Here is a 72,089-nt window from a genome sequence, read left to right as displayed (position 1 = left end):
ATAATTGTATTGCTATTTCTCTCTTTGGGTCTTTTAATATTAAAATATTAGTGCAGGCCTTATAAGTTAGGGGTGCCCAATATGGAGGTCATATCCTTTATTCCTTAAGGAGAAGCACCAGTTTTTAGTTCCTTCTTGACTTAGTGAGTCACCCCACTAGGGGTGGGTTTTATGGTAAGGCTGTGTCCCAGCCTCTTCTATCCACTTACATGTGGGCCTTCTCTCATTCTCCCAATGAGTAGGAGTCAGTCAGCCAATTTTTAGGTTTTCTTTCTTTTTCTTTCTTTCTTTCTTTTTTTTTTTTTTAGATGAAGTTGTTCCATATGAAGCTGTAGCTTTACTGTTTCATGGAAGAAGTGAATTTGGGATCTTCTAGTATTCCCATCTTGAAACTCTCTCTCTCTCTCTCTCTCTTTTTTTTTTTCAGGTGAATTTCCCATTTCTTATTAGCTTGAGCACATTTTCTATGTTTATAATTTTTGCATTGTGTATGCAGTGACCATTTTACTCTTCTCAAATCATTCTTCCTTGTATTCTTTATGGTCTTTTGATAGTAAAATTGCCTTGTGAATGAACTGTAGATTTTAGACCTTCACACATCTTTATTCTCAGTCAATGCACATGTATAACCTACTTTCATTTCTTTTCATGTAATTTCCTCTTCTCCAGTTCCAGTTAAATATTCAAAAGTAGCCTCTCACATTTCATTGGCAATTTTTCCTTGTAACTTATACTCCCCTGTCTTATTCATGATCCAATCTGTCCTTTTTGAAGATGCCATCTCTTTGCTTGACTACCTGGGAATTCTGTGTGAGTTGTCTGAACTCCACCCTTTGGTAAACTGGGTCCAAGTGAACATTGATTCGAACTGGTAATATGACAAGAGAGCATATACTAAACCAAAGGACCTAGGTCTTTTCAATTGGCTATCCGGAAGTGCAGCAAAGGCCAAGATCAAAAACAAGATAAATAAGAAAAAGCTTAGTTGATGATGGTTGCTAGCTACTAGTTGGTTGATTGGCTGGTGTAGGTAGGTAGGTAAATAGGTAGGTAGGTAAGGGGGGAAAGAGAGAGAGATCATCACGTGAGCTAGGACACAGATATTATAAGAAAAAAAACTGGAGATTTGAGAAGACATTTAACCAGCTGTCAGTGGCTAGCAGAAATTTATAGAGCATGGGCTGGTCCAGAACTCTGGCACCTAATTAATACAAAATACTAGTGAGCCACAGAGGAAATGAATTGTATCCTGGTTCAAGTTATAAATTTTTGGTAATGTTTATAGTATGTTTCTACCAAGGACCATATCTAAAGTAATAGCTTTACAAAGCCATCTGCCAGTGATTAGTAATGGCTTAAAATAAAGAATATTTTACTAGCCAATTATAAATATTTATCCTAACTTTTAAACTTAAAATAGAACATAAATTTTGTAATAAATATCAAATAGTATTAGTGTCATTTGTGAATTCACACATTTTCTATGTTACATGTTCTATATTAAATACTGGAAAATGTAACATTTAAATATAATACAGACACTGATTATAAAGGGAAAGAAAACATTGCTTTAGAGTGGAAAAAATACAGCATGACTCGAAGGCCTATAACTAGGGTTCTAATGAAATCTGAGAAGTAGAGGAGGCTTCCCCTGTGGTGAGATTTATGCTGGAGCTAAGAAATTAATTTCCTACATAGCCAAGGGAGAAGATGATGGGGAAGTTCCAGTGCAGAAAGAAATAATTTGTGAAGTCCTAAGACAGGAAGAAGTTCACTAACCCTGAGAACAGATTGTAACTGAAAGAAGAGTGGTGAGGAATAAGACTGGGCTTAGACAATCAAGGGTTTACCAGCCACATTAAGGATTTTGGAGTTTATCCCAAGAGCAAAGGCAAGCCATTGAATGAAACAGGAGAGTGACATCATTAAATTTGCATTAAAAATTAGTGAACAAATTGATTTTAAAGGGCAAGAGTAGGTTTTAGAGGATCAGTTAGGAGGTGGTTGCTATAGCCTAGGGAAGATAAAATATCTTATCACATTAGTTTATTTTTGTCTTCTAACATCATATTTAAAAAGCTCTTTTCATTCTCTTGTTTCATTCTTCTAATTTGTCTCCTTTCAGGAATTTAATCTTTTAGATATTTACCTTAAGTAGATTTAAAATGAAAAGATAACCTGTCAATCATTAATTAATGTTTTAAGCTTCATGTTGCACCAATTTGAATTTATGGAGAAAATTATTTAATTTCAATTCTGGTCTAGGGAAGTGAGTGACTTTGAAGGCTACATTAAAATAAAATGAAGACATTAATTAATGTATAAGCTACTGGTGAACTTCTGCCAGCAGTATGATTTGAAAAAGAATGATGACTCCATTTAACAATCAATCCAATAAAATAAATCTGAATTCAATACCTATAATGGAAAATAAGTAGTTAAGATATTTTAGGCCAAAATCAGATAAAAGCCAGGGACATTACATTTATTTTTATGTTCCAGATCATGTATAAAGTCTAAATTTCTATTTTAAAATATAGTTTTCCCTGCTAAATTCTATTTATTCCTCTTTTTTCTTTTCTCTGAAGGCATAGCTATTGTTACCTTTTATAAATTAATGACAAATAAATAAATGTGTCAGATATTTTCACAGGACTGTGTAATTGATTATACACATAAGGCTGTCTGAGACCATGTGTTTCTTATTCTCAGTCTTTCAATATGATTCTACCAGAATGTAGAAATGTGTTTAAATCTTTTTATAAAGAAAGAAGACTTGGTTGGATTAATATGAAATATATTACAGAGTAGTAAATTCTTTCATTAACCTTTAGAATTTAAATTTATTAGTACATCTTTTTTTAAAGACAATGTAAAATTGATTTCCATTTTACTTTGGACCCGAATGTCTACTTTTTCACAATTCTTTGCTTATAGAAAGTGATATATCCAGTGGCAAAACAGTAAAATTCAAATTAAGTTTTAAATAATTTTTAAATAATGCTATCAGTCCTACATGTTTATAAAATAAAATTTCATGAGATTCTTTCAAAAGAATTAGAGGAAATGTAATGTGTTCTTCAAATGTTAATTTTTGTGCCATAATTGCAAGACCAACCCTCACTCTTCCCCATCCTGGATTCTGATGTGTGACATTTCCTATATGAATATTTTCACATTTTTATAGTTTTCTGGAATAGAAAATGGAATTTTTTCTGGAGTACAGATGTGTGTTTTGTGCATTAATACTCAAGAGTTTAGTTGACTTCATACTATGTATCTAGCAGTGTTACAGAAATAAGTTTTTTTTTTTCCCAATCTTTCAACCACATTTGGAAAGTAGAGGAACTATATAGAGTAGTGTATAATCAAATCTCAAATAGTTCAGTGGAATATCAGGTTTATTATATAGAAGAATAAAACCAGGGGTGCCTCAGTGGCTCAGGCGGTTAAGCCTCTGCCTTCAGCTCAGGTCATGATCCTGGAGTCCTGGGATAGAGGCCCACATCCATCCAGCTCCCTGCTCAGCAGGGAGTCTGCTTCTCCCTCTCCATCTGACCTTCCCTTGCTCATGTGCTCTCTTTCTCTCTCTCAAATAAATCCTAAAAATAAATAAAACCATTGCAGTTATAACAGTTTCAAAGAGAATGTTTAAATTGTTGTTTTATTTTTATTTCAAGTTTTTATTTAAATGCTAATTAGTCAACATATAGTGTAATACTGGGTTTCAGGAGTTGACTTTAGTGATTCCTCACTTACATATAATACCCAGTGCTTATCACAAGTGCCCTCCTTAATACCCACCTTTCCTTCAGCAACCCACATTTTTTTTAAAGATTTTATTTATTTATTCATGAGAGACAGAGAGAGAGAGGCAGAGGGAGAAGCAGGTTCCCAAGAAGCAGGGAGCCTGATGCGGGACTCGATGCCAGGACCCTGGGATCATGACCTGAGCCAAAGGCAGATGCTTAACCATCTGAGCCACCCAGGCACCCCAGCAACCCACATTTTGCTCTTTAGTTAAGAGTCTCTTATAGTTTGCCTCTCTCTCTCTCTCTCTTTTTCCTGAATTGTTCTTTTAAAGATAAAGTAGATTCCTTCACTCGAAGGGTAATGAGTTGATTCCCTATAAACAGACCAACCTGTAAACATCAGGGCTATAAAAATAAATTTGAATATGATGAATTTAGAGCATCATTTATAGCCTGGTATCATTGGAGCAGACCAGGTATTTAAAGGGATAATGTGCAGTAGCTCAGTGTATCTCTTACTGAGCTGAATTCTCTGCATTCAGTCAGAGAAACCAAACCACTAGGATTTGACCCTAATTTGGATGCTGGCTAAATGCTCTCTATTAGGCTATTGTTTCCATCTGGTGCTAGAAGTAGCTAATAGTCCTCAGGGCAGGCATTTGAGAAGGGAAGATACAAAGGAACCAGGGAAAGCAAGGCTACTCTGGAACCCGCAAGGCTGATTCTGAACCCAAGAAGGTGGATTGTAAACTGATCTTTCAATATCCCAAGCCTCTGACTTGTATGAAAGAAAGCCTACCAATGATTTATAAAGGTGATAGATACAGGCAGAAGCTAGGGTACGTAAGTTTACTTATTACTTTAAAATATGATTATATCTAATAGTTGGCTCAGTGACTACTTCATGTATATTAGACCAAGAGCATTCTTTAATAATGCTGTAAACTAAAATTAGTAAAAAAATCCTACTTGGTTTTGACAAGATATAATATAAATATTATTAAAAAGTTAATAAGCATGATTTTCAAGTGAGTCAGTATAAAGAATAACAATGTGAGCCAATATCTATACAGACATTTCGGTACTAAACAAAAGGATATTGCAAGAAAATGAACATTGTAATGTCTATATAAATATATTGCCCAGGGCCAACTCCTCAACCCCAAAAGATTACCAGAATAACCTGATGATCAGGTAAAAGCCATGTTTATGGGATCTAGTGTAATGAGACCAAAACAATCTAAATCTCAGTGGGAGAAAATCAGTGGAGTTTTCCATCTGGGCTCACATAGCTTAGAGTAGGCCATTGAAGGTGTTAAAATAATTTATCAGTCAATGTTTATGAAAAAATAATTTAGCTTTGGTGGGTTCATCAAAGATAAGGTCTTGAAGTGAGTCTTGATAACAAAATTTTTTGGTATCACATGAATTATTATGAGCTATTTAGATGAATGAATTGTTTAGATAAATTCATTTGTAGAAGTTTCCTATAGCCAAAAGTGATTTATTGGTTTATAATATCATCTACTTTGTCAAGAATTTTCTGGAATTAAGAGCTGTTATGTTGACACAGATGATCTCAATTTGCACCCCTGACATTTAAATATGTGGATACATGGTTAAATATATAATTTATATATATTTATAATAAGTTATATAATTTCTCAGGTTATTTAAATATCTCAGTATATTCCAGAATATTATATATTGTATAGTATTCATTGTATACTATTTATTATATATTTTTGAATTTTTAGAGTTCTTTGTACATTTTTGGTAAGAACTTTATCAGATGTTTCTTGCAAATAATTTCTACAGTCTCTGGCTTGTTTCTAGTTTTCTTGACATTGTCTTTTGCAGAGCAGAGGTTTTAATTTTAATGAAGTCCAGCTTATTATTTTTTTTTTCATAGATCATGCCCTTGGTGTTGTATCTAGAGTTATCATCACCATGTCCAAAGTCATCTGGGTTGTCATCTGGGTTTTCTCCTATGTTACCTCATAGGTGTTTTATAGTTTTGCATTTTACATTTAGGTCTGTGATCTGTTTTAATCTAATTTTTGTGAAGGGTATTAAGTCTGTGTCTAGATTCAACATTTTGCATGTGAATGTCCAGTTCCAGAACGATTTGTTGAAAAGATGGTCTTTATTCCATTATATTGCCTTGGCTTCTTTGCCAAAGATCAATTGACTGTATTTATGTGGGCATATTTCTGGGCTCTCTATTTTGTTCCATTGATCTATTTGTCTATTCTTTTGCTAATACCAAACTACCTCAACTACTGTAGCTTCATAGTAAGTCTTGAAGTTAGTGTCGGTCCTCCAACTCTGTTCTTCTTCTTCAGTATTTTGTTGGCTATTCTGTGTCTTTTGCCTTTCCATATAAACTTTAGAATTAGTTTGTTGATAAAAAGGAAATTACTTGATTGGATTTTGATTGGGATTATTTTGTATCTATACATCAATTTGGGAAGAACAGACATCTTGACAATATTGAGTCTTCATATTCATGAACATGAAATCTCTCGCCATTTATTTAGTACTTTGATTTTATTCATCATAGTTTTATAGTGTTCTTCATACAGGATCTTGTATATACTTTGTTAAATTTATACTTAAGTATTTAATTTTGGGTCAAATAATTCTCAAAGCATTAAATTTTATAAGTCCTAAAATAAAATCTGGGGGCTCATTAGGAAAATTTATGTCCTTGCCTTTTTTAGCTTCTAGAGACTGCCTGCATTCCTTGGCTTTTTGACCTCCTCCTGTATCTTCAAATCCAGCATGATATCATACTCCAATTTTTATTTCTCTTTTTCAGTCTTGCTCTCTTTCTTGTTCATTCTTATTACCCTCTCATCTTCCTTATATAATCCCTCTATTACATTAGATTATTATTATTACTGGATAACCTATGGTAATCTTGTTCCCTAATGATCTTTAACCTAATCACTTTTATGAAGACTCTTGTCATATTTGGAGCCATTGTTCAACACAATATACTAGGTTTTCTAGTTTATTAATCATCTGCAATATCTAATGTTCTATTTATCCTATTCAATATATTTGTCACTGCAGAAATTGTAGTTTACACCTCTAGAAATTGATTTCATGTTTGTTTATACACCTTTGATGTTTCTACTTAACACGCTCTAGTTTCTTAAACATGAAATAGTCATAAATCTTTTGATATCCTTGTTTTACTAATTCTAATTTTAGCATCTATGCTATTACTAAGCTGGTACCAAATTTTTATCATTAGAATTTGTGTTGTGCTACTTCTTTGCATGCCTAATGATTTTTGAAAGGCCAGACATTGTACATTTTACCTTGCTATGTGATATATATTTGTATGTTCCTATAATGAGCTTTATTATGGGATGCAGTTAATTTACATGTAAACAGCTTGATATTTTCAGGTCTTGATTTTAACATTTGTTATGCAGGACCAGAGCAGCATTTACTATAGGGCCAATTTTGCTGCAATACTGAGTCAAATTCTGTTTAAATACTTCAGTTTTCCATGTGAATTATGAGGTTTTTGAGTCTGGCTGATGGAACTAAGAACAATTCTCTCCCCTGTTTGAACTCTGGGTATTTTATTCTCCAAATCTTTCTGATTTTAGTCTTTTTCTTGGCTTTAGGTAGTTTCTTCACACAAACAGTTTGAACAGTCCTCAGCTGAAGTGGGAGAACTAGCTTGAGGTCTCCAGAGTCCTCCCTTAATAACTTTCTCTTCTCTATTTCATCTGCTTTGTCAATTCTAGCTACTTTAGGCTTCATAGACTCTAGTTCCATCTTCACATCAGGAGGATCAACAACTCTTATTTGGTCATCGCTGTCATCATTTTATAGTCTAGAAACTCATTCTAGGTAGTCATCTCTGGCATTGTAGATCTCATTTGTTGCTATTGCTCAAGGATTATTTATTGATGGATAATAGCAAAAAATAAAAAATAAACTTGTTCTATATTTTCAAAGTGACTATTTTTTTTTTCTTCAGGTGGAAGGGTAAATCTTGCCACCATTACTCCACCTTGGCTAGAAGTAGAATTTTTTACAATCCCTTTGAATACCATAGCATCATAGGCTGTTGGGAGATGGGAGGACCTTCCAGAGGTTGACAGGTTTGTATTCTAGTGACTCCATTTCAGTCGCCAAGGGAACTTTTTCAAAGCCCATTTGTCTGAAACTTATCCAGTCTAAATTAGTTAAAATAACCTTTGTGTATGGGGACAGGGACGAGAAAACATTTTGAAAAGCTTTATTAGTGATTTTTTCCTCATTCCTGATTAAACATCAAAATTTACTCCTAATCCTTAATTTCAGAAAGAGAAAATTTAAGATGCTTGTCTAAAGATAAAATTACATGTCAAGTTTAAAATGCAACACATCAGTTAGTGGCCAAGTAGAGAATAAGAACCAGGCTGAAGTTCTTTTATTAAAATGAAATTTTTGTATATACCAATACTATTTTATAAAACATCCAATTATTTTTTTGTTGTTGTTCTTGTTTTAGTCCTAACGTCTGAAACTAGGGAGGTTAAGAGAAATGAGGAAATATAAACAAAGAGACTAATATTTATCCCACATTTTTAGGGATATAATCTAAGCACACATACTCCAATTTCAGTGCCCTTTTCCACTAGAATTTCTCATTTCACATTAAGACAATATATGGGAAAAAAATTAGGGGTCAGCAATGAATCCAAGCATTTTCTCCATAATTCTTGACTGTGAAAGTGTACACGAGCTGAATTTTATGACCTATTCAGAGATGCCTTTATGCCTAATTCAGTTCCTTTCACTTATAAGGATTTCAATGGTTATTTGTAAAGAGGCCAATTAATTTCCTAATTGAAAAGCATGCTTCCTTTTTTCCATGTATTTTTTCTCCTTATTTCCAGCTGCTTTTTGTTGGGCATTCTTCCCCATGAGATGCTAAACTCAGTGTTATAATGGATACTTCTAGTGCCTTTCTCTCAAGTTTATGTTAGAGTTTTCAAGTAGTACTTTGAGAGTCTTTTCTTCTTCCCCACATCTTTGATTTCTTAACATTGGACAAATTGCCAGCATGAGTTGAATTATCATTTCAGTTGTGAAAATTGTTTGCATTTCCAAAGGAAACATGCAATTTTGTTCTTTTGTGTATTTAAATGGTGACTCTGCATTTTCCTAAGTGATTTTTTTTCCCACTATAAAAGCTGTCTTAATTCTAAACTGAAAACCAATTGGCACAGATAGAAGAGCATTGCTAACAAAGAGCACATCTTCATACACAAAGAATGCTTTCACAAAAAAAAAAAAAAAATTGAAAGAAGTCTACCTGAGTAACATTGTTAGGTTTTCTTGTAGAAGTGTTTAAAAATAGTTCATCTGTATTATAAACCAACTTTTGTTAAATAGACAGAAAAATGTGAACAAAGTTAATATCTCATTGTAAGTCAAGGAAACCTATAATAATGTTAATTTAAATACCAATTAAAATAAATTGATTAAAAAAAAGAAACAAGTACATTTAAAGCAAGTTTCAAGCTTTTTCAAGAGCTCTAAACTTTTTATTCTCCTGAGATCTTAAATTTCCAGAGAACTGTAGGAATGATTACTTTTATTATCCTAAGCAGAAATTCTTGTGAAAATTGCATTTTTTTTTTTAAAGAGACAGAGAGAGGAGGGACAGAAGGAGAGGGAGAGAAGGAGAGAATCTCAAGTAGGATACATGACCAGCCCTATATAGGGCTTGATCTCGTGACCTTTAGATTATGACCTGAGCTGAAATCAAGAGTTGGATGCTTAACCAAATGAGCCACCCAGAAGACCCACAAAATTGCATTTAAAGTAAAACAAGATAATATAATATTTCACTGCAAAGTACACTTTTATTTCTTTAATGTTAATTAGCCTGAAAAAAGTAAATAAATATTTATGAAAGGAAAGCATGATGATTTTTCTCCAAAATAAAATTCAAATAAGAGAAACATACACTTCATAATCTAACACATTTATTTAGATCAGAATTAACATCTACTTTTCAGTCATTAATATGAGTACCTTCTCGATATAGGTATTTTGAAATAATTGTATATAATTGATTATAGAACACAAAATTCCATAATATCTCACCCAATTATACTTCTAGATTTCATGCATGGCATTTAAACATGAGATCAAGGAGGGATGTTCATAAGCATTCCATATCCTGAAAAAAGTATGGGCTCTACAGTCAGAGGGGTGGAGCTCTGATTCCATTTCTGGTATGTAGCAATTTAATGGCTGAGGCCATGAAATCTAGAGTCAGAAACACATAGATTTATAATGCTGTTTTGTTATTTTGTGTTTTTATTAACATTACTGGAGAAAGTACAAGTAGAAAAGTTGAACACAATTCCTAGAATACACTATTTTTTCAGCACATTAACTATTTTTGGATTAGTTGTAGTAGAATCACATTAGCTATATGACCACATGTATCAAGATGCTATGGGTTTGCATGAATAAGTGTTCATATTTTAATGAAATAGGGGTACAATGTCTATATTAGATGATTTTGAGAACTCTTAATGGGATAGTGTATGATACAGTGTGGTTTTTATACATGGGAGATAGCTCATATCTATTTAATTTGTGGCAATTCATAATTTTCAAAATCCCTAATTTTGGGGACACCTAGGTGGCTCAGTTAAGCATCCAACTCTTGGTTTCAGCACAGGTCATGATCTCAGCTCAGGTCTTTATCTCAGGGTCTTGAGATCCAGCCCCACGTGGGACTCCAAGCTTAGAAGGGAGTCTGTCTCTTTCTCTTTTCTCTCTCTCACTCTCTCACTTCCCCTCTCTCTCCCTCTGCCCCTTCCCCTGTTCACACTCTCTGTCTCAAATAAATAAATCTTTTTTAAAAAAGTCCATAACTTTTACAATCACAAGATAAATAAAATGATAAAGGTATTTGAAAGTAATTAAGATAAAATGCTTTAACCTTAATGTTTAAAGCTGATATATCTGTTTATATGTATCTATGTCTACATATCTACATCTATATATCTAATCTTCATGCCAATTAAGGTCAGTTTCACAGATTTATTTATGAAAGGTCCTTCCTTCCAAATCAGTACAAACTATCAAATCTTACTTCTGTTGGCTTTAGGAATGGCATTCCATTTTAGTTTGGTTATATAAAACAGGAGTCCTATAAGACTAAGACTACTCAGAAAAACACAATAAACCAAAGGAAAAAGGGCAGACACTATTTTCTATTTTATTAATACACATAATGATATTTTTATGTTTATATATTTGTGGTAATTTTATTTAGATATAATTGACATATAACATTAATTTCAGGTATATATGGTAATGATTCATTATTTGTGTTTATTATGAAATGATTACCGCAATAACTCTAGTTAACATCCATCACCATACATTACAAACTTTAATTCTTTGACAAAAACTTAAGATGTACTCTTAGCAACTTTCAAATATGCTATAAAATATATATACACATATATACATATATATATACACACATATATATGTGTGTGTGTATAGATAAGATTTTATGCATTGATGGACATTTAGGTTGCTGTTATATCTTGGCTTTTGTGACTAATGCTGAGATAAACATATGAGTGCATATATTTCTTCAAACTCCTATTTTCATTTCCTTTGGGTATATAACCAAAAGTGGAATTACTGGATCATATAGTCAATCTACTTTTATATTTTGAGGGACCCCCATATGGCTTTCCATAGTGGTTACAGCAATTTACATTCCCACCAACAGTGTATAAGTGTTTGCTTTTTACCACATTCTTACCATCACCTGTTGATACTTGTCTACTTGATGATTGTCATACTAACAGGTGTGAGGTGATATTTTGGTTTTGACTTGCATTTCCCTGTTGAGTATCTTTTCACTTGCCTGTTAGACATTTTTCCAAATAGGACATCAAGGTAACTATTTAGCTCTTCTGCAGTCTTAATCAGATTGCTTGTCTTTCGCTAAGTTGTATGAATTCTTTATATATTTTAGATTTTTCTTTATATATTTTAACCCCTTTTCCAATATACAGTTTGCAAAAATTTTCCCCCATTTCTCTCATAGGTTATCTTTTTATTTTTTTTAATTTTGCTGTGCAGAAGCTTTTAAGTTTGATATAGTCCCATTTGTTAATTTTTGCTTTTGTTGATGTTTTGGTGTTATCCAAAATAACACTGCAAAGACCATTGTTGAGGCACTTCTTCCCTAGGTTTTCTTCTAGGAGTTTTATGATATCAGGTCTTATATTTAAGTCTCAAATCCATTTTGAGTTAATTTTTGTGTGTCGTGGGACAGTGGTCCAATTTTATTGTTCTGCATGTGTTTTTTTCAGTTTGTCCCAGCACCATTAGTTGCAGAGGCTATCCTTTCCTCGTTCGGTGTTTTGGTTCTTTTGTCAAATATCAGTTGACCATATATGCTGGAATTTAATCTGGGCTCTCTATTTCTTTCCATGGGTTTATGTGTTTGTTTATATGCCCCTACCATATTCTTTTTATTACTATGGTTTCATAGTCTAGCTTGAAATTAGGCCAAATGGTAGCTCTGGCTTGTTTTGTTTTTGTTGTTTGTTTGTTTTTCAGGATTGCTTTGGCATATGTAAATTGCTGGAGTGAAAGCAAAAACTGGTGGCAGAGTGGGTGGAGGAGTGGGCTTAGCACCTGGGGTCTGAGTGTGCCGATGGCCCAGTAGGCAGATCTTCAAGTGAGAGCATTCCAGAGGCCCTTGAGTCTGCCTCTTGTGTGCAGTTTTCTCCATCTCTCTGCTGCCCTATTTTCTCCTCCCAGTTATGGAGGCTCCTCCTCAGAAGAGAGAAAGGTGCAGCCTTTCTAGCTGCAGCCCATGTGTCCTGGAAAAGTTTCACTCACTACTTTCACTGTCCACCTCCTCTGTTAGAGTGGTCACCACTGCTGCTGCTCTTGCTCACAACTCCCTTGACACTATGGCCTCCTCTGTGGTCCAAACTACCCACTTACAGATGCACAGATGGATGGATCTCTGGTCTCCTATTGTGCTGTATAGAGGTACTTCTGTTCTGTTATGGATGTCCAATTACTTGTAAACCAAAAGGGAAAGAAAGGAATGACTCACACTACTATGATGCTGATGTCACTAGGAGATTTATGGTTTATGATTCAATCTCCTTGGTAGTAATTGGTCTTGTTTAGATTTTCTGTTTCATTATTCAATCTTGATAGTTTGTATGTCTAGGAATTTATTTCTTCTAGTTTGTCAAATTTTTTGGTATATAACTGTTCATAATAGTCTCTTATGACTCTGGTATCATTTATAAACTACTCTTTCATTTTTATTTTGAGGTTTCCTTTTCTTAAGTCCAGCTGATGGTTTGCCAATTTGAAAATAAAAGAACCAACTCTTAGTTTCATTTATCTTTTCTACTTTCTTTTAAGTCTCGCTAACACTTGTTTCTGCTATTTTCTTTCTTCTACTAACTTTGGGCTTTGTTATTTCTTTTTGTTATATGCATGAAGACTTCTATAAAGACTCTAAATACTCAATCCCTATTATGTTGCCAAGGAATAATGGCTAATTTTATAAAGTTCTATTTAGTGCTAGGCTGTGTTATAAGCCAGGCACATCTAGTAGTATCAACAGTTGTATGGTGCAGTTTACCGTGATTGTGAGTTAAAGAGATATTGAACAATTTATAAATATTCAGAGTTGATAGGTGGCAAAACTGATTCTTAACAAGTTGACCTCACAGCCACATTTAAAATCACTATGCTATATGATCATTTGCTATAATTTTGTATAAACACTGATTTATTTATAAAATTTTATATCTTTTGTGATATATTTTTTGTAGTTAATCTGTTTCTCTAATGATTTCAGTATCTCATAGTTTTTGATATTTTACTTTCTAATACGTCTATTAGGATTTGGTGACTTCATCCACTTTTGATGTTCTAGTTATAATCTATTTATAATATTAAAATAATATGCCTCCATTGTGGTCTGGCATTTAATGTTACAAAAGATATGGATGCATGTTTCTATTTTTATCTTTTTTAATTTAATTTCTTAGTTCTTGTTTTTGTTGTTTCTATACTTTTTCATGTTTCCTTTAGCTTATTATTGTTTCGGGTTTTTTTGTTTGGTTGATTTTATGTTTTTGGCCAAACTGTTACTTCATGGATTCTTACTAGAAATAGACTATCACTCTCTGGAACTCCCAAATTCTTTTGGAGAGAGAAATTTGCAATTCAATGAATATACAGCCTCCTGTGTTCAACAGGGTTGAGTACCTAAATGTACTTATGATTTAAGAGTATCTGATCTTAGATTATGGAAAAGCCTAGAACTTTTAAGGAATGTAAGAAAACCATGTCAACTTTTAGAATAAGTGAATATGAGTAACTGAGTCCTAATTATGTCTAACAAAAATATAGCTATTAGAACTGCAGTAAAATTTCTTTGCTTAATTCTTTAAATAACTGTCATGGAACAGGAAAAATATACAAAAATATACTAGGAACTTTTTATGCTGTTGCCATTAAAAATATCCCTCAAAAAATGTTTTCTGAATCCAGATGCTCCTTTTGATTTTTGATTAATTTAATCTTTTATATATATATATGGAGAATAATAGCTTATATTTATTCATTGATTCATTCAACAAATAATTGCTGCAATCTTATTAAAAGCCTACCATGGTACTAAATAATGGGAATGCAGCCAGAACTAAAACAAAGAAAGCACCCTGTCTTCATGGAGCTTATATTCATTGTGTTTGATTACTTTTTATGTGCCATAAATTGCTTTAGGCAACTGGAATATATTGAAATAAGCTTTTATAATGCCCATGAATTCTCTGTGTTCATTTATTCACCATTATTGTCATCAAAATAAGACCATCTTTGAATATGTCAATATTCTATTTTTTGGTGTGCCTAAATTTTCTCTTAATTAAATGACGTGATATCTAACATATCTTGATCTAACAGATCAAGTTGTTTTGCTATCTAGTAAAGTTGTTCTGCTATCTAGAGATTAATTCCTATCACATGTAAAACATAAGAAAAGTACCCACTATAATCATATAAATTGTATTAGAAGGGCACTTCTGTATTTTATATATATTTATCATTCAGTTGGTTAAATCCAATTTCTCATACTGTCCTGTAATAGCACAAATAGGCACAATGTAAACACCTGAAAATATATTTAAGTAAATTATTCTAGCTTTATTCACTTATGTTAGCAGTTGACCCAAAAGTTTAAATACACAATGGTCATTAATAAACCAAAATATGCATTTAAATAATTCGATTATCACTGCCCCCAAAAATCAGATGAACTAATCTAAAAGTTACTGTAATAAAAATAGTTTATAATTGTAGAGTATATTTTTTTAAAAAATGCCAAAAGAATTGAATAAAAAAAGCAAATAAAACTAGAAATTCAAATTATTGAGGCAAATGCATTTGTTTTCAGAAATAAAAATATGATTTTTAGGACATAGTATTTGATAAAAAATACCAAGGATATTATTGCCTGACTTAAAAAAGAAAATAAAATGAAACAGATTAATTAAACTTAGCCAAGGACACACAGTGCTAACAGAAAATTGTAAAACTATAGATAGACTGATTTTATTAATACTTCTTGATTGTGTAAAATGTCTGCATTCCTAAACAAAAAGTAATTTGTTGTATGAAAAAATTAATCATATTAGAAGGTATAAACTTGGAAAAAAAATCAACCATTTCTAATTGTAAATATGTAAAATTATATGTATGGATAGTAATTTCTTTGATAAAAATACTTATGAAAAATAGGAAATCTTATTTGAATATAGGACAAGTTAAAATTTCATTTAAAGTCAGGGACACAGAAATGCCTGCTACTACCATTTTTGAAAAATATCTTTAAGAAGCAAGTATAAAATGTTTTGCCGATAGTTTGATTTTTACAATATGGTGGCTGAGTAGAAGATAATCACACAAAACCAATGGATTTTCTTGATTACAACAAGTGTCTGGAGGAGGAATGGTTAATTTTTTTTTTAAATCACAAAAGAAAACTTAAAGAATATCCAGGAATTAAATTTATAAAAAATTTATGACAGTTTGGGCACCTGGGTGGCTCAGTTGGTTAAGCGACTGACTTCGGCTCAGGTCATGATCCTGGAGTCCCGGGATCAAGTCCCACATCGGGCTCCCTGCTCAGCAGGGAGTCTGCTTCTCCCTCTGACTCTCTTCCCTCTAGTGCTTTCTATCTCTCATTCTCTCTCTCTCTCTCAAATAAATAAATAAAATCTTTAAAAAAAAATTTATGACAGTTTTAGGTCCTACTTGAATCTTAACAGACAAAAATCTGGAAAAAAGCAACTGTGCATTATATAAACAAATGGTAATACACAGTGTTTTAAAAGCAGGCTGCAAACATGTAGCTTATAATCTTGCAATTTGATCAAAACAAACAAATAAGTGGATATATTTGTATAGATTTCTGTATAAATATATATCAATAAACTGAACAATATAGTAATATGTTCTAGGATACACAGAAAGCTGACCAAACTGTGTCATATTGTGAGTGGCAGGTGGTGATGAGGAATAGCTTTGCCTTTATTTTTATATTAGAATTTTTTACTTGTTTTAATAAGAATGTTTTACTGTTGTAATCTGAAAATTTGCAAGATTTACTAAAGGCAAAATTATCTGTAATTAATCTTGCTGAGACTATAAACACATTATAAAACCCATTTAAAGTAATTTTGTAATGACCTTGCAAGGCATACATCTTGATTAAAATAAAAAAAGGGGGAGCATTGCTAAAGAGAACCTGTGATTTCTTCTGAGCTCACCTCTCTTTGGAGTGCTTTGCTGTGAGGGGAAAGGAAATCTTGAAAGAAAAAAAATTTGCTTTTATCTCAAACTGATGAGTGATCTACATAGTGGGGAAAAGGAATAAATACTTGCTGATGATGAAAAGCAAAGGAAGGACTCAACATATTTCCATTTTTTTTTAAGAATTACTATATTCTACATTTTGCAAGTTAAAGTAGAATAATTGCATAGACATTCTGGGAATAAGTACTACCACTAAGTTTAAATTTTATGGTATATATGCTCAGTAATAATACAAAATATAATGCATTGCACATCTGTTTCTACATACATTAGTCATTTACTTTTTAAAATCTTGTAAGCTTGGCATTATTGTTTCCAACATTCACTGCATACAGTGAATAACACTAATGGTTACTGAGATTCAATGCTTTTTAAAGTACATACATTAAAAAAAAATACACAATTGGGATTTGAATTAGCAAATTTTGAGGCTCACAGACCTAATGTTTTGAATTGTTTTATTTAAAAAAAAGTTCAAAATTAGGCCCTGGGTTTAGAAAACAGAGCAGTTAAACTATTTTTAGGAAACAAAGCACTTGAACTATTGTTCAAATTAAAACATTTCCTCCATTACAAGCTTAAATCAGCATTTGGGATCTCATAAATAAGCTTAATAGTATAATCAATTTTTCCAGAACTTTCACTATTAGTATGGTATCCTATCCAACTTAGGTTCCTGATAATACAGATATAATTACTGGATCACTTGGAAAAATAACACAATTTTTATAATACACATTTCAAATAAGGTAATATGCCCAATAATTAAGAATGAACACAATTATAATAAATAGAAGTAATAACATATATAATCCGATTGTGTGTCTATGCACTATTATGTTGTGGATGATTATTTGCCCTATTTATTTATTTTTATTTATTTTTTAAGATTTTATTTATTTGACAGAGACAGACAGTTAGAGAGGGAACACAAGCAGGGGGAGTGGGAAAGGGAGAAGCAGGCTTCCCACAGAGCAGGGAGCCTGATGGGGCTCGATCCCAGGTTCCTGGGATCATGACCTGAGCTGAAGGCAGCCGCTTAACGATTGAGCCACCCAGGCGCCCCTTGCTTGCTTTATTTAAATGTGAATAATTTCTTTGTAAAACAAAATTAGTTTGTCTTGAAAGTATCTAATTATTTCCTTCACAATTATTGCCATACCGAGATACATGTAAAATATATTTTTCCCAAAACTATAAAAATATGAGAGAATATAAAGGGATTCCAAAGAATGTATTTAATATTCTTCACATGAATATAATTCTATTGATAGTTTTTCTTCTCTTTCTGTATGAATGTTTGCATGTTTATATGCACATATATATTTATACATACTTGCATATATACATAATCTTTATATTCATGGATACTATTTATGATCATACTGTGAACTAATGCAAAATGATTTGGAGTACACAAATTACATAGGTCAGGTATATTTATGCTTTTAAAAATTGAAATCATTAATGAAAAAATCAAATTTCAAATGCATTTTTTTTGTGCTGGTGAGTAATCTATAAATTTCACTGGAGCATTTGAGAATAAGATCTAATATTGAACTGAATGAGAATCACATGAATAAAAAAACACTCATACTTGCAAAATAGTGTCAGCTAGATAATTTTGCATGACTTCACATTGGTTTTGTCATAAGCTGTCAAATACTTCTGAATGAGTAAAGAAGGAATTCAATGAAAACTTGACAAAATGATTATTCCAGAATAAAATTCCATATTTTTCATAGAAGAAAATTCTCAATGCTTATGTGTTTATATTAATTTTTTTGTTGAAATGAGTTAGCAATTTGACTAAATCTTGTCTTTATCAGTTTATTAGATTAATAAATTATTTTAAAATCTCAGATCAAGCCTAAAATACACATTTTGTGATTTGCTTATGAGGAACCTTTAAGTTCCTTTCATACTTTTCAGTAATTTGTTAAATTTGCCTATTCTTTAATTATATAACATAACCTTGATTTCTTTTTATGTTAATAGTCTACATTTAAAAGACTAGTTAACCAGAGTGAAGAAAAAATGTGTTTTCTTCTTAGAGAACAGATTTTGATAAGAATTTATATGGTTTCTGACATTTTTTCCCTTTTTGTATGTGTTTTTATATTCCCTTAATCATTTGCCTTGGCAGGCTACTTGAAAGAATTAAAGCACAACCATCTTCTCTAATACCTAGGAATACAGTATGTGGTTTAGAGTTTTCTTCTTTTTTGAAGTGTTGAAAGTGAGCATTGGCATTAAGCTTATAGGTTTTCTGGACCTAAAAGTCATAATATCCAAGAAAATTTCAGTTTACTTTGCATCTTCTTTAGGCAGATTAAATGACAAAACATGAATTCTCTCATAACACAATTAAAAAAAATGAAAACACTGAAGCAAAAAAATAGACTTGGAACATAGATCCAATTGGCTCTACATGTAAATGTAGAAGTTCCAGAGGGGACAGTGTTAATGACGAAGTAAATAACAGAAGACATTTTTTATAAGCTACCAGGGAATTGATTCTGTCTTGAAAAGTTTGTTTGAAGATAAAAAATGTCTGCACAAATTCTTGTAGAATTCCTGAATTCTAAGGATAAAGAGAATACCACACAATGTGACAAGATTAAAAAACAAAACAAACAAAAAAACCTGAGGCAGAAAAACATGAGACTCTCATCTGAGTTTTTAAAGCAATACTAAAATCTAGAGGGTAAAACAAGACCAATAATAGCTTATTAAAAGCAAAAAGCATTAAAAAAGCAAAGAACAAGATTCAGCTAGCAAGAATAATTTGAATATAAAGTAGAAAATTAAAGATATACCAAGAAAAGCATAAAATCATTTATAGCAGAAATTATATTATAAAGTTATATGCAATATTATATAAATAATAAAAATTATAACTTGCTAGATTTGTGTTTATGGATGGAGGGTTAACTTTCATTCAGAAGTGGACCAATTTAACAGAAAAAAATAGGTATTATTCAATTCTCCAATACACTTATCATTCTATGTCATATTTATCTGGGGACATATTTGATGAAAAAAATCACTAAGTCAATTGTGGCAGGCAGAAAGAAAAACGACTAAATATTCCAAAAAGGTAGATATTTTATAAGTCATGTCCTCTGATCCAAATCTAAATAAAAATGTAACCAAAATATCGATACATCTTGTGAAATTAATATATGTCCAGATAGCATTTGTATACCAAAATGAAGATTATGTGAAACTAAGATTATTTAAAAAAGAATAAAGAGAATAATTCATCAAAGAACAAGTCTGGTAAAAAACAGAGTCAAGGGGAAATATTTGTCTTTATATGCCTTTAATATTTGACTTTTTGTAGTTAGAAAAAATAATAAATAGACATAAACTAAAAATTGAAATTAGTGATACAGAAAACAAATTCAAATTTGTAATCTTAGAAAGGATGGTAAAATAAATAACCCTGGGATTATTTTTAGTAAGAAAGAATAAGATGAATGAAGTTTACAAGAGTAAGAATAAGAAAGAAACATCTTTAGAAGTACCGTTAAAAATAATGAGGAAATTATGACATATAATGGTATGGCAAATTGTTGAAAACCTAAAGAAAATAGATAATTTATTAGAATTTTAAGTACCTAAAATTGACCCCAAAATTAGCAGAGATTACAACTAGCACAATTAGAAAACACAAGGATTACTTAAAATCTAGCCGTGTAATGAGAACCCAAACTAGACTGTTTCATCTGATTTTTAGAATACTTTAAAAAACCTAATTTCCAGTTTATTTATGTTAGAAATGTTGTTAGATTTATGTTAGAAATTATGTATAACAATTCTCCAAATCATTCTAGTAAGCCAAAAGAATTTTCATCCTAAGAGCTTTATAGAAATAGTATAAAAATGACAATCATTTTTCTAACAGAAGAATGTTTTCACATAAAACACTAAAATGATCCAGCAAAATAACAGGATCACAAACAAAATGCTTGATAAAGCATGCTTTATTCATATTATGGAAACCTAATTAATTAAATTATCATCATAATTCATTAAATCAATATAATCAGATTTCTTTAGATAAGTTATATTCCATTCACAAATAAATGGAGAAAAAAAGATTATTTTTCTTTGTAATCTAGCAATAAGTGCCATTTGGTGGAGTTAGACAAAATATTACTTGTACCTTAGGGAAAATTGCAAAATAATTAAGAATAAATTAAATATGAAACTAGAAAAAGAAAACTACAAAATCTTAATAACACACAATAATAGATATGCTGCCTTTGTAACAGGAAGACAGAATATCATAAAAATCTGTTATCTGAAAACTGATTCAGTACTAATTTAAAATTAGAATCCCAATGGAAATTTTTCATTTAAATCAAATAAACAACCTCAAATCTTATAGGTGGGGATAAAGTTGTCCCTTCTAAATTATGCATATAATTTTCTACACTTACTTAGCTGAAGAATTGTCAAAGCAAGTATGAAAAATAGTGAAAGAGATGTCACAAAACATAATACAAAGATATTAGAAAGCCACCAGTAGTGTTGTTATAAAAATTGATAAATAGATCAATGACAAATCAGAAATAACTCACTGTAAATGAAATATTAACATTTTAAATGGAAAATGGAAAATTCAATGGAGAAAGGAGAGATTATTTATGCAAGCATCCTTACTAAATGGCTATGCAACTGAAAGAAAATTAAAAAAAACTATCTTTATCATATGCAAAAATATATTCCTGATCGCCTAAAAACATATATTTGAATAAGTAGTTAATATTTTGCCAGAAAATGTAGAAAAAGCAGAGGAAAAATTCTTAACCAAGACTAGTAACTTAGATACCGTGTGTGTGTGTGTGTATGGTGCCTTATACGTTAGCATTAAATAGTATACTTTACTATTATAGTTTAATGCTAATGTATAAGGCACTGTATATAACATCAATATGCAGCCAATAGATTTTGAAAAAATTAGCAATGTGCAAAATAAAGTATTTATATCTATAATATGCAGTGAGCTTTTATAAAATCATAAGAAAATATCCAATATAACTATGTAAGTAAGAGAAGCAGGGGATTTTTAAAAAGATTAAGTCCAAGTAACAAATCATATTTAAACTGCCCATATTGATAGTAGCCAGGGAAATGCAACTCAAGTTAAAAAAAAAATCATTACATTAAACTATAAGGGAAAAACAAAACAAACTCTAGCATCTAATACTAACTTGAAATGTGAGCAAAAGCTAGTCTTACATTGCTGATAAAAGCAAACTGATAACTTCTCTGTAGTTTAAAAGTACCTATATATTTTAACCCAGTAAGTCCACTCCTTGAAAATCTATCCTGTAAACATTTTTTTTTAATTAGTAAGACATGTGTACAAGAATATTATTGTGGTTTCTATGGTGTCAAAAATCTAATCTGAGTGAATACCATAAAAAAATGTGGACCATATCATAGTCTTACCATACTAATACCATAAAATGTTACAGAAAAAAGTAAATATCCTGTTTAGTATGATTTTCAGAGATATTGTGGGGTGAGAGGAAAACCAAGATGTAGGAAACAGATATGTATGTGTATCTTTAAAATTTCCTAATAAGAATATATGAACATAAAAATATGGAATATTTATAAAAAGTTATCCACAACCAGAGATGAAAGGCAGTGCCTAGTAGGATTGCAGGATGCAAGGTAGAGGAAAAGGTCTAAGAATAAAGCAAAAACCAAACAATTGTCTAAAAATATGTATTTCCATCTGGCTGGTTAGCTCAGTTGGTTAGAGCATGGTGCTAATAAAAATATGTATTTCCTATTACACACACATATGAACACATATTTGTATATATGTGTACACACATGACATAACATTGTTTTTTTAGAGAACTGTGCTTATATGAATATAATTTTCTTAAATTATGAAATAAATACTAGAAAAAAGAGACAAAATTTATGAAGTCTAGCTTTAAAATTAAAGCCAATACAGTTCTATATTTGCAAACATAATCTTTATTTTGACTTTACTCTGTCCTTTGTTATTATCAAAATACATCTAATTAGCTCATAAATCATATGCCCATGTTCTCTTAGGTGGACAGGTGATTTCAATTTCTATGCCTTCAAACATTTATTTCTATCTCCATAATTCTAAAGATTTTTGTCTGTTGTTCATAGGTTGATACATAATTTTGCACATCCTGATGATTTGTCCAGAAAAGTGCTGCCTAGACTATGAAATAATTAAGGCAAATGTGAAGACTATCCAACAGACATGCATGGATGCAATATCTTTATTGGAATGAAAAGCTTACTACAGCCATGTATAAATTTGTTTACAGTAAATGACTGCTTTAATGTGCTAGTAAAATTGTCAAATTTTAAAAAGTGTCTGGATTCAACCCAGAGCCAATAATTATTTTATTTCATTTCTGAAAAATATTTGAGTTGGATTATTAATTAGGTTATTGAATTTCCTTTCTCTTTACATTTATGATTGATATGTTGGTTCCTTTATTAATTCATTCATTTACTGAAATTAACTTAAGTATTCTGAGATGCACCTTTATGGTCCTTCCTTTTATGGACATAATAACTTGGTGACCTTGAGCTACTGCCCTTGTGTGTAAGGTAAATTCAAGTTGTGCTTAGATAAATTCTGTGAAGCAAACTGAAAATTCTTTGAGGTACTTATAATAGATGACATGATGTAGTATAAATCATAGATTTTATTGATTTTATTAAAATATTTTAGACACATGGATACTGTAATCCTTTTAATTTAAAAAATTCTATAGTTAACATCCTGTGTTATATTAGTTTCAAGTATAAAATATAGTAATACAACAATTTCATACATCACTAAGCACTCATCACAAGTGTACTTCTAAATCTCCATCACCTACTTCATCCTCCCTGCCCTCACCTCCCCTCTGGTCCATCAGTTTGTTCTCTATAGTTAAGAGTCTGTTTCTTGGTTGTCTATTTTTTCTCCTTTGTTCATTTGTTTTGTTCCACATATGAGTGAAGTCGTATGGTATTTGTCTTTTTCTGACTGCATTTAGCATTTTACTCTCTAGCTCCGTTCACATGCCATTGCAAATGGCAAGATTTTATCCTTTTTTATGGCTGAATAATATTCCATTGTAGACCACATCTTCTTTATCCATTCATCTACTGAAAGACAGGTGGCTGCTTCCATAATATGGCTATTATAAATAATACTGCTACAAACATTGGGGTACATATATCCCTTTGAATTAGTGTTTTTGTATTTGGGGAGTAATACTCAGTAGTGCCATTGCTGGAACATGGGATAGGTTTATTTTTAACTTTTTGAGGAAACTTCATACTCTTTTCCATGGTGGCTGTACCAGTTTGCATTGCCATCAACAGTGACAGAGGGTTCATTTTTCTCCACATCCTTGCCAGCACTTGTTTCTTGTGTTTTTGATTTTAGCCATTCTAACAGGTGTGAGGGGGTATCTCATCGTAGTTTTGATTTGCATTTCCCTGAAGACAAGTGATGTTGAGCATCTTGTCATGTGTCTGTTAGCCATCTGTATGTCATCTTTGGAAAAATGTTCATGTCTTCCGCCTACTTTTAACTGGATTATTTGGTTTCTGGGTGCTGAGTTGGTAGCTTCTTTATAGGTTTTGGATACTAACCCTTTATCAGATATGTCATTTGCAAATATCTTCTCCCATTTTGTAGGTTGCCTTTTAGTTTTGTTGATTATTTCCTTCACTGTACAGAAGTTGCTGCTGCTTTTTTTTTAAAATGTAGTCCAAATAGTTTATTTTTGGCTTTTATTCCCCTTGCCTGAGAAGACCTATCTAGAAAAATGTTGCAGTGTCAGAGACATTACTTCCTGTGCTCTCTTCTAGAGTTTTTATAGTTTTAGGTGTAACATTTAGGTCTTTAATCCATTTTGAATTTATTTTTGTGTATGGTATAGGAAAGTGGTCTGGTATCGTTCTTTTGCATACAGCCAATCAATTTTCCTAATACCATTTGTTGAAGAGACCATGTTTTTCCCATTGGATATTCTTTCCAGCTTGGTAAAAGGTTAATTGACCATATAATCATGGGTTTATTTCTGGGTTTTCTCTTCTGTCCGATTGATTTATGTGTCTACTTTTGTACCAGTACCATACTATTTTGGTCACTACAGCTTTGTAACATATCTTGAAGTCTGGCTTTTAATATTTAAAAAAAAAAATCTAACAGCTTGAAAGCCATGTGAAAATACTGTGCCATTTAAATGAAGCAACATGTGCCTGGGTGGCTCAGTTGGTTAAGCGTCAGATTCTTGGTCTCGGCTCGGGACATGATTTTTGGGATTGTAATCTCAGCCCCACACTGGGCTCTCACACAGCAAAGAGTCTGCTGGCGATTATCTCCCTATTCCTCTCTCTCCCCCTCTGCTCCTCCCCCTACTCATGCTTTCTCTCTCTCTCTCTCAAAAATAAATAAAATCTTAAAAACAAATGAAGCAAAATGTTTAATTGGGAAAAAAAAGTATAGGTATTTTTATAAACATGGTAAAGTAGTCTCCCAAGATATTGGTCTGCTATTAGCACATTGTTTTGTTGATATCAACATGAATTTTAGATAGTTTCTTCTTTTTCCCCCCCAAATAGAATTTGTAGCTATTTTTAAATTTTAGCTGAAGTCTGTAAGAATTTAACCTCTTGAACACTTAATCTTAGGTCCTACTCTACATATATTTAAAATGCATATAACTTAATACATGTTGTGGAATCTAATATAAATAGACCTTTATATAAATTAAACATAAATAATATTGATTGAGGGGAGAGAAAAAGAGTTGGTCAGCTAAATGAAAATAGCTATCTTGCTTCATTGTAGCAACATTTTAACTAGTGAAGAAAATTATATTAAAAAAATCTTTCTATTTACTATAATTCATTGTGGACATCAAGACCTGGGATTTGTGATGGGTCCATCTATATTGATTTCTGATTTCTATTGCTTGAACATACTTTAAATAGAGCAGTCATCGGTACATGCATTAAATAGTCAGGCAGAATTCTAATTCTTAATAATTCTCTGTAATGAGACCAGTCTCTCCTAACCAGTTATAATAGCTTTGCTTTCACCTGAGACCTTTGGTTCTAAAGAAGTGTGTATAGAGTGGTGACTGGGTGTCTCAGTCATTAAGCGTCTGCCTTCAGCTCAGGTCACAATCCCAGGGTCCTGGGATCGAGCCCTACATTGGGCTCCTTGCTCAACGAGAAGCCTGCTTCTCCCTCTCCCACTCCCCCTGCTTATGTTCCCTCTCTTGCTGTGTCTCTCTGTGTCAAATAAATAAAATCTATTTTTAAAAAAATGTGTGTAGAAAAACTATCTTTTCCTATCAGTTCCCAGGAACTAGGAATAACCTGTACATTTTTAAAAATATGTCCTCCCTGATCCCTGAAGGTGAGAGAGATAGAACACTGGTCTGAAATATTGGATCACTGCTTTCCTCAAATTAAGAGTTTGGCAATGTTGGAAGGTGGAAGTAGGAAACTTGAAGCTCCTTTACATAGCTTTTTCCCTCAAAGGGTCAAAGTATCATTTGCCCATATTAAAAATTGTTGTTTGTTGGAAGGTTGAAATGTCTTCCTCTGCAACCACTAAGTCACTCCCACGTCACTGAGACCAGGCTATGGTGTTCATATTCTCCAACCTGAAGGTTCAACGCTATTAGGCTTCAAGAATTGATTCATGTTAACCAAAATAACGAGATTCTGGTTAACACGTTAAAAGGAAAATTCATAGCCTGAGGAATGGATTTACATATTTTCTATATTTTATATACTAGTTTATATCCCTTAGCATACTCCTTTCTCAGTATTTGGGTACTTGGAAGATCAAATTTTTTAAAAGATTTTATTTATTCATTTTTGAGAGAGAGAGAGCATGAGCAGGGAGAGAGAGAAGGAGAAGCAGGCTTCCCGCTGAGCAGGGAGCCTGAGGCAGGGCTCCAACCCAGGACCCTGGGATCATGACCTGAGCTGAAGGCAGATGCTTAACTGACTGAGCCACCCAGGCCCCTCAGAAAATCAAATTTTTATCTGAATGTTGCTTAATGAGCAAGAAATTGAGAAAAAGATATAGTGGTCTTATAAATTCCCTGTGCTGAGGTACATTTGATGACCTCTGATTATTCTAAAAAAGAATATATTAAGTACCTTATGTGTTTAGCAGATTACATAACACTCTCTTACTCAGTGCTAGTTTATTATGGTGAGATGTTTTGTCTACCTACTAAAAAGCACATTTTAAAATGCAACAGAGGCAGATAACCCTGAAAAGATTGATACACTGTTTACTGGCAAGTTTAATTTTTTCTGTTACACAACAGAGGAGGAAGGTGTGATCAGTTAATGAAAAGTTAAAGAGCTATATTTTCTTGGTTGATTCAAGTGAAGTGTGTAACTGTGAATATAACACTATATGCATAATTCAAGTCATAAAAATATTTAAAATATTACTCCTATTTGAATCTAAAGTGTTACATAAATGCATAGAATATAAGCTTGCTAATGAAAAGCATAGACAAAAGCAAGTAGTGTAAAAGATTTTTTTTCTAATGTATAGACTCTGCCATGTGCTTTATATGTGCTTTTACACGCATTATAGTACTCCACTGTGCTGCAACTTTTTCCTTCTTTTGTGCTTACAAAAATCCTGTTAACATTTTTGAATAGGTAAAGACACTAAGGTTCAAAGAAATAACTACATTTTTTGAGATTATCATAAGATACTAAGATATAAGATATATAAAATATAAGATAAGTACCCTTCCTCCCACATGCATATATACACACAAAGTGTCTTTTTCCAATTTTTTAAAAATATTTAATTTTTTTGACAGAGACACAGAGAGGGAACACAAGCAGGGGGAGTGGGAGAGGGAGAAGCAGGCTCTCCACAGAGCAGGGAGCCCGATGCGGGGCTCAATCTCAGGACCCTGGGATCATGACCTGAGCCAAAGGCAGACGCTTAACGACTGAGCCACCCAGGAGCCCACAAAGTGTCTTTCCCAAACATTACTGTTGCCCAGTTGTTTTTGTAACTAATTTTTTAAAAGATTTTATTTATTTTGAGAGAGAGAGAAAGCACATGAGCGGGGGTGGGGAGTGGGGAGGAGCAGAGAGAGAGGGAGAATCAGATTCCCTGCTGAGCAGGGAGTCCTACGTGGGGATCCATCCCTGGACCCTAAGATCATGACCTGAGCCAAAGGCAGATGCTTAACCAACTGAGCCACCCAGGTACCCTTGTTACTCATTTTTGACTGGTGTACATATTTATATGAAAGGACAAATATTTATAATTTGAGAATGTTAATGATAGAATTATTATCACAATACTGTTCATAGTACATTTTAGTAATACTTTTTTTTTTTTTTTTTTTCAGAAAGAGTGTGCAAGTGGATGGGGGGGGAGGGGCAGAGGAAAAGGGAGAGAGAATCTTAAGCAAGCTCCACTCTGAGCATAGAGCCCAATGTAGGGCTCAATCTCATGACCCTGAGATCATTGACCTGAGCTGAAATCAAGAGTTGGTTGCTTAGCTGACTGAGCCACCCAGTTGCCCCAGTACTTCTCTTTAATAGATTCTACTACTTCTCTTTAATATGTTCCCAAATATTTGAAGAGTTACAGGATATGAACATATTTTCACCTTATAATGCCAACCCTTTTTGAAAGTAATAGAATAATCAATGTTGATGAAGACTTATTGAACTAAGTTTTCAAATGTGGTTGATTCAGGAGGCAATAGGAGGCTATATTTCAGTTTACTTTTATGAGTTCATATTTTTGTATGTTATGGATTTTTAAAAATTCATAAACATAAGAAATTAAATATATTTTCTCAGTCATTGATATATTTTTGATACACTAAAGTGAAATTATATATAATTATGAATACTTTCTGTACAATTATAATTTTTATCTTAGACTATTTGTCTACAGAATTAGACAATATTTTTATTTTCCAATGTTTATAGTCTATTCTTTAGATGAAAAAAAATAGTGTGGCAAGGTGTTAGGCTAAACATTTTTTTCAAAGTTGCCATTTTTCAAATACCCTTTTGTGAGTTTTCTCTGATATTATAGTTTATGCTTTTCTAAATTATACTCACAGAAATAAAGGATACCATTATTCTGCATGTGTTTGTGTTCTGTTTATTCATGTCTTAATACTACATTTTTATTTTGATTCAATATATCTGATAGAAATACTCGAAAAGCAAGCTAATTCAAATAGTTGATTTATTTTATTTTCTAGATGAACTTTGGAATGATTTTGGAGAATCTTAAGATAAAATCTTCTAGGATTTGAATTAAAATGTACTAACTCTAGCAGTTAGCCATCTTTGCATTATCCAGGTTTCTATCCAAGGATATAAGGTACCTATCCATTTATTCAAATCTTTTTATATTAATAAATTTTTATAGCATTTTTTATAGATGTTATGTTTCTTGGTCATATTCCCTGTTAAATATAGTCTGTGGTATTTTATAGTTCCTGTAGCCAAACTCTTTTTATTGTTTACTGTTGGGATTCCTCCTGGTAGATGGTTATATGTCACAACTAGAATAACTTTTCATTGGTCTTCTGGGCTGCTCCCCACCACACACCTATTGAATGAGTCCCATACTGACTAAATTAATCTTGAGAGCTCTATTTTTAAAGGTCTGGCATTCTCAAAAAAATTTAGAGAGCAGAAGTATCTTTTGAGGAGACTGTAAAGGAGAGAGGATATCAACTATAGCTTACAAATAAAACTTTTAATGCTATTGAGGCTTTGGAAATCTGTTCAGCAAGTTTTCAGCTGGATAACTCTTTCACTTGGAATGCTGTCCTATCCCATTTTAACTTATGAAGCCCTACCCTTCAAACCACACCTTAAAGAGCCTTTATGTTAGGTCTTCTCTAGTAACCCTTCCCAAGACCTCCCACACAACAACCTTAAATTCTCTCTGCTGAAACACATAAAATTTATCCAAATCTTTCATTTTAGGTATTTCTATGCATTTTCTCTTCTAGATTGGCAAAATATTATTCAATATATAAATGAAAGCTGAGTGAATACATGAATAATAAGTTACCTACATAAAAATGATCTCTGACCAAACTACAAAGATTTTCTTAGACAGTGAATGCTACAGAGTAGAAAGAGGAACACTTGCGATGGTAGAGTCTTCAGGTGAGCTCTATAAAACTTCAATTGAAGAAAATATTCAAGTTATACAAATTTAATAACTTACCACATATGCTTTGTACCATATATTTTTTCTAAACAGTTTACATATATGTATTTGCTTAACTCTATTTTGGGCTTTTTTAATTGCACCCATTTTACAGATTTGAGAACTGAAGGAAGAGGGTTTAAGTAACTTGCCTATGGGCACAGAGCTTCCAAGAGCCAAAATATGGATTAGAATCTAGATGGTCTAATTCCATAGTTTGTTTTTTAGACAACAACCTCTAACATATGGCTTCAGCACATCTTATCAACAAAAAATGATAGGTATTTTCCTCTGTATGTCATCTATTATAATTAGCCTATTAACTATTATTTGGTTAACTCCTCTTCAAAAGCCCTCCACTGTTCATTGCTAATCTGTGATTGATTTGCAATAAATTGGATAGACAGCCTTGCTACTACTTAAAAAAAAAGTTAAAAATCTGAGTACTAAAGGAGTACCTGAAACTGCTTGCATTATATCTTAACTGAAAAAGGCACTTAACCTGGATTAGTAGGATATTTCTTTTAATCTCTAACTTTCTAAGTGATGCTATATCTTTACTTCAAGTTTAAGTAAATTTTTTACACCTTTTTTTTTTTTGCTCTTTCAAACAAAGGGTAATTGCAAGAATACTACAATACTTTAATGAAATGCTGTATATACCTTTCCAGATCCAAAAATTGTTTGCATTTTTTCCAATTGCTTAATGTGAGTAAATGATTACAATACTGTGTTTATTTATCCTTAAATATTTCAGTGTGCATTTCTTATAAACAAAGCACTCTTTCATGAGCAAAGTAAAATCCTCAAAAGCAGGAATTTATCATTAATATGATACAATTTTCAAATCTCTCATCACCTTTCAATTCAATTTTCCTAATGTATCCTTTTCTTGAGGAATAAATTTAAGGAAATGCTGTTTTATGTTTGTTTTTGATAAAATTCTAAGCTTCAAGGAAAAAATATGAAACTATATAAGGCATTGTGTATTAACTCCTATATAAGTACCAGCAGTTGCTTTTAATTTATTTAATAATTAGATTTATGTTGCATCCCTTGTCATTCTTTAAATTCTCCATCTAGTCCAATTATTTTAAGAGTATACAAAACAAGATGTGATAGTCAATCCTGCTGGGGCTCCTGGGTGGCTCAGTGTTAAGCGTCTGCCTTCGGCTCAGGTCATGATCCTAGGGTCCTGGGATTGAGCCCCATGTTGGGATCTCTGCTCAGTGGAGAGCATGCTTCTCCCTCTCCCTGCCTACTTCTGCTCTTTCTCTCTGTCAAATAAATAAATAAAATCTTTAAAAAAATTTTTAAAATCAATCCTGCTGATAGCAAATATTTTAAGTTTTACCAACTGGTAGAAATGACATTAAAATCTATTTTAAATAAAACTTTCTAAGTAATGCTATATCTTTACTTCAAGTTTAAGAAATCCAGTCAAATCTCTTATTTTTATGATTATAGGAACTAATCTGATAACCATATGTATCACAGATAATCTGCAAAAATATATTTGGGTGCATAATCAAATATATCTGTTACTAAAAACTTTAGATATAAAATTTATAATAGTTTATGTATTATACAATGTATTCCATGAATATATTTATGTACATATACGTATATCATGATTTAGCAAATTTTTTAATTATGGAGGCTTTAGAATTCATTTTCTTTGAGATACTGTTTGTTTATATAGTAGCCTTTATATCCAACAACTATTGCCTAGGCTAAAACACCTTTGGTTGAGTGAAAATTTAACTTGGATGACAAAGACCCTAGAGTTACTTTGCATATGTAATTAACTGGGAGGTAAGACATAGACAAAAATGGTTAAAGACTTAAAGTAGTTCAGTTATGCACATTTCTGTTTATAAAGCTCCTTTAATATCAAACATAAGAACAAATTTAGTCCAAGAAAAAATAAGTAGGTTACTGAACATTGCACAAAAAATATGAATTTACAATTTGATAAAGTATTAGGGAAGTTTATTTTCATAATTACATGTTCTTTATTAAATATGAACAAACTAAAATATAAAATACTAACACTCTTTGGGTGCCGGGTGGCCCCATTGGTTAGCCTCTGACTCTTGGTTTTGGCTCAAGTCATAATCTCAGGGTTATGAGATTGAGGCCAATGTCGGGCTCCTCACTCAGCATGGAGTCTGCTTAAGACTCTTTCCCTCTGCCCCTCCCTCCTGTGCTCTCTCTCATGCATGCACCTCACTCACTCTTTCTAAAATTAATAACACTCTTTAAGCCCACGTGGTTTTTTTACAAAAGTTGTTACATGCAACATTTGTACCGAAAATATGGAATAAGGCATCTTTATTTTTGCTTAAAAAGCTACTCATAATTGAGTATATATACTAGAGTAAATGTTTACCAAGATATTTTAGTATATTTTTGGCTTTTGAAACTTCAAGATTATAATATCTGCAAAAAGTTCAAAATGCTTAAAATGGTTTACACTGATACAGGCAGCCTTTAATTCAGAATCTGTGTAGTTAGCTATTGAAACATAATCTTCAATGTATCATGTTTGGTGATGTTAGAAAATGAGAAGTTTAAACTGTGCAATGTAAAATCTTTAGTTGAAAGAGATTGTAGCCTCAGTTCCAACATCATTTTTGAAATGATTCACCTCTGTATGTTTTACAAACGGTTGGCCTCAACTTTTTACTCATATGCCTTAAAACTACAAGATATTTAGTACAGTTCACTATGATGTGAATGTTATCAAAGTTTTTGTTGAAAATTTTTTTAATATAAAAGGCAGCTCTGCAGGCCCTGTCAAAGTTGCCTGATTCTGTAGTCCAGCTCTTTTCTGGAAGCATAGATAGCAACATGTACATACAGGGATTATAACTATATGGTAGTAGGTAATTTTGATGTTATACTTCTTTATTCTGTCTTCTAAGTTATCCACAACAAGCATAATTATATAAATTATAAAAATCATTAGAAATGAATTTCTTAAATAATAGGCAAAGAGTGTTTATCTTTCATCTCAATGATACAGGAAATTTTGAGGTTGTTTAAAGAAGACCACAAAGAGAGCAAGCCTAGAAGTGAAAATTGCCATGGTTATCTACATGAAATTACTATGCCAGATAGTAACTAATGCCAATCTGTGTTTTCTAAAATGCAAAATCTTCTCAAATTATGATAAAATTAGATAATTAAACAAAATAAAAACATAATTGTAATAGTAAATATTGCTTAAAATGCTTACAAATGTACAGATTTACATACAAATATTGGTGCTATAGCTTGCCTTTTTGTGTGGCATTTAAAATGTTAATTTTTATAATCCTTAGTTTTCTGCTTTTTGGGGACACAAGATACCTTCAAATGTTGTAGTAAGCATTAAATAAGAAACTGTTAGATATAATAGAAATAAAAGCTTAGAAAGTACATAAAGCCTGGGATATTAGTTTTCAAAAAATTGTATAATTATGAAGTTTTTTGTTTGTTTTTAAGATTTGTTGTAGGGAGAGAGAAAGCCAGTGCACAAGCAGGGAGAGCAGCAGACAGAGGGAGAAGCAGGCTCCCCGCTGAGCAAGGACCCTGGGATCATTACCAGAGCCCAAGGCATATGCTTAACTGACTGAGCTACCTAGACATCCCTGAAGTCCTTTTTTATATTCTTTTGATAATTTAGATATCTTCTAAAATGTTTTAATTTCATAACTATTTATGTAACTACTTATAGAGTAATATAACTCCAAAAAATTTGCAAACTACAAACCCAGCATCCTCCTGAACCTAAAAGTCTACAGGTTCTTAAACAAAAATCCATTTGAGTAATGTTGTACTTATGGTACAAATTGTATGTTTTTCTACTATGTATTCCATGTTTTACATTTTAATGAGAATGAAAAATTAAAAATTTATTTCATTTCCTTTTCAGTTTGTTAGTGTTAAAACTGATTTGCAAAAACTTTAATAGTTTAAAGTGAAGGGAGACTATATCCTAAAAGTAACCTTTCAAATAACCTAGAAATTATAAAAGGGAAAAGGCAGAACTCCAAATTGCCAGATTTTTTCGCTAAATTAATAAAACCAAACTAAACCACATTTCAAGATAGCCCGCCCATCCTCGATTTTTATTTTTCATTTAGATTAAAATATTGAAAAATTAATCTATGTAAAACTTAAATTTGTCAAATTTGTTAGGATATCTGAGTGAACTGAAAGTATATTTTTCTCTTAAATTTGGCGACATTATTTCCCTGAATGTGTCAAGGGACGACAATTTTCTGTTTAGCTATTTTAAGTTTCAAATGTGAGGAATTTTTCCCCAATCTAAAGCCCAATTTTATTTACACTCATTCCAAAGCTCATGGTTTGGGGCTATGGGATACCTCTTAGGGAGAGGAGTCTGAAGGCCGGAGAACAGTGATAGGGTTCAGGAGAAGAAAGAGACAGAAGGATGGATGATGGGTCCACTGCCCTCTTCAGGTGTTCTCCAGGGGCTCGTACATATCCCTGGGCAGAGGAGGAGGTACAGTCTCATTTAGGATTTGCACTTGGATACGGCAAGTCCAGTGAGTCCAGCCAAGCCCGTCCCATCCAGAGTCATGCCTTCAGCAATGGCCATGCCCAGTTGTCCATCTTTTTTCAGGGCCTTGTCGTTCTGGAGCTGTGTCTGCAGCAGTCCCCGCACATACTTGAGCGCCTTCTTCTATTCTTTGAGCAGGGAGTTCCCCACTGCCAGGTAGAAGACATAATCCTGCTGCTCCTCCAGCTGTGCAGTGCCTTTACAGATGTCCTCATTGTACTTACTTTGCACCAGGCACACTCAAACTGCATGTTCTTGGACATGGAGCCTGCTGCCTTCTCAAACTTCAGCAGAAACTTCAGCAGGCCATCCACAGACATCAGCTTGTTCAGCACAGCCTCCATGGTCCCTGTCCCCATAATTCTCACACCTAGGTCGCTACTGTGCTGCCGTCTCCATGACTCAATAGTTTTCAATTGGATTCAGCTGAGTCAGAATCCAACCCAACAATATATCTGTTTACTGCAAAATATAACAGGCATTTTTCTAATATGTTAGAATTATTGTCTCCAACGTCTGTTATATAGTAATGCATGAATTTTGAAGAATGTTTAGTTTGTTTAGATGCAGTAATTTTCAAGCAAGGATGGCATCAATCGCTTAAAGGGCATTTGGGAAAGATTGGAAGCATTTTTGTTCTATACTTGCAAGTATATGTAGTAAGCTTTTGAGGACACGGTCAGGAACAGTAATCTTTTTATAATAAGAGGGACATTATTATATAAAAAATAATCTCACACAAAATGCCAAAAACTTTCCTATGAGAAATGCTAATATGCAGTATGCTTTTTTTTTTTTTAGAAGTGTTGTGTCAAGCAAATGACAAGAGTGAGAATAAAATATGAAACATCTCCATAGAGCTATCATACATGAGAAACTGTCAAGAAGAGATAACAGGGGAAAAATTGCAAGTTCTAAGTAGAGATAGTATGATGTGGAACTGCCTGGAAAGTGAAATGAAAGAAAGTTGAAGATCAATGACTTATTATGAAATGCAAATTTTTTCTGTAAAGAGGGGAAGTTAAATGACTCTAAGCTATAATACTTAACACATAGTAATCCCTTAATAGTTGTGCATTAATGATAATGGTTATGGTTGGAATTGAAGATAAATATTAAAATCCACAAGGATATGTGAAGTAATGTAGTCTACCTTTAAATGTCATATGAAAAATGCTTCTTGGAAATTTTTACAATGGGATTGTACCTTGAAAAGTCTTTAAGGAGTTGATGCATCCCTTGGGTTAACAGAATTTATCTAACTATTGAGATTGCTTGAAAAGAAAGTAGCCTTGCCTTATTGTACCTAAACATGAAGGTTATTAGCTGCAACAGCAACTGTGGAGAATAAGTAGAGCAGGAATACCAATGTAATTAATCAAGGACTTTCGGTTGGTTGGTTATCTTAGATTTTTTTTTCCCCATACTTTCCTTATCTGCCCCTACTGCATAGTCACTCATGGGTTCCCATTTATCCCTTCTCCCAGAGAACAACCTGATAAAGATCTTAAATCTCAGTTTGTTGGAAACGTGAGCTATTTTCCAAACTTGGTGCAGCTTTTTATTAGGAACATCTTTAAAGTTTTGTGGAAATGGATATTGACATTCTGTAAGCCAGTGTTCCTCAGCCACCAAACTTCTTTAACTGCTGTACCATGCTTGCTTTACCAAATACTGGATAGCATATCAGGACTGACTAATAAATCTTAGAAAACATCAGAAAATGATAATATCCTTTATAATCATGAAGACTGAGAAATATATGCATAATCCTTTGGGTTTTTTTTTTTATAATCAAGCTAGGGAATGTTCAACGATGTAGGGAAGTGCAGAAATAAAAGGTTATATGTAACATATGTCTTTAACATACACAGAAACCATTTATCTACAGAAGATAGATTTACTAGTGATAAAATTTCAGAGGGGTAATAAATAAAATTCCTTTTTGAGAAAAAACAAGTATTAACTGCTCCTGTTTTGGTATTAAGGGAGAAATATATTTTTAAAATCAATATTGAATTTTTTGGGCAAAATCTATTTCTAGGAAAAGAGCATTGATCTTTTAATTGAAGGACTGGACTTAATCTTGAGCCCTAAAGACAGAATATTCTCTTTATTTAAAGTAAATGATGTATCATTTTTTTTTAACTAAAGTAAATGATGTATCATAAAGTTAATGGCTTTCCTATTGGGAAAACCTTCCTGTGTCTCTGTGATGCAGTAATGGTCACAAGTAGAGTTTAGTGGACTAAGGACAGCATATAATTCCAAAATACTACCATTTTTTCCCTAATTTTAGATTAAAATATTCTATATAGGAACAGAACTTCAAGCACTTGTTCTAACAATGCCTATTTTTGCCTGGCACAAAACATACAACAGAATGTTCTATAGGCTGAAATCAGACTAGAAATCTGATCCTAATGAACAACATATAGAGAAAAAAAAAAAAAAACAACCAAAGTCCTATTCTGTTAATTTATATAAACCTTACATACAAGACATTCTTGGAGTTGAATTTTAACTAATAAAATGTTTTATTTTTCCTTTAACATAATCTTTGCCTCAACTATAATTGCTTATTTAAACAGACATATTCATAGATAATATCAAACTAGAGAGGCATACCTGGACTTGTATTTTCTTTTTTTTTTTTTTTTAAGATTTTATTTATTTATTTGAGAGAGAGAGAGAATGAGAGATAGAGAGCACGAGAGGGAAGAGGGTCAGAGGGAGAAGCAGACTCCCCGCTGAGCAGGGAGCCCGATGCGGGACTCGATCCTGGGACTCCAGGATCATGACCTGAGCCGAAGACAGTCGCTTAACCAACTGAGCCACCCAGGCGCCCTGGACTTGTATTTTCTAAGCCCACACATTTGATCTACAGTAGTAAAAATCCAGTCCCAATATAGTTACAAACCATTGAAATAAAAATACAAGATCCAAATTTATAAAAGCACTAAAAATTTAAGCCATCCCCTTGGTGATGCAGTACCTGCTAGTTTACACAGGAAATGCCGCTCAATTTATTTCTCAATGTCTTATTTTTTTTTTCAGGTTCATTATTGAAGATCCATCCATCTTCATCTTCTAAGCCTAAAGCAGATTGAGACAGACAAAGAGAGGTACAAATAAAATTAAGAGTTTTAGTATTGATGTATTAATAAATGAGGGTCGAGAATTTGGCTTACTTAAATTTGTGGCCACAATGTGCTTCCTAATAATTCAACCCAAATACCTATGATGACTCAAAATTTCAAGGCTGTTATTTGCAAGGAGCAGAGCATGCCACTGTTAGTTTATGTTGTGATGCAAAAGCACACTTGATCACCTTCTTTCTCTGGTAATGTGAAGAATATAAAGTGCCCACCATGAACATCTAAGTGAGAAATACAAGAGAAATACAAGAAATAAAAGAGACCTTAATCATGAAGTATTGAAAATGCTATATTGGGCTACAGAATAAAATGTATTTATTAATATAAATATATTAATATTTATATTAATATAAATATTAATATAAATATTGTTAGGGCACCATTATATACCAGCTGCTGTTTTTTTTTTGTTTTTTTTTTGTCTTGAGATGGAGCAGTAAACTGGGCAAAAATCCCTACACTCATTCAGTTTATATTCTGGTGACAGAAAGGTATATATTGCATACATAAAACAAAGCTTGTGTATGACAAGTGTCAAGGAGAAAAACATGAAGTTTTGTATGCTATGTGATATCTCCAAGGAGAGCCTGAAGTTATTGCCACCATGGCCATGGAAACTCTGAGAAAATGATCTTTGAGGGTAAGCATTTAAGAAAGTGGTGGGGGAATAAGCCCTATTGATATCTGGAAATAGCCAGTATAAAGGCTCTGGAGAAGCAGCTTGCATGTTGCCAGAAATTGGGAGGAGGCAAGTGTAGAAGGATAAATTGTTAGTTCTATTGTTTTTGGACATATCTCTTAATTCCTACAGCACCTTAGAGGACAACAGAAGAACTGGATTTTCGCTGAATAAGAAAGGAAATAGCTAAATGGTAAGCAGGGAAATAACATGGCCTAACTTACATTTTAATAGAATGAATTCAACTGCTATGTTGCTAATAAACTAAAGAAGCATCAGGATGGAAGCACAGAGACAATTAGGAGACACCAAAAAATCTATGAGAGACATATTGGTGGCTTGAAACAGAGGGGTAGCAATAGAGGTGTTGAAAAGTAGCTATATTCTTTATATAAGTCCAACAGCATTAACTGGAAGATACTTGTTTTTGAGAAAAAAGGAAAGAGAAATATATCTTTTTTAATTGAATGAGGGAGTAGCCATGGGAAATAATGCAAGAAGAACAGAATTGATTGGAGATTAAGAGAGGATAAAATAACATTTTTTTTTAGAAAAGTTTTTTTTTAAGATGTTATTTATTTATTTGACAGAGAGAGACACAGCAAAAGAGGGAACACAAGCAGAGGGAGTGGGAGAGGAAGAAACAGGTTTCCAGCAGAGTGGGGAGCCCGATGTGAGGCTTGATCCCAGGACCCTGGGATCATGACTTGAGCCGAAGGCAGATGCTTAACGACTGAGCCACTCAAGCACCCCAGAAAAGTTTTAGAAGCCTACTAGACACATGTAAAATGTTCAAGTAGTCAGTTGGGTATGTAACTCTAGAGTTAAGATGCCTTGCTAAGTAATATAAATTTAGGAATCATCAAAAAAGATGCTAACTGATGACATCATTTAGGGAATTAGCATAGATATCAAGATTAAAAGACCAAAAACAAGTCTGGAGAACCCCAGTGTTAATAGAATGTGTAAATAAGAGTGACTCTGCAAAGGAGTCTGAGAAAATGCAACCCTAAGAAATGACACAAATTTAGAGTCCTGGAAGTCCTGTGCAGAATATGTTTTGATAAGAACATTATACTACGTTCAAGCAAGATAAGGATTGAAATTAACTGCTATATTTAATAAATGAAGACATTTGTTAAGAGTCATTTTGGGGTATGGTTGTGGTTGCAAAAGTTATTTAAGTAAGTTCAAAGAGAAAACAAGATAAATTTGAAGCATAATCAAAACAACAGAAACTTCTCCCCACAGCCCCAACCGCCAAGCTAACTAACAAAGTTTAAATAACAAGAAAGAACACTTCTGGAGATCAAAGACCTGTACACTGAAAACTGTATCATCTTCAGTTTTTTTTTTAATCAATGACATAAAGAAATAAAGATACTCAGTGAACATGGACTGGAAGAATATTGTTAAAACGTCCATGTTACCCAAAGCAATATACAGATTCAATGCAATCCCTACCAAAATCCACAGAAACAGAACAATCCTAAAATTTGTGTGGAACTACACAAGAACCTAAATAGCCAAACCAATGTTGAAAAAGAACAAATCTGAAGGCATTATTCACTAATTTAAAACTATACTACAAAGCTACAGTAGTCAAAACCATATGGGACTGGCATATAAAAACAGACAGATCATTGGAACAGAATAGATATCCCAGAAATAAACATGCATATATGTCAATTTATGATCAAAAATAACCAAGGATATATAATGGGGAAAGGATGGTCTCTTCAATAAATGGTGTGGAGAAAACTCGACAGTCACATAGTAAAGAATGAAACTGAACCATCTTTCACCATACACAAAAATTAATTCAAAATGGATTAAAGACTTGAAAATAAGAACTGAAACCATAAAACTTTTAAAAGAAAACATAGGTGGTCATCTTGCAAGAAAATGGGCTCTTCAATACTATAAGTACAAAAAAAAGAATTGACATTTAGTGAGCTTTGAAAGAGGACCTAAAATCTGAGATAAAAGTGCAGCCAGCCAACTTTTTGATAGAAGACTAATGAGACCCTTAACAGAGGACCCAGCTAAAAATACTCAGACTCTTGACCGAAAGACAGTATGAGATAATGGTGGTTTTTTGTTTGTTTTATGCAACTGTGGCAATTTGTTATTTATCAAAGGAATAGGAATAAAATATAGAGGAGTTTAAATTTGAGTGAATGTATATATTCAAGGAAATGAAGTACTTCATTAGATGTGCTATGAAAAATGCAATCTTACAAAAACTCTTGGTTTGTCAGTTTGCTCATACATTTGGTAGTTTCCTTTTGCTTTTACAACCTAACTTTACTATATTGACTTTACAAAAACTATCTAGAGGGACACATTAACAAATCCAGATGTCTATAATGGCCAGTAACTTATGAAGTGGACAAGCATGAAAGCTTTATGCAACTGACAGGATTCATAATGGGTTGTTATAGTCTTATCCAATTAAAAAATATCTCTTGGTTGTTTGAATATCAACTAAATGGAATAAGTAAGCAGTTGCAGAGAATGACACAAAATGAAAGAATAGTAAAGAGAAAGAACAATCAAATCTGTGAGGAAGCAGAAGCCTTGAAGTGTAAGTGTGCTATAGAGATTAATAGAATACAAAGAAGAAGAAATATATAATAATAAACAGTAAAAGAACTAGGTCATGAATAGAGCAACTTGTTACTGTTGGGGCATTAGAACTGCTTTCATATTCAAAAATTATCCATAACATGCCAAACACTATAGAAAATTCAAGTTAAGAAGCCTAGCTTGAGGTTTCTTAAACATTTCTTTGTGCAGTCATTCAGTGAATCCCCTTTAACATAGCCGGTAATTTGTTTTTTGCAATTCAATAGAATACAACTAAACACAAATTAAACTATGGGTGAAAAGGGCAAACTAGATGATTAAGCAATTAACACAAGCAAAAACAGAATATAAATTAATACATCGAATCCAGTCCTTTGTAAAAAAGGCAAATTTAAGCAAGCATGAGAACATATTAAAGTTTCAAATTAGCAAAGATGTAAAAAATATAGTATTAAATTTTAGTAGGTGTGTGATTAGGTGGTTGACCTTTATAATTCTTTGGGTTATAAATTACCAAAATAATTCCACATTTGACCTAGAAATTCAAAATAAATGAATTGATACAAAGGGCTGCACACTCTAAGTCCTCATAGGCAGGTCAAAGAGTATGGATAGAGTGCTAGGGATATGGCAATAGGGAATAGTGGAAATGTCATTAATGAATCCTGACTAAAGGAATTTAAATTCAATTATGATATTTTTGGAATGATGTCAGTGAATGGCAAAGTTAGGACCTCAAAAATTCTTGTCATCTGTAAAAACAGCAAGAACACTAGAAAGAAATTTGTTAGAGTCACCTTTTTAGAACTCTGGAAATTAACCAAAGACTTGCCATTATCTGAGGCTCACTGATTGCAGGAAAACTGCTGAAGCTAGTTTTCAAAAGGAAATTATGTCATTCAAAGAAATAGGATATTATTTCCCATATATGGGGAAAAAAAGGAGTCAATATAAACTGTCTCTGAGAAAGCCCAGATGTTTTATTTAATAGACAAAGATTTAAACCAACTATTTTGATAATATCCAAAGATTAGAAGGAAATAGTCTAAAGATTTAAGGCAGATATGGGAGTAATATTTCAGCAAATAGAGAATATTATAGAAAAGAGAAATTATAAAACAAAAGAAATTCTAAGGTTGAAAACTATAATAACTAAAATTTAAAATTTCATTAGATGTCACAGTAGCAATTTTTCATAGGTAGAGGGAAGAATCAGCCAACTTGAAGAGTCAATTGAGATTATTCTGTCTGCAAGAAGAAAAGATGATGGAGGAGTAGGGGACCCTACTCAAACTGGTCCCCTAATTGAGCTGGATATCTACCAGACCACTCTGAGCCCACGAATTCAGCCTGAGATGTAAGAAGATAGATCTGGACCTCCAAAAACAGAATATCGCAGGCAGTTGGTTTCGAGGTACAAAGAAGGGAGCTGTGATTCTGTGGGCAGATATCAGAGGATAAACGGCATTGGGAGGGAGCCTGGCTGTGGGGATGCTGCACCGCTGGTGAGCGACAGACTCACAGACCAGTAGCAGCGGGGAAAGGACCTTATTGCAGACCCCAGGATGGAAACCCAGAGCATCCGGCTGGCACGTGTGAACTGGGAGCTGCTGGCAGTTTTAGAAGCACAAAGGGCAGAGACGTGCCCCGACCTGGAGGCTGGACAGAGAGCGCTGCGGAGGGGCGCACAACCAGGACGCTGCAGTTTATAGAAGCACAGACAGAAATGGAGACAATGTGGCCTGGAAAGCTCACTGAAGAACAGACTGTCATCTCTCTGCTCTGAGGCAGAGGGTTGGAAATGGTCCCTTTTGCTCTGACTCTTGGAAGAGACATGGAAAGCCGCCAGAGAACAAATCCCCAATAAACTGATTCCAACTGAGCCCATCCCCCACCACAGGGGGAAGGGCAACTCTGCCCAAACAGGGTTGCCTGAGTAACAGCATGGCAGGGCCCTCCCCCAGAAGACCCGCTGGGAAAACAAGAGGCCAGCAACCCTAAGGTCCCTAGAAAACAGGTGATTCCTGTTTGGGTTCTGGTCAATAATTTGGACTCTATACATTCCCTCAAACACCCATCAACAGAATGACAAGGAGGAGGAACCCCCAAATTAGAAAAGACTCAGATTATGATTTACGCCACAGATTTACAAATGGATGCAGATATAACCAAGATGTTGGAAATGGAATTCAGTCTAGAAATTGTGAAGACAATAGCTAGAATGGAGAAATCAATTAATGGCAGCATAGAGTCTCTAAGGGCAGAAATGAAAGCTGAATTGGCAGAACTTAAAAATGCTATCAGTGAGATCCAGTCTAATCTAAATAATCTAACACATAGGGTAAGTGAGGCAGAAGAATGAATAAGTGACCTGGAAGACAATTTAATAGATAAAAAGGGAAAAGAGGAGGCCAGGGAAAAACAACTCAGAATCCATGAAAACAGAATCAGAGAAGTAAGTGACAACATGAAGTGTTCCAATGTCAGAATTATTGGAATCCTGGAGGAAGTCGAGAGAGAGGACTAGAAGATGTATTTGAGCAAATTGTAGCTGAGAACTTCCCTAATCTGGGGAATGAAACAAACATTTGTGTCCTAGAGGCAGAGAGGGCCCCTCCCAAGATCAAGGAAAACAGGCCAACACCCCGGCATGTAATAATAAAACTTGCAAATCTTAGAACCAAGGAAACCACCTTAAGGGCAGTTAGGGGGAAGAGATTCCTTATGTACAGAGGGAGGAACATCAGAATAATGTCAGACCTATCCACAGAGACCTGGCAAGCCAGAAAGGGCTAGCAAGACATATTCAGGGCACTAAACGAGAAGAACATGCAGCCAAGAATACTTTATTCGGCAAGGCTCTCATTTAGAATGGATGGAGAGATGCAGAGCTTCCAAGACTGGCAGAAACTGAAAGAATATGTGACCACTAAGCCAGCCCTACAATAAATATTAAGGGGGGTTCTATAAAGGAAAAAGACCCCAAGAGTGATATACAACAGAAATTTACAGGGGCAATCTATAAAAACAACATCTTCACAGGCATCATCATGACAATTAATTCATATCTTTCAATAATCACTCTCAACGTGAATGGCCTAAATGCTCCCATAAAACGGCACAGGGTTGCAGATTGGATAAAAAGACAGGACCCATCCATATGCTATCTACAAGAGACTCATTTTGAACCTAAAGATACATCCAGACTAAAAGTGAAGGGATGGAGATCCATCTTCCATGCCAGCGGACCTCAAAAGAAAGCTGGGGTAGCAATTCTTATATCAAACAAATTAGATTTTAAACTAAAGTCTGTAGTTAGAGACAGAGAAGGACACTATAATCCAACAAGAAGATGTAACAATTGTAAATATCTATGCCCCCAACATGGGAGCAACCATCTACATAAGCCAACTGTTAACATATCGTTATCAATATGACTCTTTATTTTGGTTAATTGTAGGAGACCTCAATACTCCACTCTCAGCAATAGACAGATCATCTAAGCAGAAAATCAACAAGTAAACAAGAGCTTTGAATGATACACTGGACCAGATGGACCTCATAGATATATACAGAACATTCTACCCTAAAACAACAGAATACTCATTCTTCTCAAGCACATGGAACTTTTTCCAGAATAGACCACATACTGGGTCACAAATCAGGTGTCAACTGATACCAAAAGATTGAGATTATTCCCTGCATATTCTCAGACCACAATGCTTTAAAACTGGAACTCCATCACAAGAAAAAATTTGGCAGAAATTCAAACACTTGGAAGCTAAAGACCACTCTGCTCAAGAATGTTTGGGTCAACCAGGAAATCAAAGAAGAACTTAAACAATTCATGGAAACCAATGAGAAGGAAAACACATCAGTCCAAAACCTATGGGATACTGCAAAGGCGGTCCTAAGGGGGAAATACATAACCATCCAAGCCTCAGTCAAAAAAATAGAAAAATCCCGAATTCACCAACTAACTCTACACCTTAAAGAACTAGAGAAAAAGCAACAAATGATGCCTAAGCCATGCAATAGAAGAGAAATAAGATTAGAGCAGAGATCAATGAATTAGAAACCAGAAACACAGTAGATCAGAGCAACAAAACTAGAAGCTGGTTCTTTGAAAGAATAAGATCGATAAACCACTGGCCAGACTTATCCAAAAGAGGAGAGAAAGACCCCAAATTAATAAAATGAATTAAAGGGGAGAAATCACGACTAACACCAAGGAAATAGAAACAATTATTAGAAATTATTAACTACATGCCAATAAACTGAGCAATCTGGATGAAATGGATGCCTTCCTAGAAACCTATAAGATGCCTAGACTGAAACAGGAAGAAATTGACAACCTGAATAGGCCGATAACTAGTAATGAGATTGAAGCAGTGATCAAAAACCTCCCAAAAAAACAAGAGTCCGGGGCCTGATGGATTCCCTGGGAAATTCTACCAAACATTCAAAGAAGAAATAATACCTATTCTACTGAAGCTGTTTCAAAAAAATAGAAACAGAAGGAAAACTTCCAAACTCATTATTTGAGGCCAGCATTACCTTAATCCTCAAACCAGGCAAAGACCCCATCAAAAAGGAGAATTTCAGACCAATATCCCTGATGAATATGGATTCCAAAATCATCAACAAAATCCTAGCTAATAGGATCCAACAATACATTAAAAGGATCATCCACCACGACCAAGTGGGATTTATCCCTTGGATGCAAGGGTGGTTTAGCATTCGAAAATTAATCAATGTGATAGATCACATTAATAAGAGGAGGGAGAAGAACCATATGGTCCTCTCAATTGATGCAGAAAAAACATTTGACAAAATACAACATCATTTCCTGATTAAAACTCTTCAGAGTATAGGGATAGAGGGAACATTCCTCAAGTTCATAAAATCCATCTATGAAAAACCCACAGCGAATATCATCCTCAATGGGGAAAAGCTGAGAGCCTTTCCCTTAAGATCAAGAACACGTCAAAGATGCACACTCTTGCCACTATTGTTCAACATAGTACTAGAAGTCCTAGCAACAGCAATCAGACAACAAAAAGAAATACAAGCATTCAAATTGGCAAAGAAGAAGTCAAACTCTCTCTTTTTGCAGATGACATGATACTTTATGTGGAAAACACAAAAGACTCCACCCCCAAATTACTAGAACTCATACAGCAATACAGTAATGTGGCAGGATACAAAATCAATGCACAGAAATCAGTTGATTTCTTATACACTGACAACCATAGAAAGAGAAATTAGAGAAATAATTCCATTTACAATAGCACCAAAAACCATAAGATACCTCGGAATAAACCTAACCAAAGAGGTAAAGGATCTATACTCTAGGAACTATAGAACACTCATGAAAGAAATTGAAGAAGACACAAAAAGATGGAAAAATATTCCATGCTCATGGATTGGAAGAATAAACATTGCTAAAATGCCTATGCTACCCAGAGCAATCTATACCTTCAGTTCCATCCCAATCAAAATTCCAGTGATATTTTTCAAAGTGCTGGAACAAAGAATCCCAAAATTTGTATGGAATCAAAAAAGACCCCGAATCGCAAGGAAATGTTGAAAAAGAAAAAGCTGGTGGCATCACGTTGCCCGATTTCAAGCTATATTACAAAGCTGTGATCCCCAAGACAGCATGGTACTGGCACAAAAACAGAATATAGACCATTGGAACAAAATAGAGAACCCAGATATGGACCCTCAACTCTTTGGTCAAATAATCTTTGACAAAGCAGGAAAAAACATGCAATGGAAAAAAGACAGTCTCTTCAATAAATGGTGCTGGGAAAACTGGACAGCCACATGCAGAAGAATAACACCATAAACAAAGATAAACTCAAAATGGATGAAAGACCTCAATGTGAGACAGGAGTCCATCAAAATCCTAGAGGAGAACATAAGCAGTAACCTCTTTGATATCGGCCATAGCAACTTCTTTCAAGATACATCTCCAAAAGCTAGTGAAACAAAAGCAAAAAAGAACTTTTAGGACTTCATCAAGATAAAGAGCTTCTGCACAGCAAAGGAAACAGTCAACAAAACAAAGAGGCAACCCACAGAATGGGAGAAGATATTTGCAAATGACACTACAGATAAAGGGCTGGTATCCAAGATCTATAAAGAACTTCTCAAATTCAACACCCAAAAAACAATCAAGTCAAAAATGGGTAGAAGACATGAAAAGTCACTTCTCTGAAGAAGACATACAAATGGCTAACAGACATGAAAAAATGTTCATCATCATTAGCCATCAGGGAAATTCAAATCAAAACCACATTGAGATACCACCTTACACCAGTGAGAATGGCAAAAATGGACATGGAAAGAAACAACAAATGTTGGAGAGGTTGTTGAGAAAGGGGAACCCTCTTACACTGTTGGTGGGAATGCAAGTTGGTACAGCCACTTTGGAAAACAGTGTGGAGGTTCCTCAAAAAATTTAAAAATAGAGCTACCCCATTAGCCAGCAATTGCCCTCTTGGGTATTTACCCCAAAAACATAGATGTAGTGAAAAGAAGGGCCATATGCACCCCAATGTTCATAGCAGCAATGTCCGCAATAGCCAAACTGTGGAAAGAGCTGAGATGCCCTTCAACAGATGAATGGATAAAGAAGATGTGGTCCATATATACAATGGAATATGACTCAGCCATCAGAAAGGATGAATACCCAACTTTTACATCAACATGGATGGGACTGGAGGAGATTATGCTAAGTGAAATAAGTCAAGCAGAGAAAGTCAATTATCCTATGGTTTCACTTATTTGTGGAACATAAGGAATAGCAGCGAGGACATTAGGAGAAGGAAGGGAAAAATGAAGGGGGGTGGAAATCAGAGGGAGAGATGAACCATGAGAGACTATGGACTCTGAGAAATGAACAGGGTTTTAGAGGGGAGAGGGGAGGGGGGGATTGGTTAGCCTGGTGATGGGTATTAAGGAGGGTAAGTACTGCATGGAGCACTGGGTGTTATACAAAAACAATGGATCGTGGATCACCACAATGAGAGTTCTAGAAAGAGGAGAAAGGGATGGACAAAAAAAATTTGAAAAAAAAAAGATTCTGAAAATTTACAAAATTTAGTGACAAATATTAATATATGCATCTATAATATTCAGTGACCTATGATTTGGATAAATTCAAAGAGATCTGTAGCTAGATACTTTATAATCAAACTGTCAAAAGACAGGACATAGGATCTTGAAAGCACAGAGAAGTGACTCATCATATTCAGGGGCTCCTCAATAAGATTTACAACTCATTTCTCATCAGAAATTATGGAAGCCAGAGGCAGTGAGATTACATATTCAAAATTTTGAAAGAAAAAAAAACCTGTTAACTAAGAATTCTATATTCACACAAATTATTTTTTAAATGAGGAAGCAATTAAGACCCACCAAGACAAAAGCTAAGAGAAATAGCCCCTGAATCTTCTGTATAAGATATAATACAGAGGCTTCTTTTGGCTGAAACATAAAGACACTAGACACTATCCCAAATTCACTTAAATAAACTAATAAAGGTAACTAAACAGGTAAATAAATGATAATGTAATTAATTTTTTTGTAACTGGTTTTTCTTCCTATCTGATTTAAAAGACAACTGCATAAAGCAATAATCAGAGCTATTTTATGGAAATATAATGTATAAAGATGTAATATATATAAACATAAAAGTATAAAGGAAAGAAGAGGGAATGAAGCTGTATTGAAATAGATTTTTGTGCACTATTGAAATTTAGTTGCTGTTAATCTAAACCAGATTGTAATCATTTTAAGCAATCACTAAGCACACACAAAATATATAGTAAAATAAATGACAATTGTGTTAAATTGGTATACTAGAAAATATCAATTTATCAAAAAAGACAGTAATGGAGGAATAAAGAAACAGAAAAATATGTAAGGTATATAAAAGTCAATAACAAAATGACAGACATAAATTCTACCTGTGTCCTGTGAATGGATTAAACAATGCAATTAAAAGACAGATTGGCACACCATTCCAGAGCAGAATACATACTCATTTTAAGTGCACTTGGAACATTCACCAAGATAGACATTGTGAGGCCAAAAAAAATTTTCAATAAATTTAAAAGGATATAAATCATACAAAACATGTTCTCTCACCACTAATGAATGAAGTTGGAAGATAATTTGAGAAAGTCAAAATAATGTGAAATTTAAGCAACAATTTAACCAATGCATCCAAGAATAAATCACAAAGAAAATTAGAAAATAAATGTAAATAAGTGAAAACAAAAACAACATTTATAAGATGCAGTTAACTTTGTGCTTGCAGAAAAAAATTATAGTTCTAAATACATAAGAATGTTTTCAAATAATGTAGTTTCCACATAAACTAGAAAAATTGGTAAGTATTGGGGCAGAAATGTATTATACAATAGAAATTAAAAAAAAATCAATTGACAAAACTGACAAACCAAGCAAAGATGTGAGAAGAGAATTTCCTAAACTCACAAATTAAGTAAAGGAGGTTACTGAAATAAAAAGTATTGTTAGAGAATATTATGAACAATTATATGCTAAAAATCATATTACTTAGATAAAATGGATAGATTCTTAGAGACAAAAACTACAGAAATTGACTCAAAGTAGAAAATCTGAATAGAACTACAGGAAGTACAGAAATTGAATTAATAATCAAAATACTTCCCACAAAGAAAATCTGTTAACCAGGTTTCTTCTCTAGCAAATTCTAACAAATATTTAATAATATTAATCCTTCACAAATAATTACAAAGAATCAAGAGAATACCATGGTATAAATATCACTCTGTTACTAAAACCAGATAAAGACATTATAAAGAAAACTACAGACCAATATATCTTATGAATATAAACACAAAAATCCTCAAAATAGCAAACCAAATTCAATAACACATAAAGGAGTTTTTCAACATGACTTACTGGGATTTATCTAAGTAATACTAGGGTAGTTCAACACACAAAAAGTAATCATTGTACTATACATACTGACTAATATAGTAAAAAAAATACATGATCATCTCATTTGGTAAAGAAAAAGCATTTAACAAAATCCAGTTCTCTTTGATGATTAAACACACACACCCCAGCTAGGTAAATAAAGGAACATTCTCAACCTAATAGAGGTCATCTATAAAAAACAAACAACACAGTCATAATGATGAAAGACTGTAAGCTTTCCCTCTTTAATTTGAAAGAAGCAGAGATATCTGCTATCACTACCATACTCAAGATTGTACTGAAGATTCTAGCCAGGCAATTGGAAAGGAAAAGAAAAAAAGGTTGAAAAGGAAAAAGTAGAATTATGTCTTTTTGCAGATTACATGATATCGTATATTGAAATTGTTAAGAAATTCACATAAATACACATAATTAGAGCTAATAAATTCTGCAAGGTCAAAAGATACAAGATATAAAACTTAATTGTATTTCTGGGGCACCTGGATAGCTCAGTTGGTTAAGCATCCAACTCTTGGTTTTTGGCTCAGGTCATGATCTCGGGGTCCTGGGATGGAGCCCTGGGTGGAGCTCTGTGCTCAGGGCAGAGTCACTTGAGATTCTCTCTCTATCCTCTCCCTCTCCTCTACCCTTCCCCTGCTCATGCGTGCTTTTTAATAAATAAGTAAATCTTTAAAAAAAAGATTAATTGTATTTCTATACACTGGCAGTGAACAATCCACTGAAAATAAAACAATTTAAAATAGCATCAAAACCAATAAGTTATTTAGGAATAAACTTAATAAAAAAGTATAAGATTTGTATGCTGAAAATTACAAAACCTAGAAAAAGAATTAAGATCTAAGTAAGTGCAAAGCTATCCCATGTTCATTGTTTGGAGTTGCTATTGTCAAGAGGGTAATACTCCCAAATTGATCTATAGATTCATTGTAATCTCCGTCAGAATTTCATTTGATCTCTTTGTAAAAATGGCAGGGTAATCCAGAAGTTCATATGAAAATGCACATAACTCAGAGTTGCTAAAGAAACTTGAACAACCACGTTCAAGGATTAAAATGTCCTTATTTCAAAACTTACTACAAAGCCATAGTAATGAAGATTTTGTTCTCCTAGGATAAAGATAAACACATAGTTCAATGAAACAGAATTGAGAATCTAGAAATAAAGTTGTATACATCTATGGCCAATTTATTTTCAACAAAAGTTCTGAGATGATTAAATAGAGTTTTATTTTTTAAACTAATGGTATTGCAAGAACTGGCTTTTAAACAGTGCCTACCTTATACCATATGCAAATTTTAATTCTATATGAATGAACAACCTAAATCTAAGAGGTAACATTATAAAATTCTTAGAAGATAAAATCCGTGTAAATCTTTGGGACTTTGGATTAAGTAGTGGTTTCTCAGATATGACACAAAAAGCTAACGCCAACAAAAGTTAATAAATATGACTTTTGTGTTTCAAAGGATGCTATCAAGGAAGTTTTTGAAAAGACAATCCACAAAATGAGAGAAAATTTTGCAAATTATATATTGGATAAGAGGCTGGTATCCAGAATAACTGAAGAATTCTTATAATTCAACAATTGAAAGACAACCTAATTAAAAATGCAGAATGTATTTCTTCCTTTATCCAAGAAAGATATACAGATGACCAATGAGCAGATGAAGATATGCTAAACATCATCAGTTATTAAAGAAATGTAAGTCAAACTATAAAGAGATACCACTTTATACACTATAATGGCTATAGTAATAATTTAAAAAAGGCAATAATAAGTGCTAGCTAGAACGTAAAGTAGATGGAAATTTCATACACTTCTTATTGAAATATAAAATGTACCAACCACTTGGAAAACTCTTTGGCTTTCCTCAAAAATTTTAAACATAGTTTATTTGATCCAACAATCCTGCTCTTAAGTCTATGTCCAAGAAATTTAAAACATGTCCATGCAAAATAACTTCTGCAAAAATGTTTATAGCAGTATTCATAATATCCAAAAATGAAGATAATCCAAATGTCTATAAATGACAAATGGGTGGTAAATGAAATTTGGTCTATCTATACCGTGAGATATTGTTCATTATACAGCCATAAAAAGGAATTGAGCACCAAGACGTGCTATAACATGGATGAACATTAAAAAAAAAACATTATATTAAATGAAGGGAGACAGACCAAAAAAAAAAAATGTGTGTATTAAACCTTAATAAAGAATAGATCCTTCATTGTGTAGGGACTGAATAATGTTTTATGTAAAGAGAGGAGGGTATGATAGGTCTTTCTTTGAAGATTTTCCCTTTAAATGCCCAAATATATGGCTTCCCTTTTAAAGGGTCGTATGCTTCTATAATGGAGATTTGGCATGCACTGATGCTGGTGAGATTTCTTACTCTGTGTGCATTTAAAACAATGTTTATGGTACACACTCTATTTACAAGGCACTGTGCTCTGCAGTCCTTCAAGGAGCTTATAGATTTTGGGGCATCCCAGAAAAAAATTGCATATAATGATATGTATATGATATACACAAGCATTTTCTATATATGAATGATATATGAGACACTGATATATATGAATAAGTAAAATGTGTCATGTGATAATACTTTCAGAAGAATATATATTACAGTAAGTCAGGAGTGGAGAGAAGCTGTTAGTTGAGATATTTAGTCAAGTAAAAGCAGCGAGGATGGGACAGAGCAATCCAAGTCAAAGGAGTAAGCAGTGAATACAGATGCAAAGGAAGGAAATATACCTGATGTGTTAGAAAAAACGCTGAGGATGAATGATAGTTCTTTTTTTTTTTTAAGATTTTATTTATTTATTTGACAGAGAGAGACACAGCGAGAGAGGGAACACAAGCAGGGGGAGCGGGAGAGGGAGAAGCAGGCTTCCTGCTGAGCAGAGAGCCCGATGCGGGACTTGATCCCAGGATCCTGGGATCATAACCTGAGCCGAAGGCAGATGCTTAACGACTGAGCCCCCCAGGCGCCCCTGAATGATAGTTCTTATGAAATGTTCTAGTGGGGAGAAAATTTTAGATAGATTGGCCCTACTTCTTGAACTTCAGGGCTTCATTAAGGATTAATACACATATACACTTGATACACTCAGTAGTTCTATTATAGCAGTGTTTCTCAAACCTGAATAAAATGTGAACAACCAGTGTAGACTATTTTCTTATAATGTTACTTGAATATACATAAATGCAACATTTCATGCTTCTAGCTTCGGAAGAATAGTATATCAAATCAAGTATATATGTCAAATATGAATAAAAACCTTAACATTCAAATTAACAACATTGATATGAATGACATTTGAAAATCACTGCTTCTGACAAGACTAAGTATTTCATCATAGGCTCTTAATTCTGGAGGTTTCTATGGTTGTGTGACACAGTATAGCTCAATTCTCCCACTTCTTTTCTATATCTGAACCATAGAGTTTTCTGTAGAGGACATTATTTTTCCTTTACTGTGATGAATGCATCACAAAGGTAGAATATTTAACTCAATGCTTTTATTATTAGCTCAGGAAAATTAAGGTAGCATGACTTAGTGCCAACATAATTGGCCACACAGACACATGTGGTCATTGAGATTTTTTTTTCAGTATTTATTAAAAGATGATAATACAGATAATTCTCTGCTTAATATTTTCTTCCAGTTTGTTATATTAAAATCCACAATTTTTAATCATAGAGATCTTATAGAATTTCACAAATATGAGTGTGGACCTCAGTTTTAACAAATAAAGCTTTATAGTTATATACTTTTAGATCTATATTTAGTTATTTGCATAAAATTGCTAAGAACATATAATATTTTCCTAACAATGAAAGAGTCTAATCCTGTTCTACTTTTGGAAATAAGAAAAAATGAAAAGAGAAAAATTGATAAATATAGTACTAGGTATTTTGAGTTTGAGATATTAGTAAAATATTAAAGTGGATATGCTCTCTATATAAGAAATATAAGGAGCCAATTGTTGCAAACAATGACAATATATTTTTCTTTGCTAGGTTTACTCTATTTCTAAAGCATATGTGAATATCTTCTTTTTAATATAACAGCCACATGTTATCCCAACATAATTCCCTATGCTTTTCTTATCTCCTTATAACAAACCCTAGAGATTCATTTGTTTCCATTGATTCTACTCATCCTGTACTTGACTCTTCTCTTCTCCACAAGCCTGAGATTTATATATGTGTCAGTTTTCTTTTTTGCTTCCCCAAAGTTACTAAAATAAAATATTAGCACTATAAAGAATTACCAAAAGGTATAAGGACAACAAATAAATGAACATACCATTCTAGAAACTACTGAAAATCTAAATTGACAGCCCTTATATAGCACACTGTAATGAAAATCACTTGCCCTAATTTACTTATATCCTTAGAATTCTTGGTGCTGAGACACGGCACCACTCTCCTAACTTGCAATTTCTCAGCATGAAAAGGTTATCACACTCAGCCCTTCCTTAATAAAGTCTCCGTGGGGGCCTGAGGAGATCTTTAGCATAGACCAGTAAGATTCTGCTCCACTCTACTGGGTAAGAAGCCCTGAAATAAATCCCACCCAATAACTGGGGGCACATTTTAAGTCTGTACTATGCAGCACATTTTGCAAGTATTGAACTATGCTAAAATTCACATAAAATGTAATCCAGTGCTCACAAAATATGAGTGAATCACATTCAACAATACATTAAAAGGATCATTCACAATAATGAAGTGCGATTACTCTAGAGATGTAACAATGGTTCAAAATCTGTAAATCAATATGATACATCACATTAACAAAATGAAGAATAAAAATCATATCATCTCATTATGCAGAAAAAGCACTTGACAAAATTCAACATCCATTCAACATCCATTCAACATCCTAATAAAAACTTTCAATGAAGTGGGTTTAGAGGGAACATACCTCCACATAATGAAGGCCACATGGGAAAAACCCACAGCAACATCATGTTCAGTGGTGAAAAACTGAGAGCCTTTCCTTTAAGATCAGGAACAAGACACTCTCATCACTTTTATTCAACATAATACTGGAGGTCCTAACCACAGCTATAAGACAAGAAAGAAAAAAGGCATCTACATTGATAAGAAACTGTCATTATTTGCAGATGGCATGCTACTATACATTAAAGCCCTAAAGACTCCACCAAAAAACTATTACAATAAATGAATTTAGTAAAATTATAGGTACAAAATTAATATATAGAAGTATATTATACTTCTATACATGAATAATAAAATATCAAAGAAATTAAGAAAATAATTCCATTTAGAATTATACCAAAAACAATAAAATACCTAGAAATAAACTTAACCAAGGAGGTAAAAGACCTATACTCTGAAAACTATAAAACACTGATGAAAGAAATTAAAGATGACACAAATGGAAAGATATTCCATTCTCATGGATTAGAAGAATTAAAATAGTTAAAACGTTCGTACTACCCATGCAATCTACAGATTACAATTACAATGTTATCCCTATCAAAATACCAATAGTATTTTTGACAGATCAAATAATTTTAAAATGTATATGGGATCAGAAAAGGCCCCAAATAGACTACACGGTATTGAGAAAAATAAAACTGGAGGTATCACAATCTCAGATTTTAAGATACACTACAGGAGCACCTGGGTGGCTCAGCTGATTGAGCAGTCAACTCTTGATTTTGGCTCAGGTCATGATTTCAGAGTTATGAGATGGGGTCCCAAGTAGAAGTCCATGCTCAGCAGGGAGTCTGAGATCCTCTCCCTCTGCCCCTCCCTTTTCTCCCCACTCTGAAATATTTTTAAAAAGATATACTACAAAGCTATGGTAATCAAAGCAGTATGGTATTGGCACAAAAGACACATAGATCAACAGAACAGAAGTAAACCCATGCTTACAGGGTCAATTAACCTACAATAATGGAGGCAAGAATATACAATGGGAAAAAGAAGGTCTCTTCAATAAATGATGCTGGGAAAACTGGACCACTCTCATACATAAAAATAAATCAAAATGGATTAAACATTAAATATGGACCTGAAACCATAATAGTCCTGGAATAAAACATAAGTGGTAATCACTTTGACATTGAACTCAGCAACATTTTTTCATATTTGTCTCTATGGGCAAGGGAAACAAAAGAAAAAATAAATTGGCACTACACCAAAAGAAAGTTTTTTTTTTTTTTTAACAAAAAACTTTTGCACAGCAAAGGAAACTATCAACAAAACAAAAAGGCAACCTACTGAAGATATTTGCAAATTATATATTTGGTAAGGGGTTAATACCCAAAATATATGAAGAACTCATACAACTCAACATAAAAAAGTCTGCTTTAGAAAAACAAAGGAGCTGAACAGACATTTTTTTCAAAGAAGACATAAAAGTGGCCAATAGGCAAAAGATACTCAACATCACTCATAGGTAAATATAAATCAAAACCACAATGAGATATCCTCTCACATCAGTCAGAATGGCTAGTAACAAAAAGACAAGAAGCAAGTATTGGTGAGAATGTGAAGAAAATGAACCCTCATGTACTGTTGGTGGGAACTGGTGTAGCCACTATGGAAAACAGTATGGAGGTTCCTAAAAAAATTAAAAATAGAACTACCATATAATCCAGTAATTCCACTACTATATATTTACTCAGAGCAAATAAAAATACTAATTCAAAAAGATATATTCACCTTTTTGTTTATTGCAGCATTATTTATAATAGTCAAGATACAGAAGAAACTAAGTGTCCAATGAGAAACAAATGGATCAGGAAGATGTGAATACATATATAAAATATTATTCAGCCATAAGAAAGAAAAAGAGGGTGACATTTGCAACAACATGGATAGACCTAGAGGGTATTATGCTAAGTGAAATAAGCCAGTCAAAGAAAGACAAATACCACATGAATTCACTTAAATGTGGAATCTAAATTAGAAAACAAACAAACAAAAGGCAGACAAAATCCCATAAATACAGAGAACTGGTTGTTGTTAGAGGGGAGGGAGCTGGAGGGATGGGCAAATGGATTAAGGGGAGTGGGAGGTACAGGCTTCCAACTACAGAATAAATAAGTCTCAGAGATGAAAAATACAGCACAGGGAATATAGTTAATTGTATCATAAGAGCATTGTATTGTGACAGATGGTATCTACACTTATGAACATAATATAATGTATAGAGTTGTCAAGTCACTATGTTGTACCTTTGAAACGCATGTAACATTGTGTATCAACTGTACTTCAATAAAAAAAAATGTGGAAAACCAAAAAAATTAAGGGATCTATAGTATCACTTCCAAATAAGAATATAAAACAAGCACTCCTAAGCCTTTTTTAAATGAGTATTTTTTCTGTGTTATGCATGTAATACAAATACATTGGGAGCAAATGCAGTTTTTATATATTCTTTATGTCTCCTAAATTATGGATAAATGTTGACTTTTAAGTAATGATAGCAATGAAAATAGTTAATATTTACAAGGTTAAAAATTAAATGATATTGTCCTGATGGTGTTTCCAATTGTCCCTTTTGTAAAAACATGGGAATCTTTTAAATTCAACAGACTGAATAAAATAAGCAATATGTTGCTATGCATACAACACACTTTCTCTATTGGGATTTCAATTTCATTTTTCATGTGAATGGCATTAATAGGGGTTTTCATACATTTTGACAACTACAATTGGTCCTTAAACTCTTGTCATCAAAGTGTCTCCAATACTCAAATTTGCATATAAATTCCTGTTCTCTATCATATAACATGTGAATGAATAAAATAACTGTTTGCTTTTCAGTTGGATAAAAGCATTTCAGGTGAATTGGATGTGTAATGTTGATAACAAGATACAGAAGACAGCTGTTGGAGATGATCACCATAAAAGGACCTCTGGGAAGGATTTGAAGATGTATTTTCAAGGGTGACTGTTCCACATAACTGAGACGCCAGCAGCCATGGTAAGATCCACCCATTCCAGTAAACAAATTTTCTAAATTGCCTCTTTAGTGCATGCCTCTCCCATTAGCACAGCCACCTCCTTGTCATTCACACGGATGTAATGATCACTTCTGCAGCATTTACACCCTGAGCCTGACTGGCTGGTTGCCTCTTACTCTGTGGCAAGATTATTGATTGCAGATGCTTATTAAGCAAGTATGAGGCAATAAGCCATGAGAGCTGTTGATAATTCAAGAGGCAAAGCTAGTAATTATATAGGAATCAGGAGAATTATTACATATGTGGCCTTGGTAAATATGACTGATTGCTATTGCAGTGCTGTGATGACTCTTTGAATTTAAATGTATTATTATTGATTTTTTTTTGTTTTTATTGCATTTTAAATTGACAGATTTTTAATGCAAATAGTCCATTCTATCCAATTGCCAGATCCTGCTACTGTAACTTGATGATTAATGGACATGTGCAGCAGTTAGGGTTTCTACTGCTCATTCCAAGACAAAGCCATTATCTTTTTCTTCCAGATGCACTTTCCTTTCATTGCTTCTGAATGTAACACATATTGTGCATCAGAATTTTGGGTCATTTTACTTTTTTATCTATTGACACTGTTGTGCTGCTTATAAAGATGCCCATTAAAATTATTAAATAACATTAAAATGTTTTACAGTTTGCACTCAGATATGACTATGTCTTCCTGCCTTTTTCTTTTGTAAGTTAAATTTGTCAAGGAGACAAAATTTTCAAAAGTAAAATGTGATAAAATTTTAAGGATAACTGGATAATGCCAATAGTCTGAAATTTGTACTTAGCAAAGCAAACCTAAATAGGAATTATTTTAAATGATCAATATTATGATTCCTTGAGATATTTTAAACTGAAGAGGTGGAGAAATATCAATTTTCTAAAATAATGATCAAAGATACTGAATGGGGGAAGAAAAGTATATATTTTATTGTATGTTCATATTTAGCACAATTTCAGTTCACTTGAAATATGCACAAGAGAATGAATTCATATTCAGAATTGTGGAGGTTTGCGAGTTCTAAAAACAGAGATTATAACATCCAACTGCTCCATGGAACAGATGAATAAACAGATCCCAGAAAACATAAGAAACTTGGCTGAGGCTATCCATTACATCAAAGTTAAAACTGAAATAACAATGTTATTACCATTCTATTGATGGTCAACATTTATCAACTATATCCCATACACAAGCTTTATATTATCTCGGCACTAAAATAATTTTATAAAGTAGGTATTTTTATAATATATTTGTACATAGAAAGGAACTGAGGTTAAATTAGTCATTTTCCTGAGGATAGATTTCTTATAAAAGGAAGATCCAATACAATTAATATCTAGCTACAAACTTCTTGTCTTTAATCTCAGCACTATTGATCTCTGACTCTAGTATTGTGATTTTTCTCTTTAAATGCATATTATTAATTCATTCACACATTCAGGAGATATTGAGGGATTACTATTCTAGACTATAATGTAAGAAACATGAAGAAGGGATCTTACCCATCTATATCACCACTCTATCCATAATCAAGGAAAGAGCCAATATACATAAGCCACTAGAGTTTAAAATGGTGATAGTGCTATCAAATTTTAATGATGTAAAGAGATAAAGAGTAGTAATGACAAATTTTATATAGGAAAATGAAAGGGATTGAGTAAGTTGGCCTGAAAAATGAAGAGCCCTGAGGCCAGTGAATATTAAGGTTCTTGTAGCATATCTAAAAGGAGATATAAATTAGATAGTTGACTATATATGCCTAGAGCTGTGCTGTCCAATATGGTCACCACAAGCCATATATGGCTATTTAAATTTAAATTAATTTAAATTAAATACAATTAAAATTTAGTTCATCATTTAGACTTGCTAGATTTCAAGAGCTAAATAGGTACATGGGACTACTGCCTACCCTATTGGACAGTACAGATATGGAACATGTCTGCCATTGCAGAAGTTTCAATTGGACAATACTGGTCTAGAGTTCAGAGAAAAGGTCGTATGTGGAGATATGAATTTGGGAATCAAAAAATGACTAATATTTTCTTTTACTTGAGCAACTGATTAGATAGTGGTATGTATTTCTGAGATCAGTAAGTTAGAGAAAAAGAGGTAGAATTGTGGATTAAATTGTGATAGATTGTGGATTAAAATATTTCGATCTAAGGAGTATCAAACTGAATAATATATTCAAATATTTAAAATAAGATAAAATATGAAGAATAGAAGGAAATGTGTAAGAATGTCAATACTAAACTTTAAATACTATTTATTCTCCTTTGCAAAGAAAATAAATCCCTATAGTCTCCTGAATAGATCTTATAGTGTTTGAAATCTATTGAAGATTTTTTTAGTATTGTCATCTCTGATTCATATAGTTTTGTTCCTACAGATCCAAAATATCCTATGGATATAAACCATAACCATGAACATCTTAATTCCACTCCTAGGATCCTGGTAGAGCCACCCATTCCACTTCCACATATGCACAAGAACCAACATTTCTGCTGATAATTAAGATTAGAAAAGTTTAGCTCAATCACCTAAACCACCCAAGTAACTCCATTTTAAGACAAAATTGACTGCATAAGCAAAATCCACATATATCATATATGTAGATTCTTTCTTTGATCTTGTGCATCTTTCAAGATTTGTCTTGTTCTTCCACCCAAATCTCAAATCTCTACTATTAACAAGTGCAAGATTCGGAGTCCGAGACCTTAGTGTGCTTTACATATGCTTTTATATTTAAATTATATTAAAATGTAAAAAGTGAAACCTGTACTCTATTACTATCATAAAATTAGTTTTAGCTTTCTTTTTCTAGTTCCTTCTTATTTCTATTTCTTTTCTAATTTTATTTGGGATGGTACCTCTGCTATTATTATAATACTGAAAATGTCTTAAGATAGGGATGGCTTGTTTTTTTAAAGATCCTCTGAAGGTGATAGCTATTGGTGTATATGTGTGTGTAATCACTAAATCACTAAAGCTGGTGCAAACAACATGTGGCAAGAAAGCAAAGGTTGTATAAACAGGTCAGAAAAGGACTTGACAGACTCCTAAAGAAAATGAAATAAGCACAAGCAAAATCTACTTGTAAATAAAATATTTGGTAAATATTCTTCTTTCAACTGATAGAAGTATTTTAATAATTGAATATTTCTTTGAAGAACACTCTTCATTCTTTGTAAATATTGAGATATTAATAATTTAATTCATTGTGAATTATATAAGCCACACAGCCCCTTCCATGCTAGAACATCCAGTAAGTACCACTCATTTACAGGTAGATGAAAGGTATGAATAATTATATACTCTTTGGGCTTATCAAATTCAAGGCAATTTCAAGCCAACACTGAATGCAGGCATTTATATTTAAAGCAGATCAACAATGTTAATTATTAATGAATTTTGTAATTATCTTCCTGAATATTATTGAAAAAGACATAAAACAAATTCAACTTTAATTGTTCTCAGATTTGTGAACAATTACTTTGATCAAAACAATCCAAGATACTTTTCAGTCACCCGGTATAAACTTCATAATTTCTAGCTAAGTGGCAGAACAATTCTACATGTTCTTAAGCCTTTGGTACCTTTGAAAGAAATCAGGTTGCCAGTACATGCTTCACTTCACCTTTGGTTTAAGATCTAATAGGACACACATATCTTTCCTTTATGAGTTTTGGGTATGCTGTAACATTTTTCCATTAAGCACAGAAGCATCCAGGCTTTTCTAGATATTTTCATGTTTAGCAACTTCCACTTTCCCATTACGAATAAATCAACCTGATAACCAAAATTATATAGATCTTATGTATCAGCAGAGAAGAGGTACAGTATCTTAGGACAAAGGAGTGGAGGTTTTATTAAGATGTCACACTTTTTAGGCATGCCTGGGTAGCTCAATCAGTTAAGCATCTGAATCTTAATTTCTGCTCTGGTCATGATCTCAGGGTTGTGAGATTGAGCCCCACCTCCAGCTCTTTGCGCTTAGTGGGGAGTCTGCTTGGGATTCTCTCTCTGCCTCCCCCCCAAAAAAATTATGTCTCACTCTTAGAAGGGAGCCAAATATATATTCTGGCCAAATGCTAAGTGTTTGAGAATTAAGGTCAATTATCTATCATTGTCATTATATCAAAAGTGTAGACTTAATTGGTGGGATACAAGAATAAATCTAAAATTGTAAATTATTATTATTGTATTACTAAAGCTTCGGTAGACAGATTTTTGAAAAATTTGAACTTGTTGCATGGACACAATAGTTTTTCAGCACAAAAATCAGCTAGATGCTTTCAGAGGTCATTATAATTCACATTTGTGCTATAAACAGTTGTTCATGAAGTTCATTTGCTATTGGTAAAAGAGCACAAGGTTTACTTTTGGCTTACTTTTTCATGTAAAAGATAATGTTGAAAGGATGCTGGTGACAAGTTATTACATTTATCTTTAAGAACAGGTAAGATAAAGACTACTTTCCTCTTCAGTCTTTGAATTTGAAGATTTGATGGTGGTGGTGGTGGTGGTGATGATGATATTTAAGTTCACTGAAGCAGAAACTGAAGAGTTATGCAATGCCAAAAGAAGAGAAATTTTACCATTTCTGAAGCAGACCAAGAAATTTATCTTATTTTTACACACATTAATTTTTTACATAATTACTTGAAAAATATGCTGTTATACCTATAATCTATACTGGATCTAGAAATGTGGCATTAGAGTAATTAATATCCAAAATAATGAAATAATTTCTGAAGTTTTATCCGTATCATCTTCCAGTAGAAGAATAAAGGGGATTTTTTTTAAAGATTTATTTATTTTAGAGGGGGGCTGGGGAGGGGAGGGGCAGAGGGAGAGAGAGTCACAAGCGGACTCCACACTGAGTGCACAGCCCAATGCCGGGCTTAAACTCATGACCCTGAGACCACAACCTGAGCTGAAACCAAGAGTCAGAGGCTTAACCAACTGTGTGTACCACCCACATGTCCAGAATAAAGGGGATTTTTATATCAAGTAGCAAGTCAGAATTATTTTTCCTTTCGAGGCTCAGCACTTCAACTATTTTGTTAAAGTTTCTGGCAAACTATTTGGGTTAATCTCGAAAATCCCTTTAACTACTGAAAATGTTGATAGTCATTACAATAATTTAGAGAATTAGTTACTGGTATAATCTTGTTATTTAGTATTGATTTCCTTACCTTACACTCTAAAGATTCTTTGATTCAAGCATCCTTTTACACATTTTTAGTTACTTCTCCATTTTTTAAAATAACTTACTTGGTAGAAAACTTCAAAATTAGTTGAACAAAAATGACAGAAGTAGCCCACTAGTTTTGGCATAGAGTCAACAATTCTCATATTCACTGCTATAATTCCATTCTGAACATTCAGTTAAGGTGTATTGGGGGAATTATCTTTAAGATTTTAATAAATTTTAACTCTGTCCCATTGCTATTTAAATTTACATGCATATTTTCTTCACTGATTTTCCTTCCTATAAATATTCAATCAGATTCACCATGATTTTGCTGTGTTATGCCTAGACACTTTGTGACAGTAAGTAAAAGAAAAGCAATGATTCATCATGCTGTTGGGCTTAAGATAGAATTCTGATAGTTTCTCTATGTCTAGATGTCTGATGGATAAAGTAAAAAAGACATTTAATAATTTTAGTAACCCTTTGGGGCATTGTAACATGTAATTAATGTTACTTGTTCTAGAACTAGAAATGTTTTAGTAATGTTTTTTTTTTCCTCTTAAATTTCCTAGGGGCCATAACTTTAAACAAATATTGAAATTTCTTCTTCTGCAAGTGCTGAAAATGGTGACAGTTTCTAGCAAATTACTTGACAATTTTTATTTAAATTTTGAGCTTCCAAAATGACAAATTATAAAGAAATGTCTTTTTGAGCAGTTTTTAAAAATTTGTCTGAAACTTAGAATAAAATGTGTTTGGGAAACACACTTTTTTCATAATATTGTTATTTTTATATATATGTGATTGATATTGATATTAGGGATTTGTCAACTTACAAATATGTCAAAAAGTTAACATTCTTATAAGATGTGAAGTTTCAAAATAGAATTTTTCTTGAAATACTTATGGCTTATGTGGAAATATGTAATTTAAATTGTTCAAGAGCTGTTTTGAAATTATGAAAGCTAATATCCCAAACTATACAAAATTAGAGTTATACTATATTATAAATATTATAATCTTGCCTGATAATAGTTAAAAATCAAAGAAATTTGTGGACTCAAGGATATTTTTCTAATAGAAATATGTGGCTAATAATACTGCTTTAATAATTTTATCAATTTCTGTATTTTAAAAATATTTAATATTAACATTAACATTATAATTATTCATGCCCAATTATATACATATATGCATATTTATACACATAAGTACAAACTGATAGAAATTGAATATGTAAAGAATATAAAGGAATTTTTCAATACAAGTTATATCTAGAATATAAATGTTTTTAAATTAATATTAAGGTAATCACACTAATAAACATCTTTTTCATAGTACTGAGATTATACTGGTTAAATAGGAACCTTATGAGGTAAATTTATAATTGATCACACACAATATTTCCATAAATGTGACTGACATACACATTTATTTAGAATTTATAGGACAAAAATAAATCTGACACTGAGTGATAGATTGTATCTGAATACCAAGAATGAGGCTCAACTCTGGTGTACCAATAAATAATCAAGTACCAATAATCAAGTGCAGAATGAAAACTCTTATTTTACTTAAACCTAGAACAGTTGTCTAATGTTTAAGTCAGAAATTCAGTTTACTATTCTAATGAGGATATAGACACACACACACAGACACACCTTATTGAGTGCATTGCTGATTAAGCACTAAATTAGAAATCATATATGTTTATTGTGTAAAGTTTTCATAACAGGCTTAAAACTTGAGCATTATTATGTTAACTTTGGATATGAGAAAAATTGATTGCCAGACTAATCAGTAGCCAAGTCAGGATTGGTACATAAATCAATATGGCTGTAATATATCTGTTTGATCCTATTTTATAGCATCTATATTATAATTTATATGGTGAATAAACATAAGAGTAGTTCAATGTATTTATATGATAAATTCATAGAAGGAATAATCTCTACATTAGTAATGTAAATGTGATCACTAATGCAGAGAATCTTGAAGAAGCAGATAGATCAAAGAACATATATCACTTTCTTATGAGTGGCCAAAATTGCATCCCACCTAAGTAGAAACACCATCCTGCATGGGAGACATGATCTCCTGTTTGTAAACTGTTAATTACTGAATCACTTTAATATGCTTACAAATAGTTTTGTGGTATAACCAACAGAAGATTTGAGAGGAGACATATTTTGTTATATCTAAACAAACCAAGCATAAGAAAAGAAAACATGAACATTTTAAATATAGATTATAAGTTTATTGGAATGGTAATATATCAAATACAGTTACATTTGCCAATCTGTCTCTGAAGTCAAACTTTACAGACCATAGTAAACACTCTCAAAAATCCAGGCTATGGAAATCAGCGGATTTCCCTGGACAACGCAGACCATGCTCAGTATATTCTGAATATAACAATGAAGTTTGTTTGGAATGAGGTTTTGTGAACAAAACCTGCCTTGACTTCTAACTTCCTTTTAAAAGTGCTGCTTCTTGGGGCGCCTGGGTGGCTCAGTCATTAAGCATCTGCCTTTGGCTCAGGTCATGATCCCAGAGTCCTGGGATTGGGCTCCCTGCTCTGTGGGGAGCCTGCTTCTCCCTCTCCCATTCCCCCTGCTTGTATTCCCTCTCTCACTGTGTCTCTCTCTGGCAAATAAATAAAATCTTTAAAAAAAAAGTGTGCTTTTAACCTAGTGATTTAACATACTCAAAATTTTCACAAGGGTGCTGTCTGGAGCAGAGCTACTTTGTGAGAAACAAAATTCCTAGAGGGCAAGGCTGAAATATGTGCGTCTTTCCATGGTCGTCTTCTTATTCCAGGTTACAAAATTTACTTGGATTATGTTAAGGTCACCAGTATCCACAGCTGATATCTGCTACGCCTTTTTTTTTTTTTTTTGTAGAAAAATCCAGAGGGATTTATACATACCTTGACGTTTAGTTGACTTAGAACCAAGTCAAATTGATGGCAATTCCAGCTCTGATATCTTGGGCCACTCTAACATACGAGCTTCTGTCCTACCCTTGTTACCCAGATTACCTCTGCTAGTATAATTACTGGAACCTTTTATTGGTTCTGAATAGATTTATAATCTGTCCAGTATTCAATTCAATCATCACTGACTCCTGTTCTTATCCTTATTCTCTTCTCTTCCTCCTGTTTCTTCTTCTTCTAATTAGTCTTCAATAAATATATTTACTAGGCATAGCTTTGATACTTCTCATGTTACTATTTAACAACTTATTCAAAGTTGCACTGACATTCCATGCACATTTAAACCAAAACAACAACAACAACAAGCTGGTGTAGCTATACTCATATACAAAATAGACTTTGAAACAAAGACTGTAACAAAAGACAAAGAAAGGCAATACATATTGATAAAGGGGTCAATCCAACAAGAAGATTGAACATTTTAAATATATATGCCCTCAAAATAGGAGCATCTAAATACATAAAGAAAATATTAAAAACCAAAAGGGGAAAAATAGACAAATACAATAATAGTAGAAGACTTTAATACTCCACTTACATCAATGAATAGATCAGACAGAAAATCAATAAGGAAACATTGGCCTTAAAATTAGACTAGATGGACTTAGCATATATACAAAACATTCAATCCAAAAGCAATAGAATACACATTCTTCTCAAGTGCACTTGGAACATTCTCCAGGATAGATCATATGGTAGGCCACAAAGTGAGTCTTAATAAATTTAAGGAGATAGAATTTATAGCAAGCATCTTTTCTGAATACTACAGTATAAATCCAGAAAACAATTACAAGAAAAAACTGTAAAATTCAGAAATGTGTGAAAATTAAACAACATGCTACTAAATAACCAATGGGTCAACAAAGAAATCAGAGAAATACTTTGAGACAAAAAAAAAAGAAAAAACCTCAAGACAAAACTAAGATGGAAATATAATGTACCAAAACTATGGCATGCAGCAAAAAAGAGTTCTAAAAGGGAGGTTTATAGAGAGAAATGCCTAGCTCAAGAAACAGGAAAATTCCCAAACAACTTAACTTTATACTTCAAGGAACTAAAAATCAAGAAAACAGAAAAACAAAACAAAAAATGAAGCCCAAAGTTAGTACCTGGTAGGAAATAACAAAGATCAGAATGGAAATAAATGAAATAAACACTAAAAAGATGATATAAAATATCAATAAAACTAAGAGCTGGTTCTTTAAAAAGATAAAATTGTCAAATCTTTAGCTAGGCTCACCAAGAATGAAAAAGAAAGGACTCAAAATCAGAAATGAAAGAGGAGACTTTACAACTGATACCACGAAATACAAAGTTTCACACAAGAAACTATGAACTATATGCCAATAAATTTGAAAATCTATAAGAAATGGATGAATTATAGAAACATATGACTTCTAAGAGTTAATGAATAGAAAACCTTAAACCTTTTACCAGTAAGGAGATTGAATCAATAATCAAAACCTAACAACAAACAAGTCCATGGCTAGATGGCTCCTCCAATAAAACTATCAAACATTTGAAGAAGAATTAATATCAATTCTGTACAAACTCTTCCAAAAAATAGAAGAGAAGGAAACACTTTCAATCTCATTTACAAAGCCAGCATTAGCCAGATACCAGAACCAGACAAGGATGCCACAAGAAAAGAAAATTATAGCCTAATATCTCTGATGAACATAGATGCAATGATCTTCAACCAAATAGGAGCAAACCAAATTCAACAATACATTAAAAGGGTCATACACTGGGATCAAGTGGGATTTACTCCATGGATGCAAGGATGGTTCAACATTTACAAATCAATCAATATGATAAAACATTGACATAATAAAAAATAAAACTCATGATCATTTTAATAACTGCAGAAATATTTGACAAAAATCAACATCCACTTACAAAAAAAAAAACCTCTCAACAAAGTGGGTATAGAAGGAACATACCTCAACATAATAAAGGCCATTTATGACAAGCCCACAGCTAACATCATACTCAGTGATAACAATACAAAAGCTTTTCTGCTAAGATCAGGAAAAAAACAAGGATGCCTACTTTTACCACTCTGATTCAAAATAGTATCGGAAGTTCTAGCTAGAGCAATTAGTCAAGAAAAAGAAAAGGCCTCCAAATTGGAAAGTAGAAGTAAAACTGTCACATTTTGTTGATGTTATTATTTATACATAACCCTGAAGACTGCCAAAAAAACTTTTAGAAGTAAAAAAAAAAAAAAAGAATTCAGTAAAGTTCTAGGTATAATGTCAAAAGTCAGAAATCTGATGTGTTTCTATTCACTAATAATGAACCGAATTTTTTAAAAAATTTCATTTACAATTGCATTAAATATAAATAGAACAAACAATCCTAAAATTTGTATGAAACCACAAGAGACCTTAAAAATAGCCAAAGCAATCTTGAGAAAGAACAAATGGGGACACATCATGCTCCCTGATTTCAAAAACAGACATATATATATAAATGAAATGGAATAGAGAGCCAAGAAATAAACCCATGCATGTCTGGTCAATTAATTCACAACAAAGGACCCAAGAATATACAATGGGGAAAGGACAGTCTCTTTAATAGTGCTGGGACAACTGGACAACCACATGTAAAAGAATAAACTGGACCATTACCTTGCACCATACACAAAAATTAACTCAAATAGATTAAAGACTCAAGACCCCAAAACTTAAAATTCCTAGAACAAAACAGGAAGTAAACTCCTTGAAATCAGTTTTGTGATATTTTTGGATTTGACACCAAAAGCAAAGGGAATAAAAGCAAAAATAAACAAGTGGGACTATGTCAGATTAAAATTTTCTGCACAGCAAAGGAAACCACCAATGAAATGAAAAGGTGATCTACTGAATAGGAGAAGGTATTTGCAAATCATATATCTGGATGAAGGGTTAATATCCAAAGTATATAAAGAACTCCTACAACTCAATAGCAGAAAAACAAGCAATCTGATTTAAAAATGTGCACATGTTGAAAATAGGCATTTTCCAAAGACTTACAAATTTTCAACAGGGATATGAAAAGATACTCAACATCACCAATCATGAGGAGAATCTAAATCAAAACCACAATGAGAGATCACCTCACACTTGTCAGACTGTCTCTTGTCAAAAATATAAGAATAGGGGTGCCTGGGTGACTCAGATGGTTAAGCGTCTGCCTTCGGCTCAGGTTATGATTCCAGGGTCATGGGATCGAGCCCCACATCGGCCTCCTGGCTCAGCGAGGAGCCTGCTTCTCCCTCTGCCTCTCTCCCTGCTCATGCTTTCTCTCTATCTCTGTGTCTCAGATGAATAAATAAAATCTTTAAAAAATATATAAGAAATAAGTTTTGGTGAGGATGTAGCAAAAAAGCGAAGCCTTGTGTACTTTTGATGGGAATGTAAATTGGTGCAGCCTCTATGGAAAATAATATGGAGGTTCAAGAAAAAATTGAATATAGAACAACTATATCATCCAGAAATTCCACTGCTATTTATCCAGAGAAAATGACACTATTAGCTCAAAAAGATATATGCACCCCCATGTTCATTGTAGCATCATTTATAGTAGCCAAGATATGAAAAAAGAAAATGTAGTATATACAGTGGCTATATTTCATAATTCCATAAAAAGGAATTAAATCTCAATATTTGCAATAACACAGATGAACCTTGAGGGTGTTATACTTAAATAAGTCGGGGGGGGGAAGGCTCATCGCCACAGAGAACATATTAGTTGTTACCAGAGGCAGGAGGTGGGGGTAGGGGTGTGGAAAATGGGGAATGAAGTCAAAAGATACAAACATCCTGTTACAAAATAAATTATGGGGATATAATTTATAGCATAGTGACTAGTTATTAATACTTTATTGCATATTTAGAATAGATCTGAAAAGGTCTCATTATAAGAAAATAAAATTCTGTAACTCTATATGGTGACAGATGTTAACTAGACTTAGTGTGATAATTTCAATATACAAATATCAAATTTTTATATTGTACACCTGAAACTAATGTATGCTATTGTACCTCTAAGAAAAAGATGAAGAAAGTGAAAAGAGGCCCTCAAAAACCTGGAAAAATAGTTTTAAATGAATAGGTATATACAATAAATAAATATGTATTCATATTCATATAAAATGAATGAATATAAAATGGCAGATGCCAGGTTTTTAATGACCAAAAGTCCTCTCAGTTTTATCACTATCAGGTTTAATTGCCTTAACTCTAATATTTGGTATCTATACTTCCTCTTCTGGGGAATTCACTTTAAAAAATTAGAATTTACAATTATGAGATTAATGGACACAAAGTTGATTTTTGAGCTGTAATAAGGTAAGTGGAAAGTTGCATATTTTAGGAGCCTATGACAACTTGTATGTTTGCATATTCCTGTAGACTCACAGTAGCCCATGTTTCAAAGCTGTAAGGATATGTTTTTTTATAATAAATTATAAAATTTAGGATTGGAAATGTATTAGGACAATGTAGACAACTTCATCTACCACAAGAACAGAGGTCAGCATACAAAATCTTATGCACTTAATTCCATTTCTCTGAAATTTTATGTTTAAATCCCCAAAAATGTAAATATGGCCAGAAATGCTTTGATTGTTTTCTTTATATTTGTTGTGATATGTTGAGTTATCACAAATTTAAAGAGAAATGTAATTACTAAACATAATAGTTTCCAGAAATTTATTTCAGTGGGTATTTAAAGTTCTGATACTTCTTGTTTCTTCTATTCCTTACCTTAGCTAATAAAAACTACTCCTCACACTCTACCCTCAGGGGGAAAAGTATTTCATGAACCCAAGCATTGCTTGGCTTTGTCTCCATCATTAGTGTGCTCCAGTGTCTGGCATATAAAACCAATACACTTCATTATAGCATTGGAGTCTTGTTCCTACTTGGCTTAAATCTATTTATCTACTTTTTTGTTTTTAATTTCTTCTTACAGAAATTGATCACAGGTGATTTCAGCTTTATCACTAGGAACAAAATGTATTCTAGATACCAAACTCCATTCCCTTAGAGATCTGTCTATCTGGAGTATTTATAATAGCATACACATTTAGAAAAATGTAGACATAATGGACTCTTTCTTTTCTATAGTTATTGATGCATCCTGGACTTCAAAACACTCAGGGTGAAGTTCTGTCTGAGAAGCATAAGTTTCCCAATTCATCAGAAACTTCCCCTCTGAAAGACATAAACAGTAAAACTAAACAAAACCCAACTATTACCTTGCCACAAAATGGATCCAGTCCCCTTACTCAGCAACTTCAAATGACTCCAACATACTACATGGTCACTGTTAAATAAACCACTGATTCTTTACACTGAGAAACAAACTACATCTCATTCATACTTGAATGTTTGGGACTTAAAAATCTATAACCAAGTAATATGTTTCTATTTCCTAACAATGATTCTCTCTGGTCAAATTACAGATGTATTTGAAGACCTCCCAGACTTTGACAGCCACAGTTCTAACATAAAATGATAACCTATGTGACATTTGATTAATAGGTACATAACAAGCATGAGGATGAGACCTTTCCATTAAATCATGCCGCTAAACAATGAAAGCTGATTGTGCCAAATGTGTGCTGTGGCAAAACCAGGAGATATACAAAAAAATAAATATAAAGAGAGAGATGTGGTTCACAGAACTGATTCACTTTCCTTGAAATGTAGCTTTTGCTCTATTATCTCCTGAAATAATTGGCTTTATGCCTTCTTCTTGATGCACGCTTCACCTCATTCCTGATTACAGCTGGCTTTTTCCCTTGGTTTACATTTTTGTTTCACTTGTTGCAATCCCAGTTCTCTCACGACTGCTTGTTTGCCCTTCTTGGCATCTCCCTTAATATGAATATAAGCTGGCTTCTTTCAGTTCTTTGCTTGGCAAAATATTATCACATGACTTTTATCCTTTTTGTCCTAAATACTTAAATATTCCAAGTGTCAGTTAA

General features: G+C 33.0%; 1 pseudogene; it reads right to left on the bottom strand.

Moving 5' to 3' along the window:
• Nucleotides 1–34,450: 34,450 nt before the first annotated feature.
• LOC112835636 (mitochondrial fission 1 protein pseudogene) lies at nt 34,451–34,839 on the bottom strand (annotated as a pseudogene).
• Between the last annotated feature and the right edge of the window lie 37,250 nt (nt 34,840–72,089).

The sequence above is a fragment of the Callorhinus ursinus genome, unplaced genomic scaffold, assembly GCF_003265705.2.
Source record: "Callorhinus ursinus isolate GAN/ISIS: 27379988/994484 unplaced genomic scaffold, GSC_fseal_2.0 scaffold4, whole genome shotgun sequence".
Classification (NCBI taxonomy): Eukaryota; Metazoa; Chordata; class Mammalia; order Carnivora; family Otariidae; genus Callorhinus; species Callorhinus ursinus.
The sequence above is the reverse complement of the archived record's forward strand: the minus strand, read 5'-3'. Positions and strand labels throughout refer to the sequence as shown.